At 39.1% G+C, this 50469-nt stretch overlaps 5 protein-coding genes across 6 annotated transcripts in view; all 5 read right to left on the bottom strand.

Annotated features, from left to right (window-relative positions):
- LOC116254754 (uncharacterized) overlaps window positions 1-3263 on the bottom strand; it is a 3935-nt gene extending 672 nt beyond the window's left edge. The window contains exons 1-3 of the mRNA XM_031630313.2: window positions 2677-3263; window positions 1662-1829; window positions 1-993 (exon numbers count right to left, since the gene is read on the bottom strand). The exon at window positions 1-993 is cut by the window's left edge and continues 672 nt beyond it. Of these exons, the coding sequence (XP_031486173.1) occupies window positions 1-993; window positions 1662-1829; window positions 2677-3210 (1695 nt within the window). The 5' untranslated portion in view covers window positions 3211-3263. The remainder of the gene's footprint in view (window positions 994-1661; window positions 1830-2676) is intronic.
- A 4967-nt stretch (window positions 3264-8230) lies between these two features.
- Window positions 8231-13255, bottom strand: LOC116254972 (uncharacterized). The gene is made up of 3 exons (XM_031630657.1): window positions 12688-13255; window positions 10779-10946; window positions 8231-10037 (listed from the first exon to the last, which is right to left on the bottom strand). Exons 1-3 carry the CDS (start codon window positions 13219-13221, stop codon window positions 8343-8345), a joined length of 2397 nt encoding a protein of 798 aa, XP_031486517.1. The 5' UTR covers window positions 13222-13255; the 3' UTR covers window positions 8231-8342.
- Window positions 13256-16828: 3573 nt separating this feature from the next.
- LOC116253913 (uncharacterized) lies at window positions 16829-20825 on the bottom strand. 2 transcript variants are annotated; one of them, XM_031628906.2, is made up of 4 exons: window positions 20582-20825; window positions 20126-20243; window positions 19102-19269; window positions 16829-18786 (listed from the first exon to the last, which is right to left on the bottom strand). In XM_031628906.2, the coding sequence occupies exons 1-4, from the start codon at window positions 20650-20652 to the stop codon at window positions 17095-17097; spliced, it is 2049 nt and encodes a 682-aa protein (XP_031484766.1). In that variant the 5' UTR covers window positions 20653-20825; the 3' UTR covers window positions 16829-17094. The 2 variants fall into 2 exon arrangements, with proteins under 2 accessions (XP_031484766.1, XP_031484765.1); XM_031628905.2 differs by having other exon boundaries at window positions 20126-20825.
- Window positions 20826-29232: 8407 nt separating this feature from the next.
- LOC116254377 (uncharacterized) lies at window positions 29233-40738 on the bottom strand. The gene is made up of 9 exons (XM_031629752.2): window positions 40570-40738; window positions 39220-39299; window positions 36783-36844; window positions 36292-36656; window positions 33328-33476; window positions 32281-32376; window positions 31343-31599; window positions 30387-30607; window positions 29233-29708 (listed from the first exon to the last, which is right to left on the bottom strand). The coding sequence occupies exons 2-9, from the start codon at window positions 39279-39281 to the stop codon at window positions 29349-29351; spliced, it is 1572 nt and encodes a 523-aa protein (XP_031485612.1). The 5' UTR covers window positions 39282-39299; window positions 40570-40738; the 3' UTR covers window positions 29233-29348.
- A 2968-nt stretch (window positions 40739-43706) lies between these two features.
- LOC116253931 (CASP-like protein 4C2) lies at window positions 43707-46686 on the bottom strand. The gene is made up of 3 exons (XM_031628931.2): window positions 46111-46686; window positions 44141-44276; window positions 43707-44040 (listed from the first exon to the last, which is right to left on the bottom strand). The coding sequence occupies exons 1-3, from the start codon at window positions 46374-46376 to the stop codon at window positions 43798-43800; spliced, it is 645 nt and encodes a 214-aa protein (XP_031484791.1). The 5' UTR covers window positions 46377-46686; the 3' UTR covers window positions 43707-43797.
- Between the last annotated feature and the right edge of the window lie 3783 nt (window positions 46687-50469).

Raw genomic sequence — 50469 nt, forward strand, 5'->3', positions numbered from 1 at the left:
TGAGATACAGTCACTGATATCTGTTAATGTTCCTAAGAGTTTCTCTCTTGCTAGAGTTGAAGCCCTCCTTGGAAGGAATATAAGTTCAACAAGGATGCAGCAAAGTATACCCACAAAAGTTTCTGTGATTCTCTCAATGGCAAATTGAGAAGGTGAACCGTAGTCTCTTCTTCCTAGAATTACTACTGCTCCGATGAACGCGGTCAAGCCTCCTACATAGCCATACATTTCACTCTGCCTTATGAAGCTAGTGAAAACCACCCACGGTATCAATGCTATGTACCTCATGTACACAAACTTCTGTGTGAAAAAACATCCTAAAACCCCATAAACAGAGCCCAGAACTGTGCCCTGTGTCCTTATGTTGGCCATCTTGAACGTGGGTTCTCTTTGTGACGCAATGGAGAGAGCAACAGCAAGTCCTCCCCAGTACCCATTGTCATCGGTGAAGAGAATCCCGAAAAGAACAGAGAGTCCTAAGGATATTGAGCACTTTACAGCCATTAACAGGCTCTCGGTGTCGATCTTTAGAGACCAAGTACCTTTTTCTTTCTTCATTGGTGTCCCTTTCTTGGGCACGTCAGTAGTTTTCTCCTGTTCTTTCTGGGGCAGCACTATGCCTTCGTAGAGATTCTTCATGCAAAAGAGGAAGAAGATGGGAGGCAAATCCCTGGAAGATGTTGGTGCCACCGCTTCTAGTGCTTCAAAGCGCATCTCTGGAGGCTGGCTGTCGTTGTCATACACTTGTCTCGAATCTTTATGTGCTGAACCCATAATTGTTTCTATTGAGTGCCCAATTCTTTCCGCCATGGCACTTGAAAGATCCTTGATTTCTTTGTCTCCCATTGATCCGTTTGTGGGGAATGAAGGGCAACAGCTCAATGCAATCTCCATTCCTTTTATGGGTTTCTCAAGCGAGAGAAATTTCTCCAGTAAGGCTTTAAAATTGGGCGTCAAGCAGCCAACAAGAGGCTTCTCCCAACCAATAATTGCCTGTATCCAAAACCAGAACGAGAGTTTAGACAAAGTGCTTCTTAGTATTCCTTCTAATCCATTTTTCTTAGGTACCATTCTAGGCCCTTCAAGTGTCACTGTTTGAATTTTTAATCTTGAATTACTTTCCTATTGTTTATCCACATCTTGGATTGTCCTCGTTTTAAAGAAAATTTTGAACCTTTGGTCGCCAATTTTAGTATAAAGTGAGCAATTCAATTTTCACCTCTGCAGAAAACATATGTTGTCATTGGACATCCAATATTTATCATCTAGCGAGTGATTAACGAACTATACATCTAGCTACTTAAATCAGACAAGAAGCACCAGCAACTATTTTGCGAAGACCTAAATAAAGAAAAGGGTCCAGAGAGAGAGAGAGAGAGAGAGAGAGCTCATGCTTTTCAAAACTTAAGCGCGGTGATCTCCATGAACCTAAGGATCGATTATAGGATTTGGCTTAGAACTTATGGTCCGCAGAATTTCATAAATTTCATTGGGAGAGAGTATCTCTTAATCATCAGGAACGCATGATCCAAGTCAAATGTACAAGTAGATGGACATGACATTTGGGTTCTTGCCATTTCACCAAGAAATATGAGTTCCACTTAGAGAGCTTCAAGACGAATATATAAATATTTGATCAAACAACAGTTAGTGTTCAGTACCTGTTTATCCCTCACAGTGGTGATAAGATGAGCTCTGACATCTCCAAGTGTTCTGGCTTGGGAAAGAGAGGCAATTGAAGAAGAAATGCTTTCAGCAGAGTACGCACTTGCCAGCAGATTCAGCATACTGGAGGAGATTTCTCCTATTAACTGAATCTTCTCCTTAATCTGCATTAGTAAAGACAAAGGCTGATTAGACAAGGAACTTTACTCTTTTTCTACAAGACTGAGGTCACCACCGTTGTTTATATATTGTGACGTCACTTAGCCCTCTTGTGCACACCCTTACATGAGTCACAACTCACTGTGGAATCATGTACGCTAGCAAGTAGCATCAGTTATAAATATAGCTAGATCCTTCTCTCTAGTTCATAATATGTATACCTGGAGCCGAGTTAAGATTTTAAGTTGTTTTGGGCTAATCTAATGGCATGAACGTGGTCAGCATGATCCATGACATAGAGATAAACCTTTTGGTTGTTTTTGTGATCAAGCAGGTGTTTTTTTTTTTTTTCTTTCTTTGGAGAATACTGATTCTGACCCTTTTTCATCCATTGATTTTAGATTCATGTCAAGGAAACCTCGATATGTGTTCCAGCCATACAAAATTTCTTTGCTAAACAAACCCTAATACCATATTTATGTGTTCCAGCCATGCAGTTTCAGTTTTAATGGTGTAACGCATAATTGGCAAACTCGCGAAGCTGGCTGAGGAATCGCTCGAGTCAAGTTGGATCGCTAAAAAATCCAACCACGAGTTAAGTTGGCCCGACTCACCCCTAACTCAGTTTGATTTGGCCTACTCGGCCGTGACTTGTCTGATCAGCTACAGTCATTTACATTAAGGCTATTTTAAAACTCGACCAAGTTGACTAGTCAACTCATTGTCCCGGTCATCTGCTGATCTGAGACTCAGTCACGGGTTTGCCAACTATAATGTAAAGTTGGTCTAGTATTCACAGAAACAGAGTAGAAATTTAAGATTCAAAGAGGCAAAGAAACTCAATATGCACACCTTATGACAGGCTAGCCTAGGCACAGGCACAAGTAATGCGAGAACTGAAGCAGCTGCTCCAATGGCTGTGCTCAATGCAGCATGCAAAGGGTAGACACGGGCATCAATGCCATTTCCTCTACGCATAAAAGCAGCAACATATACAATGACGATCTGCCCAAGTGCCACCCTTTTGGTCACAATGTGTGTGGACTTTGGGAATGAGACGAGGAAGCCACTAACTGTGACTGCTAGGGTGATGGTCCAGGCCGAGAGGCTCGACGGCCCCATCACCCACAAGATGAGCAAGGCAGGGCAGGCGCCTTGGACTACGCCATACAGGGCCAGCGCTGCGCCCTGCATGGCCTCACCCAGGCAAGCCTCGCCGATGATGAGTGTGGCTGTCAAGTATGCAAATGCTTGGAAGTCCATTGGCCGGTGGAGCCGCGCATTGTAGTACTCAATAGCAAAGCCTACCATGATACATGCCCAGCCGGTCCGGAAGGCACAGCCAATCCGGGACTGCCACACGACCCATGCATACCCTTGTGCCATTTGCTTCTTCTGCTTCAATCCCTCTTCCTCCAAACAATTAATAAGAAAGAGGAAGCAAGTGTGCCTATATTCTGCAATCTCATCTCACCAAGTTCAGTTTTTATACTCAATAGAAGTTGGCAAAGCAAAGGCAAAAACGAGTACTTAAACATTGGCTGACTTCGCCGCGTGTGTCACGCGTGGGTCCTAGCAGGCCAATTGCTTGACTCATGGTGTGCATGAGGCTGGCTAGAAGCTTATTCTTCTGTGATTTGAAAATGATTCCCGATGAGAATATAAGACACAATTATGGAGAATGTAAGAGAATAGCACATCAATCATGCTAGAGTAGGGTAGTGGCAGCAAGGCACACAAATAGATGCTTAATCTCTCTTTCTGTACTTAATGAAAGGGAAAGGACTCTCAAGGCGACAAAGCCGTCGGACACAAGTGTGTGGCTCTTCGGTGGCATGTGCTGAAAATCCATGGTCCCGGCCCTACTTGTGCCCAAATCTTTGTTGTTATGAGGGCCACCATGAGCATCACTTGTACAATGATCAAGTTTGAATTCCTTGGGGAATAATAGTTCATAAATGGCATGATGCTTCTCAGTTGCACTAACATGAGAAAGCTAAATCATGAACAACTGCCACATTTATATGTTTATCTTGTCTGAAGATCGAAGAATAGTCAAAAGGTAATGCATAATGCAGGGCTGTAAATTCTCATCTTGAAATTGTTGGTCACACTTCAATCGGCATAAAAACTCCCGAATTTCATCATCCATATTCCCCGATTATGCTTTTTATCAAACCTGTAATTCTCTTGTTATCGTTTTCAAGAATCACAGACAAAGCACAACATCACCCTTAACAATTCAACTTGTATCTCCATATGACTGCAATGGCAGCCATGGGTGGATGTCTAATCCCGGGAACAAAAGTGCAGTTCTTTCACATAATTGGTCGAACAGGATAAAGTGACTACTGTTTGAGATAAAATATATCAGGTCAGCAAATGCTGAAGTGGATAATGAATCCAAAGTTGGTTCAACCAATTAAGGAATGGAAGAATGTGGAGAAGAGACCAAACTGAACTTTGGCCCTAGTTGGAATATATTTGGGTCCACCCACTAAGTCTTCCTCCTTTTCACTTGCGCAAGCAAAGCACAGTCTCCAAACCAGGCTATTGCCAAGAGGGTTCCCAGAACTTACCTAATTCGAAGGTAGGTCCCACTTAGCTTTGTTTCCATGCGTGTGTGTGTGGGGGGGTACATGCTTGTGCGCGTGCGCAGACATGCGAAGATATGATAGGAAATAGATCTTCCATCAGTGGTGGATCTTGTTGCAATTATATAAGAGGAACTGATGTCTGCCATTCCATATATGTCTTGTAAGATGTTTTTTTTTCTTTTTTTTCCTTACTGTTGTAAGAGGCTGTTTGATGAACCTTAAATATGTATGATATCAAAACTTGTGTAGGATAAATTAACTTGGAAGTTTGCTTTAGATCGCCTGTTGATTCTTACATTCAAAAAACTGAGGCTCTTAAGTCCAATTTTAAGAGACTTGTTTGATAACTTCAGTTCCTAGAGTTCTGGTGATCGCAGTGCTATGATCCTTAACAAGGACCTTAGACCATTTGTTTGGAAGATGAATAGACTACAACATTGATATATACTCTTTGAATCTTTAATCCGATATGGATCTGAAGTCAGTCATCACCTCCTATCCCCTTTCCCCCATTCTTCTGATAGAGATCTACAGGTTTGGGGACAATAGAGGTCTTAAATTCGAATTTCAGGTGGATTCCATTTCAGATCAAACCTCAGATCGTGGACCTATGTGATGAACGGCCCCCCTGAAGATGTGTTTACCACCTCTGGACTTAGTGGAGATCTAGTAAATGCATCTGAAAAGAAAATTCCTTGACATAAAACTTGGATTAGGTAGACTACAGTAATAGACAAGCTAGTGAACCTTCCACCAGTCATCTGAGGGAGTTGCTTATTAAATCAGTGATATCTTGGTCTTGGAACTCTTTCTCCTTCAACAAAATCCCAAACTTGGCTCCAACCATGGACTCCAAATCACATGAAATTAAAGAAAAAATTGAAATTTCTTGGACGCTGAACTTTTCCCGTGAAAATTTTACTCCAGCCAAACAAGATCATTGAATCAAGTTTTATGGGCTACCAAGTTATTATTATTATTATTATTTGCTAACAGAATGAAGAAATTTTTCTTGAGGCAGGAACTTAGCATATTGAAACTGCGAGTGCCCACAGAACATATAAAACTCCAAGGCAGAAGCTTCTCATCACCCTTCCAGTAACTAGTTGGAGGTCAACTCATTCAATGATATTCAGAACTTGTAGTTCCTTCAACATTGGCAGTTGAGCAGTGTTCTTCAACTCAGAGAGGGAGCTGTGTGCTGTACTAAGATCTGCGCCTTTGTTTTCTATAATTGCAGGAAATATGTGTGCCAATATCAGTACAGTAAGGAGAAAGACAACAAAAGGCAAGTAACGTGCAGCATCTTGTGGGATTTGGAATAACTTTTTAGAGAAAGAAGCACGCACCATGGCACTAGAGTTGGTCCAAGCCCGTCCTTTCTAGCTTATGAGTCAGTCGTGCATTAAAAAAGCAAGAATCAAAAATACATTTAAAGTAGAGAGTAATTAAGAACATACCTACTTTTCTATGTATTGTCAAAGGCACACACGGCCCGTTATTATTATATTTTTAACCTTTTTCAAATTATATGTCATTTTTCCCAGACATGGTTTCCATCCAAACAACATTAAAAAAAAAAAAGTGTGTGCTTGGGTGACCTTTAGATTCATTTTGGAGGCAAAATGCCATTTGTTCTACCTCAAACACAGGAGTTTAAGATGTGTTTGGGTGACCGGTCAAAGCTCCGACCGAACTGTTCTAAATAATTGGATATGAAAAAAATTATAACAGCTGATTAAGAAATTAGATCGTATTTGAATTTAAGAAATAACATCCGATTAGATTCAGATATAAACAAATATTTAATCGGATTCGGATTCCGATAGAATTTAGTTGTAAATAAAATCATACACTTAATACTCTTACATTTTGAAATTTGGCCATATTCAGTTAAAGATTGGATTCTTTAAGTTCCCACAGGAAAGTTCAACCTTTGCTAAACAAACAAAAAAAACGAGTACATGCTTAAGCTTCCAAGATTTAGCCTTCTAGATATCGTAGCGTGCTCCACAACTCAACTGCGACAATGAAAAGCCTTTTGAACTTGTGAAATTATTTTTGTTATCTCGTCAACTCATAATGCGGAACTTCTCCATTTTTCAACGGTTGATTAGCTTAGCATATCTTCCGTACATCATCCTCTTGTAAGGACATTAATTAGAAAGAGTGAGAATAGAAGCTGGCCTCAGCCATGTGCAGTCACCAAGAAATTATGAAAAGTTGGGAGAAGTTAGTGGGTTTACTTGATAAAAGTATGCGCGTCATCTTCTTCTAATCAACACAGATAGCTACTTAACGAATGTGATTGAGAACCTGATTGCATTCTCGAGTATGATCGCATTAGAAGAAACATAAATCATGAGTGTTGGGGTTGACAAATGAAAACTGGTGCAGTGATGTGATTGTTCTCTAACGAACACCAAGAGAGAAAGACAGAGAGAACGTCTGATTCATGAGTAAAAGGATCATCATGCTTTATGTACGTGCTTAATGAGAAAATATGAAGTACTACATTAATTAGAGTTGATGGTTGAAATATAGCTCAGTTTTTAGAAATTGATTTAAGCATATATATGTATGTGTCTGTGGAGATTGGGGGGAGAGAGAGAGAACCAATCTCAAATACATGATATCCAAGACACATTCTAGAATCTACAGTAACTTAAGCTTACGTTAAGTCACAGATAAGAAAATCAGTCATTCTCTTCAGGAGAACTGAAGAAATCAATTGACAGGTTAGGCTGGACAAGCCAACTCTTTAAGTTGGTCTTTCTTCCATCGCCGTATGATGGATCTCCCACAAATTCACATGGTTCTGTCTCTGAAGAATTTCCTGCATCGCACACTCAATTTTCTTGGATTCCTTCATAGTGCTTCTCCCATAATGCGCAACAAATGATTAAACAGACCCTATCTATACCTGAATTGGAGTTAATGGGGGCTTCAGAGTGCCAAGTCTCTATATTGCAAACATACGAGAGACCGAATTATAGTGTGGTCGGGGCGACCATGAATGAGGATGAGAGAGGCGACCATTAATAGCCGGTCAAATTATAATTATTTTTCATCCTTTTGCCGGATTTTCATAATGGGTTAAAGGGGCTGCTCAGCCTCACCCCTCTTTGGGGACTAAGAGCCAAGCTTTTCTTTTGCACACTTCTCAAAAAGTTTGAATTACTTTAAATCTACACGTTATTCTATGTTAAGCATTCGTGGACATTTAGGCTCGTATAAATATTTGTTTAAAATATTTAATAATCAGCGACCGGAGGTCCGGAACGAGTGCCGGGTAACTCACGGAACGGGTACCGGGCAATGAGTATACCCGATTAGTAACAAGCCGGTTATCAGTCATAGTGATTACGTAATCGGGCCCATCGAACCCGTATGTAATTCCCCTGGTCCGGCTGAGCTCTAATGTCCCCATGATCGAGGGGAGAGACAGGGATGGAGAAATTTTAGAAAAAAAAAACACAAAAGAGGGTTGTTAAATTTTATATATATATATATATATATATATATATATATATATATATATATATATATATAGAGAGAGAGAGAGAGAGAGAGAGAGAGATCATTGTCAAAAGTAGGCACCAAACTTCTTGTCCTTGACAGAACAAAACGGATGTCAAGAAAGCAAAAGTCGAGCACTGAACTTCTGTTCCTTAAAGAAAAGAAAGTAAAAGTCGGCACTGAACTTCTGTTCATGAACTTGACAGAACAAAAAGGAGGCTGCCCTGACTCATTTCCTTCGTTTAAAAATAGGTTGAGTTCTTAAATACATGGCATCCAAGGTATATTCAAGAATATACAGTAACTTGAGCTTACGTTAAGTCACAGGTAACCAAATCTGTCATTTCTCTTCAGGAGAGTGAAGAAATTAATTGAAGGGGTTAGAATGGACCAGCAAACTCTTTAGGATGGTCTTACTTCCATCACCATGTGATGGATCTCCCACAAATTCACGTGAGCCATAGGGTTCTCCCTTTGAAGGATTTCCTGTATTGCACACTCAATTTTCTTGGATTCCTTCATAATGCTTGCCATGCAAAACCCCATCGCTCCAAGGCCCAAAACCATTTGGACCCTCATCTCCTTCATGCTCTCATCAGCACGAGCAAGTGCTTCTCCTACATGCCCAACAAATGATTCAACAATCTTGTCCATCCTCTCCCCACCTACCACCAGCATCCCACCTGACTCAAGGTCAACTTCTTCCTTTTTCTTCTTATGGTACTCTTCAGTCAGCCCTTTCAATGACTTGACTTGAAGGACCTCTTGGAAGCAAACAAAATGTGAACCAATGCAGTTTCTGAATTCTTCAAGGTCTTCACTAATGGCCTTGTAGGTTTCACTGTGGGACAGCATATGTTTGCAGGATACTTGAGGAAGAGAGTGAATGGTCTCAAATAGAGTCTCTGACAACTCAACCACGATGGACAATGAGTTGAAAGCACGGGTATAGCTAGCATGAGGGAATGGTAGAAACCAAAAGCCTGGCTCAGCTTTGCCTTCCTCAATCAAGTTCTTGAGTTCAGTCAAATGGGTTCTCAGTCTAGTCCATGTTTCTTTCATCTCTGAAAGACTCAAGCATGGTTTGTTGGTGCAACCAAGGGGAGTCATACAATCACCAGTCTCTTTTAATGTCACCAAAAGTTTCTCTCTTGCTAGAGTTGAAGCCCTCTTGGGAAGGAATATGAGCTCGACAAGGATGCAGCAAAGGATACCGACAAATGTCTCTGTAATTCTCTCAATGGCGAATTGAGAAGGTGAACCATAGTCTCTTCTGCCCAGAATTATGACTGCTCCAATAAATGCAGTCAAGCCTCCTGCATAGCCATACATCTCACTCTGCCTTATGAAACTGGTGAACACCACCCATGGTATCAATGCTATATACCTCAAGAACTGGAATCTCTGAGCAAGAAAGCAACCGAGAACCCCATAAACAGAGCCCAAAACTGTGCCCTGTGCCCTGATATTGGCCATCTTGAATGTCGGTTCTCTTTGTGATGCAAGGGAGACTGCAACAACTAGCCCTCCCCAATACCCATTGTCCTTAGTGAAGAGAATTCCAAAAAGTAGAGAGAGTCCTAGAGACATTGAGCACTTCACAGCCATTAAAAGGCTTTCTGCATCAATCTTTAGAGACCAACCGCCTTTGTCTTTTGGCATGTGAGTCCCGTTTTTGGACTCCTTCGAAGTCTTTTCCTTTTGCTTCTGAGTTAACACCATGGCCTCATAGAGGTTTTTCATGCAGAAGAGATAGAAGAAAGGGGGAAAATCCCTTGAAGAAGTTGGAGCCACGTCTTCTAGTGCTTCAAAGCTTATCTCCACAGGCTCAGTGCCATTGTCATACACTTGGCTTGAATCTTTAGATGCTGAGGCCATAATTGCTGCTACTGATTGCCCAATTCTTTCTGCCATGACAGTTAACAGATCTTTTAGGCCTTTTTCTCCCATTGGTCCTGCTATGAGGAATGAAGGGCAAGATTCCAATGCAATCTCCATTCCTTTAATGGGTCTCTCAAGTGAGAAAAAGCTCTTCAAAAGGGCTCCATAATTGGGTACCAAGCAATTGACAAGAGGCTTCTCCCATCCAATATTTGCCTGTTTCCATCCAACATAGGAGTCAGGCAAATAGGAATTGCTTATGAGACATACACGAGCTTTAGGATAATAATAAGGAGAAATATGATAATTCATGGGAATCATTATGAGTCATCCAGTCGATCCCAAATATGAGAACGAGGAAATATGAGAACTGAATAAGATAACAGAGAGTACTTGTCCGATCAATTAGATCATCAGATAGCTCACATACTGCTATATCAAGTACACTTCTCTGAAAAAGAAAATTGGTGGTTAATTTGGCTGCTGGACTTTTGGCAAATACTTTTTATGGTGACAACATGTAAATCAATACAACTGATTAAATTGTCAATTCCTTCTCATGTTTCATGGGTTCGTATATTCTAACAGTTTGTATTTCTATATGTAGAGTCATAGACATAAAAACTAGATCCTAACTTTTAAAAAGTTCGAAAAATATATATACTGTGTGCTTTCCATATTGGTGCTTAAGTCATTCCATAAGAAAAATGTTCGTGAAAACATGAGTTTCAAAGAAGGAATTTCAATACATCTGGAAAAATGGGGGACGAATTTTCAGAAAAGGAAAGTTCAGATTGGAAAATTTTACAGAAAAAACTTATGGCTCCTGAAATTTTGTTTGCTGGGACAGCCCAACGTCACTGCACGTGAACTTTCTAATTCTACCTCTGGCTTTGGTGATGAACATAGCAGGCATACTTTCCACATTATAGACAAAAAAGTAATTGGAGGATGTACCTGTTTCTGTCTCAAAGTGCCGAGAATATGAGCTCTAGCATCTGCAAGTACTTTAAGTTGGGAGAGTGGGGCATGTGCTGTAGAGACACTTTCAGCAGAGTACGCACTTGCCAGCAGTTTGAGCATGTTGCACGAGATTTCTCCTATCAGCCGAATCTTTTCCTGAATCTGCAGTGGCAATGAAAGGTGAAGGTGAATTAGACAGGCTCGCTTTTCTAAAGTGAAAGTCACCCGCAGTTTAAGGCAAAAAGAAGATAACTTTTTGCTCGTGCATGTCCTGCAATGGCACTCGACCAACTTGTGCAACGTGGTGCACTTCTAGTTTATGTCCCTAAGAGTTTTAGTTCTCCGATGGAAGGCAAGGTTTTAAGTTTCAGCCAGTTGTGGAGCCAAAAAAATTTGGCAAGAAGAACACAAATATGTAAATTTGTAGTTCAAGAGAGGCACTGATATGTAAATATATGCCTTCACATATGGTTTCAGAAAGCTAGGGAGATTAATTTCTAACAAATGTAATTGCCTAGTTTTTGTATAATTTACCAGTTGTTTAATTCTCTCTTTCTCTCTCTCACACACACTCTCTTTCTCTCTCTCTCTCTCTCTCTCCATTTGCCTGAGTTAATTCAAAGTCTTCATAAATTTAAGATGTAGCTCAATCGAGGCAGTGATTTGAATAGGCCTAGTCAATCGAACTTCAACTGAGTTTTGTGATTGACTTGTTGGTTTAAGTTACTACAAAGGCCAAACAACTCGAATTACACCCTTAAACTTGTACGCGTATATCGTCGGTTCAAGGAAAGCACCAAAAGTTTGTCGAAGGAGCCACTGTTGTTTTATCTAAATTTAGGGAGAACTACAGTTTTTTTTTTTCTTTTGCTGCAGAAATTATATATAGGTTTGAATTTTTCGAATTTGTGATTTATTTGTTAATGTAAAACGCTGGTGTCTTTGTCATATATTGTTAATATTGTATATAACTAAATTGCATTTACATGTGATCTTTTCTAAGTTTGTATGACTGGTGATACGTTCACCATTTCATTTCTAATATTTTTTTTAAAATAAAACTTGACTTGCCGACATCGAAGTCTCTAGAGGCCCAACCCCTCTCTCTCTCTCTCTCACTTTCTCTCTTTCTAAAAAGATGACTACGGTGTCCCACTTTGATTGGTGAACCTCCTGACATGATCAAGCTGGTCCATGTGGCATGAACCATGCAGACATACATGCATTTAACCAAGTTTACTTCAAAAGTTTTTCTCTGCATGTCTTGAATCAACTACTCACACTCTTTTTAAGTTTCTGGGTGACAGGAAGAAATCCCATTGCTTGACTGAAGGTCGAAACTTCCTTCCTTTTTTTTTTTTATCCCTCAAGATTTAGAGTTGTTTATGATGCCTCCTAGTAGTGTTTCTGCTATGCTTCAACTTGTATACTTATGTTTTTTTGCAACGCAGATAATTGATGCTAGGAGAGTTTCAAACAAGAATACACAGCCTACTTGCCCTCGGCGCTGTTGTGCCAACCCCTTCTAAGTTAAACACTTCTTAAAGAAAAGGTTTAACATTTTCACATTTCCATATGGTGTGAAAGCTCTTCAGGTTCGAAACTTGCACCAATTCAATTTGCAATTGATTTGCAGCATCTGCGATTTAATGTCTCCCCTTCAAACATAAGAGAAGTTACCAATTTATGAACATGACTTTAAATTTTTGACTGTTTTCAACCGACAGCCTTTGGTCCACCTATCAAGCGCCAGCATCAGCCGAAGCCTAACTAGTTTACCAAGTAAACTAACTGCCCAAGCTGATGGAAACCACAAAAGTTTTTTTTTTAAAAAAAGACAAAAAAGAAAAAGAAGAAAGGTAAAAGGAAAACCATATAGAGAAAGAGAGATACAATATCCCACCTTGAGGCAGGCTAGCCTTGGCACAGGCAAGAGCAATGCCAAAACGGATGCAGCAGTGCCCACACCCGTGCTCAGTGCTGCATGTAGAGGAAACAAACTAGCGTTTATGTGCTCCTCCCTGTGCGTAAAAGCAGCAACGTACACGATGACAATCTGCCCAAGTGCCACCCTCTTAGTCAAAATATGCGTAGACTTTGGGAGCCAGACGAGAAAGCCACTAATCGCGACCACTAACGTGACGGTAGAGGCGGAAAGGCTGGACGGCCCCAAGAGCCACAGGCTCAGCAAGGCCGGGCAGGCGCCCTGGAGGGTGCCATACAGGGCCAGCACCGCGCCCTGCACGGCCTCCTCCAGGCAAGCCTCGCCGACGATGAGGGTGGCCGTCAAGTAGGCAAAGGGCTGGAAGTCCATGGGCCTGTGGAGCCGCGCTTTGTAGTACTCGATGGCGAAGCCTACCATGACGCAAGCCCAGCCGGTCCGGAAGGCCGAGCCCATCCGCGACTTCCACATGGTCCACCCATACCCATTAGCCATGTCTGGCTCCTCTTGATCTTTCTCTCTCTCTCTCTCTCTCTCTCTCTATATATATATATATATATAGCCGAGTGGCCAATGAGAATGAGAAACTACTAGCGTGTCTCTCTCTAACTCTAGATTATATTTGATTGATATGTAAGGGAGCATATCAGCTGGGCTGCTTTTATATGTATGCAGAGGAGAGGAGAGGAGGGAAGCAGGCACAGGCAGGCCACAGGAAAAACGCATTATAAAAAGAGGGTTGCCCCGACTTTGCCACGTCCACATGTTGCGCATGTGGGGCCCACTCCCTCAAATATTCAGGAAAAGACAAATTGCCGGCGTCTGCAATCTGTATTAAATATGCTTCAAAAGGCTGATGTTGAACCCTCACACACACATGAGCTTACCCCTCCTCTCATGTTTTACTTAGAAAACCAAGTATTTTGCATCATCCTTTTTTCTTCTTTTTTTAATTTAAAGAAAAAAAAAACTTTTTCTTTTTTTAAATTGCATGAACATTTGTGCTTTAGTGGAGCAGAATCGCAAATTTCTGGTTAAGAAGGAAGCATTAGTAATGCATTTTTTAATTTTTAAAGAACACCAACATGTAAATAAAAAAAATTATCTTAAAATATCAATATAAAAGCTATTATCAACTGTAAACAAAAAAGTGATGTTTGTAGACATTATTATTATTTTGTATACAACGTACATTATTTGATTTTGTCCGTTTAAACGTGTGAAAGATTGTAAACAGTCCTTAATTTGTCATTCAGCCTTAGTAAATAAAATTAATAAAAAAATTACAAAAAAAAAACCTCCAACATAGAGGTGAATAACAAATTGCCGCCTCACTTTTAAAATACAACAAATAGGCACCCAATTTTACTAATAGAGTCACAAAGAACAGCTTTTGAGAAGAAAATGTTGAAATAAATCAATTGTTGCAAAATTAGCTCTTTAAATTTAAAAGTATTAACAAATCAAAACAAAAATACAAACATCACCTTTGCCCTTGCGGTTGCCCTGGTCTTCAAGGCAACAGCACGTGGCGGGCGCCGTGGGGTTAGGGGTGCCCCTCGCCATCTGGCAAGGGAAGATGGTGATGTTCTTCATTTTTTTTTTCTAAAACATGATTTTTATGTGGAGAGTTAGCTTTGTAATCTACTTATTTATTTTGTTCAAAAATGTATATTTGTTATGTTATTGAAAAGTTGAATTGTCCTTTTAAAAGTTAGCAGCGGGATGTTATTTGCTCATTTCTCGTTCAGCGTTTTATAATTTCTTGAGTAAGGCTCCAAAGTTTGAAACATATTCGAATTTGAACATGTAGGAAGAAAAGATTACGCCATATTTTAATCTGAATTTGAATTTACAATTTTGAATCTGATCCAAGACCCAACTTTTAAATTCACAACCTAGTACAAAATGACTTTTACACCAAATCAGACCCGCATTACAATATGTGAAGTGTCGAACTAAATGCATGTAATATCAAATGAGGTAATGTATTTTATTTAAATCTGGATCCAAATTGATCGTACATAATTTTCAAATCCTAGTTGGATGTTAAAGTTTTTCTTTCTTTTTTATGTCTTAAATTTTTTTTTTCAAGCACCAGATTTATTGACATCCGGATACGTAGCATTACTCCAACCTTACTTTTTGTTGGTGTGTGACGCAGACGTATACCCTACTTTCATTAGAAAGTGCACTAATAAATATTATAAAATATTTAATAAAAAAATAAACTTAAAAGATTGAAAACTTTCTACGCAGACAATACGTGGTACACCGTAAGAGAGAGAGAATCTGTGGGATAAAAAAAACTGAACGCGTCGGTGCATTGTCACCACACACATGCAAATGCAAATGCCAATTTGCTCGTTGGTCCCTTTTTCACAACTAGGCACGAGCCAGTCACTTCCATGGTGGACTTTGTACGGACTCATTCATATAAGCTGTACTGGATCTCCTCTCTTTTCTTTTCAAATTGGATCTATTATTTATTATATGGGAACCAAGTTTTGGTGGGACCCACAAGTAGAGTGACAAGGGTATTAGTATAGGTGCGGGTATAGATGTAAGTCGAATTACTCGATTTAAGTATCATTTCTTCGCCACCCTTCTCCATTGATGTTCGCATTTTTTTTTTTTTTTTGTCTTTCTCTTCAGCTTTCATGAAAGTAAGACATGGTAGGAACATCCTCTCCTTTATTCATATTCTCCATTCTTCCTTTTCAAAGCAAAATTGCCGCCTACCACTCCAGCACAAAAGCTCCTCTTCCTGAGTTGGAAGTTGGAACATCCTCTCCTTTCCCTCTCTCTCTCTCTCTCCCCTTCACCAAGTTGACCGTGAGACTTTCCTTGTTGAAAAGCAATCTTACATGGGTCCAAACGAAAGGGAAGTGGGGATTCTTTTTTTTAACAAGGGAAAATCTTAGTACCAAAAGTTGTGGACATCGATGTAAGATTTGTGCCAATGTTATTAAATTTGGCTTGTGAATTGAATCAACTCATAGATTCACGGAATTAATTAAATCATAAACAGAATCAAACCTCAAAGAAGTAAGGGCACCTGCAGAGACATACATAGCATCAGTGAAGCGGCCCCAAGAAAGTGGGTCAAAACCATTTTTTGTTGGAGAAAAAATGGATTTTTTTTCAAAACATCATTTGATGGCCATTTAGATGATACCAATTCGCAAAACCTGTTCTTTAAAGGGAATCACCCTGCAGGTTATTTATTAAAAAAAAAAAAAAAGTGTTTTGATCCTATTACCCAGCCACCCAAGTCAATTCTTCAAGAAAAAACCAATTTTTTTACAAAACTTTTTTAAGAAAACCAAATTTTTACAGTGTGTCATCCAAACACTAATTGTTTTTATTTGTGTCTCACTCATTTTTAAGATTACAAAAAATAAAAACAACAGAATAAACTAACAGCATCTCAGATGGAATGCCTTTGACACACCAAATTAAGAATAATCATCCTTCAAATCAACACACCTTTTAGTTTAACACTTGAAAGTGTTTCAACAAGCAGAGTCCTGTCCTTTTTCCTTCATCAAAAAGACAAGAATCAAGTGACTGGTCGGTCATGAGGATGCTAAACAGCTATGGGATTAGTGTTAGTTCAAGCCATGTGCAGTCACCAAGAGACAGACGCATAAAAGTTGGACGGCTACAGATGGTGCGCTTTGTACAATTTTTACGTCGAAAGGGAGTATATGCGTCAGGATATGCTGTCGCAAGGTTCTCGTGTTTGAACGCACGCTGTTAAACAGTAGAATGAGTTCTTTGTTTCACAACCGTTAAACAACGATGTGACTGTTACCTTATCTAGAGAGTTCACTTAAAAAAAAAAAAGGAAATTTTTATGTTAGAACTTGCATTTAACTTTTGAGAGAGAGAGAGAGAGAGAGAGAGAGCGCAGAAGCCTAATGTTCATGGTCATCGAACTAATGACATGCCCGTTGCTTATCCATTACCACCAACTTGCCCCCAAAAGTTTTAACGCTCATGAAAATCCAACTGATGATAGATTCTTTACTTAGCTATTGACCGGACCAGTTAGAGAGAGATGATGAAGCACTCCATAGGTTTTTTTCGCCAAGAATATGTGGTAGTCATCAACTGACGGAAATAAAAGCAGTATGTCGCCTTTTAGCCAAAATAATACATATGCAACCCTTATATACAAGGGTTCATTGGTTCCAAAAATAGATGATAAGCATTACATACATGACATCTGAGACAATACTTTAAGAATATACAAATACTTCATCTGTAATGAATTCATGTTATTCCACGTCTAATGGAATCTCTAATTTCTGTTACGGGAAGAGAAGGAATTGAAGTTATGAGGTTAATGAACCATCGAAGCATCTAGCATGGACTTACATGCATCACCATGTGATGAATCTCCCATAGATTCACGTGAGCCAGAGGGTTGTTCCTTTGGAGGATTTCCTGAATTCCCAACTCAATTTTCTTGGTTTCCTTCATGATGTTAGACATACAGAACCCCATGGCACCAAGAGACACAACCATTTGGCCCCTCATCTCCTTCTTTTCTTCAACATGTGCCAGTGCTTCACCTATATGCCTAACAAGTGATTCAACAATCTTGTCCATCATCTCCCCATCAACAGTCTGCACTCCACCTGCCTCAAGGTCAGCCACCCCCTCATTCCTTTTGTGGTACTCATCATTCAACTCTTTCAAAGACTTGATTTGAAGCACTTCTTGGAAGCAAACCAAGTACGAATCAATGCAGTTCTTGAATTCTTCAAGGTCTTCATTTATGGCCTTGTAGATCTCGCTGTGGGACAGAGCATGTGTGCATGACACTTGAGGAAGAGAGTCAATTGCATCAAGTAAGAAGTCCAGAAGCTCAACCACAGTGGACAGTGATCCCCAGATCTGGCTGTAGCTGGCATCAGGAAAGGAAACAAACCAAAAATCAGGTTCAGCCTTTGCTTCTTCCATCAAATTCTTGAGTTCAGACAAGTTTGTCCTCAATCTAGTTCCTGCGTCTTTCATCTCAGCAAGGCTTAAGCATGGTTTGGTGTTGGATCCAAGGGAAGGCATGGTGTCAGCAATCTCTGCTAGTGTCTCCATGAGCTTCTCCCTTGCTAGAGTTGAAGCCCTCCTGGGAAGGAATATGAACTCAACAAAGATGCAGCAAAGAATACCAACAAAAGTCTCTGTTATTCTCTCAATGGCAAATTGAGAAGGTGAACCATAATTTCTTCTTCCCAGAATTACCACTGCTCCAATAAGTGCGGTCACGCCTCCTGCATATCCGTACATCTCGCTCTGCCTTAAGAAGCTAGTGAAGATCACCCATGGTATCAATGCTACGTACCTTAAAAACTCAAACCTCTGTGTGAGAAAGCATCCCAAAACTCCATAAACAGAGCCCAAAACCGTGCCCTGTGCCCTCACATTGGCCATCTTGAAGGTGGATTCTCTCTGTGTTGCAATGGAGACAGCAACAGCTAGTCCCCCCCAATATCCATTATCCTTGGTGAAAAGAATTCCAAAAAGAACAGAGAGTCCCAGAGATATTGAACATTTTACAGCCATTAACAGACTCTCTGCATCAATCTTCAGAGACCAGGCACCTTTGCTTTTCTTCGTGGCTTCCCCACTTTTGGTCATCTTTGTGGTTTTCTCCTCTCCTTGTAGCGGAGATATTACGCTCTCATAGAGATTTTTCATGCAGAAGATGAAGAAGAAAGGCGGCAAGTCACTGGAAGATGTCGGTGTCACTGCCTCTAATGCTTCAAAGCTTATCTCTAGAGGTCGTGTTTCATCAACATGCACTTGGCTTGAATCTTTCGGTGCTGTGTTTACAATTGTTTGTAATGAGTGACTAATCCTTTCTGCCATGACACTTAGAAGATCTATGATCCCTTTATCCCCCATGTGTCTGCTCACAGGGAATGAGGAGCAAGAGCTGAGTGCAATTTCCATTCCTTTTATGGGTCTCTCAAGCGAGAAAAATTTCTCTGTGAGGGCTTTATATTTGGGTACCAAGCAACGAACAAGAGGCTTCTCCCATCCGATATTTGCCTGATTCAGATTCAATACAGATAAAAATTAGGCAAAATATATATATTATAAGTATAAACACAAATATATGCATGCGTAATATGCATTGTAAGTACATGTACAAATAGTTAGGTCAAGTACATGTACTAGACATGTTTTTAAAACAGTTTTAATGATTTATCTGAGTATCATGAACAAAATAACAAAAGTCATGAATCTCCAAGTTCTTCTTCTTGTCCAAAAAGGTTGCACTGCTCCTTTAATTCACTTTTACAGCATGAATTTTGAGTACAGATGTAGACTTTGATATGTAGGATAATGGTTGGAGCCACGAACCTGTATATTCCTCACGGTGGTGATAAGATGAGCTCTAGTATCTCCGAGCATTCTCACTTGGAAAAGAGAGGCGTTTGCGGAAGACATGCTTTCAGCCGAGTACGCACCGGCCAGCAACTTTAGCATGCTAGAGGAGATTTCTCCAATTAATCGAATCTTTTCCCCAATCTGCATTAATATAAAGGACAAAACTTATTAGGCAAGGACTTCGCTTTAAGAGTGAAGTCAACTTATTGATCATGCGGTCCTTAGTGCGCTCATGCAACAAGTCTCTCTCTCTCTCTCTCCTTGAATATATATATATGTGTGTGTGTGTGTGTGTGTGTGTGTGTGTGGAGAGAGAGAGGAAATGTTTCAATTTGAATTTGTGCATGCAGCGAGTGAATAGCTGCAAGGCACCAAAACCAAGTTGTTTTTTTTACCATGCAAGCCAGGATCGCAATCTAAGTACGTTGCTTGTGCCACTTTTGCTTCTCATGGGCCGGTGACTAAGAGCTGATCTAGATAGATAGCTTAATTACTTGGGAAAATATATCCTTGAATATTTTGTTGCTTCTAGTCTAAGATCGGGATAAACTCAGTTTCCAACCCACTTGATCACTGGCATAGACCTGCTCCCCTACCAACTACAAAAGAAAAGCAACTCGACCGATGACAATAAAATAAACCCATTTATTCCGTTTCGTCAAAAGCAAACAGAAAATTCAGGAGCCAGCCGTGTTTCAGCTTGTTGGCCAAGTCCTTGGTGACATGATAAGGATTACATATCATTTGCATTGACCTATCATTTACCTATAAGTGAAAGCCCATCTTCTGATAACGGAGAAACCATCCTTAGGGCCTCCTCGATGTGTACCTAACTCTAAGGTTCTGAAAATCAATGCTAAGGGTTTCAAAGTTTAATTAATCTACAGTTATAGATACGAATAAAAAGCAAACAGTGGTCACTTAGTGCTTGCAGATAAAAATGGACGTTTGCCATGCATGTAAGAATAAATAGGAAGAAGCTGAAGAGAATCGTCACCTTGAGGCAGGCCAGCCTAGGCACCGGCGTAAGCAACGCCAGAACGGATGCAGCAGCTCCAACAGCTGTGCTTAATGCAGCATGCAGAGGGTAGACGCTAGCATCCTGGTGCTTCTCCCTGTGCATAAAAGCAGCAACATACACAATAACTATCTGCCCAAGTGCCACCCTCTTAGTCACAATGTGCGTGGACTTGGGGAGTGAGACCAGGAAGCCACTAACTGTGACCACTAGCATGATGGTCCAAGCCGAGAAGCTTGACGGCCCCATGAGCCACAAGCTCAACCAGGCCGTGCAGGCGCCTTGGAGCGTGCCATAAAGGGCCAGCACCATGCCCTGCACGGCCTCGCCCAGGCAAGCCTCGCCAACAATGAGCGTAGCCGTCAAGTAAGCAAATGGCTGGAAGTCCATCCGCTTGTTGAGCCGCACTTTGTAGTACTCAATTGCAAAGCCTACCATGACACAAGCCCAGCCGGTCCGGAAGGCCGACGCCATCCGCGACTTCCACATGATCCATGCATACCCATTTGCCATCTAGCTCTTGATCTCCAATCTCTCTCTCTCTATCTCTCTCTCTCTCTCTCTCTCTAGCTGAATTGCTGATGAATGAAACTTCTCTCTCTCTCTCTCTCTCTCTCCCTCCTCCTCTCTCTTTCCCTCCTCCTCTCTCTCTAACCAGCAGAAAGAATAGAATAGGAAGCAAATGTGCTCACAATATACAAGCTTCCATGACACCTGCTCTTCTTTTATATGCAAATATAGAGGTCGGGAAAGGCAAAGGCAAGCCATCACAAACGGTGGCTGACTTTGACACGTCAGATCTTACGTGCTTGGGCCCCAGCCAATAACTCAACTTTCTTGTTTTATGGTGTGCATGAGGCGCGGCAAGAGATTTGTGCTTGTTAGTTTGAAAATGATAGAATGCGAATATATATAACATGACAGTTGTAGTGATGTAAGAGACTAGCACATCAACCAAAGGAGCGTGTCGTGAAGGCGCAAGAGAAGAGATGCTTAATTAATCACTCTATCTGGTACTTGATGAAAGGGAAAGCCCCTTTTCTAACAAAACGTTGGTGCACTAATGTGGGGTTGCAGAATTTCGGAATCGGACGGTCCAGATCAGAAAGGGCGTCCCCACGCCTGTGCCCATAACCTGGGTTCAAAGTGGGTCCGGAATTCGGCATTAGGTTTATACAATGATCGAGAAATAGATGTCAATGGGGAATAGTTTATGTATAATGAGCAAGATGCATATCAACTATATTCCCCAACAAGAGGAACCTTAATCTTCAATAACAATAATCTTTGAGCTAGTCTTGGTCAAAAGTCCAAGAATCACGGATTTGATTCCTGGGCTTCCAATTTCTACCTTGGGTTCACATTCAAAATACATCAATATTAACTACTTTGATGTTCATGATGAAGAATATTCCCCCATGTTTGCGATCCACTAGGCGACTTGGTTATTAAGTTCTAAACGTAACTTCTTTATATTACAAGTCTGAAAATTAAAAGGAAAATGAAAGCCTAATTTTCAGATGTCTATGAACTTTACATCTACGACATCCACGCTTAGCTTGAGTGCCCTTCTTCCAAGGGCAGTTCTTTGAACGGTAGTAAAGCAACTCCGTGTTGCAGACATGGAGGATACCCACTTGGCTGCTCTGCTTCTTATTAGAAAAGCACAGTTCTAGAAGAGATCAGCATTTGGGGATCTTCCTTCTGGTTCACAACTCAAATGTCCATATCAAGATGGCCATACTTGATTCTTCTTTTAATGCCATTTGATCAAAAGTTGCAGATTTCTTGAAGCTGCAAACTGAGTGGCTTGTAGCAAGTTGGTGAATTGAGAATGTAACTTGAGCGTGTTGTAATAAATAATTGCAGCATGGGGATCACATGTCGATGCATTGTAGCTCATGAGCCATTGGTCCCGGCATCTGTGACCCTAATGCTCCCTGCAAGTTGGAAAACCAAACCAACTACGAAGAAGGCCACCTCTCCCTTTCTCTCTTTCTCTCTCTCTCTCTCTCTCTCTCTATATATATATATATATATATATATATATATATATATATATGTGTGTGTGTGTGTGTGTGTGTGTGTGTGTGTGTGATTTGATCTCTTCTTACTCTCTCACCTACTCTTTTTTTCCCTTCCCCCTTCATTTTTTTTTCTTTTCTTTTTTGTGTGAGCAATGATCATCATCACTGTAGAATCTGTGGATCATAAAGGAAGAGTGGATCACAAAACACTCGATCCTAAAATGGAAGTGATTCAACTCATTTATTTTGTATTTGTGTGTGCGTGGACCCAAAAATAATGGGACCTTTTAAGGACCATATTTTGAAGAGTACTATGATTGTATTAGATAACATGAGTCTTTTGTTGAGCACAGGCTGCTCATGATAGAGCAGTAATTGGGTCCTGTTTGTTCTCTTTAGACAAGAACATGAGTTTTCTATTCAAGTGTTAGTGCAATATCCCGGACCATGGAATTCTTAGTTCCTTCCTAAACTAGCTTCTATGTTTTAATACATTATTCAAAACACATCCCCAATTAAGTAAACGTTGCAGTTCCCATCTATAAGGTCTAATCTTAAAATAATAAGATACTAATGGTTGAGTTGAATTCGGTTCAATAGCGGTATACCTTTATTAGTATCAAAGTATTGATCCCTCTCTCTCTCTTTCTCCCCTCCGCTCATCCATACCCACGGTGACACAGATAGAAAGAGGCGCCATTTCCTTTGCCACGTTGTAAAGCTAATTGCTTCTTGCCTTACTGTAATGCATTAAGCGAGACGTGACGCAGGAGTGCAAAATTTGTCCGAAAAGAATGATGGCTTTCTCCTTCCTTTTTCTCTTTGTCAAATACGAGTTCTTTATCTGTCCACAGTGTTCCTTACACACGTATTCCTTGAAGCGTATCCTCGTCGATCCAAGAGAAAAAGCATGGCGTTTCTTCTTCTTTCCTTTTTGTCTGTGTCTATGAAGATCATTGCTGCACTCGTAGTGTGAGTACAGCCCTGTCTTCAAAGGCTAATTATATTGGTTCCTCGTTTCTTTATTTCACTGAAAGCAAGCTAGCTAAATTTCAACTATGTGATATGTGAATCATACAATATTGTACACTGTAATCACTTTCTGCAATCTGTCTGCCACATTTACTATTGGTTTCCAACGTATTCTTTTTCAACCAGCAACTTGCAGAGGATAATATCTAGAACAAGTTGCATGAGCATCTTCGTAATATCCAGCGCAGAAGAGAAAATCAATTTGAAACCGCCAACAACGACAAGGATCCGTATTTCCGGCTTCACGGAAGGTGGGTGTTGATTTCTTTGCCATATTCAGCATAGAATTACTCCTTATTTCAGTTGCTTGGCCTAATGTTTGCCTAGTATCTTGCTCTAGCAACCTGATGGTCATTATCAAGCTTCTTTACTCGTCTGTTGTCAGATTTCTCGTGTTTGAGAATAGTTACTGCAAATAGGAATGCACTAAAATGGAATCTCGAACAACACAAGCTTACTGGCATCAGAGATCAACATCGACGCCACTAGAACTAGTGCTTTACCCACAAACTGTAAGCTTTTTCTGGGACCCTTTCTTTTCACTTTTAACAAGTAAAACAAAATTGGCTCAAGGCTTCATACTCAATAGATTAAGACTGCATCTAACCGTGCTTGAGGAGAGGCCAAGTGGGCTTATAAAAGATGCCCACTTAGTTATCTGCTGTGTCCTCTTATTTATGCATGGCAAAAAAAGGCTATAAAACCAAACCTTAGCCACTGGATTACTTTGGGCGTAGCTTACTTGACTTTCTCTTAAGAATGACTCAACTTGTGTTGGCAGCAACTTACCTACCATGGCAAAAGTTGCAGAGCCGATCTAAGCACTACTGCTTGAGAAACTTTTTTTGGTCAATAACGAAGTGAACAACTCATACATACTGGTTGGAGATAGGGTTGAAGCCAAGCCTCGTCGCTCGCGGTTCAGCTTCACTCCACTCATAAAAAGCTCGCGTCACCGTGTAGAAATAAGCTCGTAGGACGCACAGTTGGCTCATGAAGATCATTACTAAGACTTGATATAATCTTAAAGCTTACTACATCATATAGTTGATGTAAACCAGCTTGTTAAGAGATTGTTTATGCGAGAAGACAAGTTCTTGATTCAAATTTCTTATGAGGATGGATTCATGGCCTGAATCGTCTTTTCGCCGACCATCTGGAATACTTTAAAGCAATACGTATGCAGTGGCTTAACTAAAATAAGACATCTAAGTTAGCTAGTCAGAGTACATGGTGGACAACTTTAGGGCATTGAACATCAAAGGGCACTTTTTTTGGGGGGCTCATGCATGGTGGTTGGTGCATGCGTCCTTGTGGATGATCTCGGTGTGTGGTGGCCACTGGTATATCTTCTTAGATGGTGCGCTCCACAGCGTACGATCGCCATATCCTTTTTTCCTTTATTGGGTAGGTAGAAAAAAAGCGGCTTGTGGTCTCTTTAATTTGTTTTGAATGACTCTGGACAATGGGGTATATATATATATATATAAAAGAAGAACGGCCTTAATTTGATTTCCTTTTGATGGAAAAGGAGGAGGGAAGTGGGGACTTACCCTACCGCACGATAGCGGCGCCCAAGCCATCCGCCGCTGTCAGGCGGGGGGTTGGGTGGAGTGTGGGGGACGATTCCCCGTGAGGGAGGAAGGCCAACGACGGTTCGTCGGGTGGCCCCATCAGCCGACCTCCTTCCTCCCTTACGTTCAGGAGGGAGCATCCCAGTTCATCAGCCAGTGCTAAGGACCTTCAGATTATAAAAATAATAAAAATGGGATTAAATGAGGACCTTCAGATAGAAATAGATGGTCCATTTTTTGATGTCCCTAAACTTCATTTGAACTTAGAGTCACGCTTCAGTATATATATATATATATAGTCACTGAAGCGTGACTCTTAACACGATCAAAACTCATTGCCTTACCGTTTGGCCACGCCCTATTTATGTTTCTATTCAAACACGAATATACATTAATGTTGGTATCGGGTGTTCGTCAATTTCAGCCCAGTATCTATGGAAGAAAGAGAAAAAAATCCACTATGTGTTTTACGTCAAACAATACGTGGAGTAACCCTCAATATAGCAGTAAAAGCGAGACGTGTAGGCAGATCGACTCATCAAGTTCCCAGTAAAATAGGATCTACACAAGGAAAAGCACTTGCTATTCGTTGGTTATTAAGGGCATCCCGAAAACGTCTGGGTCAAAATTTGCCTTGGTATCATGTTCATTCTATCGAATTGAATGATCCTGGTCGCTTGTTTTCTGTCCATAGTTATTCAGCCATCTAACTAAAATTATTTAATCTATTGTAATGAATGATTAAGAGAAAAACAAGGAGAAAATGTGATGTGTATTTTCATCATTTAGTATTAATTCACACCTTTTTCTCTTTGTTTTTATGAAAGGAGAGAGAATGTTTACAAAATTCATCTCCAACTTACATGTAATTAACAAAATTGATTGCTATAAGATTGTGATCGACAAATCCATTTCTCACAGTTGCGTTGCTGCGCCATTAACTTACAGGAAAATGGGCTCCTGCATGTAGAAGCTACTTGTATGTCATTCAAGCTAGGTTGTTCTCATCTTTCTCCTTGGAAGGTTGTCTATTTTATTTCATTAGAAGGAAGAATTTGTACAGCGGAACTCAGTCTCAAGTATAGCATGACTAAGTTAGGTCAGGAATGGATATGTCAATTGCACATAAACTGTGGACGGATGTAGACAATATCTGTCTCTTTTCTTCCACCTTTTGTTAGGTCTTAGATTACAGCTCTTCGAATTTGTTGGTGAAATTCATGTAGGACTTCAAATCAGATACATGAACTAATTCTCTCTCTCTCTCCCTCTCTTTGGCTCTTTTGACTTCTTCCACTTGGTTTTTGGCGATGTTATAGATCTTAGGTAAGCCAAAGGTCGAATCATTAAGTAGGTCGTAGATAATAATCTGTCAACTATTATCTTTGTTTACACTTTGGTGCTTTACTTGTGGAATAAGCATTACGGTCAATATCATCATGTTTCCAGATCCTTCGTTTGTCTTCAACGTGGCGAATAGAAAGACACTTTTTTAGGTAAAGAGACCAAGTTACCACGGCAGAAACTGAATTAGGCTCATCAACTGCTCGGTCCCCAAATTCTGAAAAAAGTTTTATGACAATAACCTTTATCAATATTCTGAGTTAGATTTCTCTCTCTCTCTCTCTCTCTCTCTCTCTCTCTTATATGTAGTGTTTGAGACATATATGCCAGATGATGCTAATGTTGGTCGTATAGAATACAAATGATTTAATCATTTAAATAACATTAAACCAGGTGCATTGTGACATTGATAGTTAATGAAATCTAGAATTTGTTATGCTGTTGTTGGTCTAGAGAAAGGGTGTTGGTTACAACTTCCAAGAGCCCAGACGACGCCTCTGTGATATGTTCAATGACCTTTCATGCTTCCAAAGAAGCATTATTTCGGAAACCAGTTGCCCCATCCTGATTGCTTCTTTCATTATCAAAGGCAGCAAGCAAATGTCGCACCAAATTTACAGGAAAGCGATTTGGAGAAATTAAGACTCTTCCTTGAATCCACAGGGCTCTCGCGCGATCTGTAAGGTTTATGTTAGATGAAGTTTTCTCAGATAGGTCGATTAACAATCGGTTGGTTCATATATATATGATTGAATTTGGTATATATGGACATTTAACCAAATTCTGACAGTTTAAATCAGAAAATTGTTATCGAACTTGATATACATTTGAGGAGTGCATAATTTACTGAAGTCTATAAAAATGTTCGGGGTCAACTGTTTGCTGTTGAATAAACAAGTAAAACGATATCTCAAACTGACAGGTACATTATTATATACGTGTGCGCATTAACAATGTTAGGCATTAAAATATGCACGCACAAACACAATTATGCTTCAATCTGCGTACGTTAAGTTCTTTTAGACCTACTTATTGGAAGATGTCTTTGGGACATTGCCAAAAGCATGGATGATGTATGGTTCACCAATTAGGAAAAACTGCATCGTATTGCGGAAAAAATTATACCTTAGGCAAATGACAGGAAGTGTTCGTGACTAACTTCCAACTCCAAGAATAGTGGATCTCTTTGACACCATCCACCTTTGTGATGAAGGGTCCTCTCTCTCTCTCTCTCTCTCTCTCTCTCCCTCTCTCTCTCTCTCTCTCTCTCTCTCTCTCTCTGATCTTGACATCATTCTAAAAGAGAAAAGGTATACAATTTGGAATAATGGTTTAATAATGGGTTAAATGGTGTGTACTGTTCATTCTTTTTTGGCAGAGTTCCATTGGATCGCCATCTTAATTAGCCATCAACTAAAATTTTAACCTTAAAATTTATTAAATGTTACACATCAGCAAACTGAACTCAAGGAAAAGGTTACAATTTTGTTGGTGCAGCTCAGAGCAAGTCCAAGTGGATTAACCACTTTCTTCTTTGATGAGGATGAAAACCGTCAAGCTTTTTGGTCACGCTGCTACTTGTCGGGCTGGGGGCATGCATATTTTGCCGTTTCTTGCTCTAATTAGTCCATCTACAAAACCTTGCCTTGACTAAAAGAACGAGGTTCTCGTATATTATAATCTGTGAATTAACCATATAGGCAATCAAATCTCTCACAAGAAGAGAATTACCAACCCCACCAAATCAAGCTCACTTTAGCAAAACGCTCTTGAAGAAAGTTCTCAACCCATAATAAACTACCATACTGATACACTATCATTTTGCTTTTGTTATCTAAGGTATTAGGTCAAGTATGGGTTCGCACAAAGTATATCTCTTTTGTCGTCAACCTACCTTGCTTGCTAAAGATAAGGCCGGAAAATGAAGCAAATACACTGCACAAAGCCTTGCTCAAGCTCCGCATTTACCTCAACCCGAAAGCCCAACTTGGGCGTCTCACGTGTATTAAACAAGTCGAACTGAAACTTGGCTCGAGAAAACAAGCTACAAGCCGATCACAAGCTGCTCTGCTTGAAAAAATGTACATTCAAATTCAGAACTACAAGAAAAAAAATGTTCCATGAATCTTACTCAAGTAGTCGGGGTGCAAATCTCATAATTGTCATCTCTAGCATAAGCCAAACCTATAGGTGTGCAACCTAAATTTGAAGAGGCATACTCGACGAGTTGAACTCTTTTTGGGTTTTCCTCCAAATTCGTTGCATATTCAATCAATATAAAAGGGTTGACGTAATGGGATGAGCCGAGCCATCATTGAAGAAGCCAGGATTCAATTTCCATGGGTATTGTTCTTTGTGAAAGCTGGTTGAGAGTTTATGACTAGGTTTTTTCTCAGTTGCCCTTCAAAAAGAAGGAAAAAGCACCGCTCTACTCATTTTCAACATCTAAACTTTCACTTCCATTTTTGTCATTTTCCTTCTCTTTGAGCTGAAATGAAAACGACGATCTTCGCTGGTGTTTATTGGCATGCATTAAAAAAGGCAACCTTTTTCTCTCCATGCATGTCAATCGTAAATATTATAATCAGAACATGCTTTAAAAGCAAGAAAAGATACATGTCAACACCGAAAGTCAGGTCAAGTCTCGTGAAAACCTTATCACTAGCGAAGTCCTTTGGCTTGTGTAGATGTGAAAATTCTCATCAGAGAAAAACAGGAGACAGAGAGGGAGAGGGAGATAAAAACTTTCAATTCAGTAATTTTTCTTTTCCATAAGAAATTCATACCTTTTGGTCTCAAGCCCCACTTTTTCCATTCGTTTTCCCACTTCCAAAAGTTCTCTTTCGACATTTGCAGGCCATCGTTACATAGCACCAACGATAGCGCTTCTACAAACCAACATCAAGACGAATCATACAATTATGCTAGTTGGGTTCTAATAGGGCTACTTGTGTTTTCCCATGCCTATATGCATGTGCATGTATCGTTGAAAAATGGGTGTCAGATACGTTGCAAGCGTATAGATTGCTTAAGTCACAAGATTTGCCTTGGTGAAGGGCAGCTCTTCAATTCACTGTGAAATTTGAGCAGTGCATGCAAACACTCCACATATCAAGTAGGAATTTGAATAGAACTATACAACAGACGTAATAACGCACCAGGTGAGAAACAAATATGTGCATGTACATAACAGTAGATGAATCACAAACCTGATCACTGCAGGTTTTATGGCAACAAGCTATACTGCTCAGGATCATAGATTCCTGCAATTAGTGCAATGACGACCCACAACATGAGAATGCTTAATATAGCAGTCCTGAGGACTTTGTCACAGTGACCACTGTAAGACAATTGGTCAAGCATATATGAATTATCTACGACTTCAACTGAAGAATCACTAGGCTGGAGATCCTCATTGGAATCAATAATAGATTGGCAGGTGTGCCTGGCAGTGAGAGCTGAACACTGAGCACATCTACAGCAGCCACCTAGCAATAGTGGAATTGTTTGTAGGTGCTCAGAGAGAATTTTAATGTACTTGTCCCCTTCAATGTGCAGTTTTTGCCGGGTCACTGGTTTCAGCATCTGAAAAAGAAAGAACAGTTTCAGAACATCAATCACTTAAAATTATCCAATCCACATGTACAACATGCCAAGTAATCGATATGCACTGCTGAATTTTCAGAGTCAACGACCGGGCCAAGTTCCTACAGTAGTAAGGTTCAAATTATTCAATATATAATCAATAGCTAGGTACTAGTTCTGATAATTGCAGTCTTTCGACAGCAAAGTTGAATGAAATCACCTAAACTAGAATTCTATAAGTTGCCATTGTCAGGTGTTCTTTTATAGCAGTAATTAACTGATAAACGGTATATCAATGTGTGTGTGTGTCCTTGTATATGGACATTGCCATACCCCCATACCTGTGTGACTTAGGTCATCAGGTACGAGAATACCAGATCCATGTTTGGTTAAGTGCCACTAGGTTAACCTGGTTTAAGCCAACCAACCTGCAACATGCCCATGCTCACTAATTGTGAACAAACTTGGGGCCATCGTTAGGCCAGATTCTGATTTAGAAACAGTCAAACCTGAACCCAATTGAGCACGTTACATGGGTACTTAAGTCTATGGCAACCAGGCGTGAGATTTTCAGAACTGCAGTTCAAGATATTATACAACACAATCATGAATATTTCATGCCTCCAAAGAAAAGGGAAAGACAAAAATCAAGAGTAATAACTGAAAGAAAAAATTTACTTGAATAAATGTCTGTGCCAAAAGTCGGACAACTGGAGGAAGCCTTATCACCAATAATGAAGCAAGTCGATTTGGATAGTGGTCTTGCATAAGAGTTGAACAATATTTCATCATTTTCATGGGAAATCTGAGAGCTGATATCCTTTCACAGTCCAGCACAACAGTAATTCGAGGATCATCCTTGTTCACTAAGTTCATTATTCCATATTCTACTTGGGAAACTGCAAACAAAAATAAGTGGAAGCAGAATAAGATGTGCCAGTTCAGATGTACTTTCACAATATGACAAGAAGTTTCATAACAGGACATTGCATAAAAATCACAAGCTGTTTCATAACAAGATAATGCATGCAAATCACAACCTGCAGCTACAACAAGATTATCATGCCTCAGAAAATTTACTAGCTCAAGGTTTTGCAATTTAAGAAACGCTGTCATTGCTGAATTTAGTGAAAACACTATTGATCAGAAAGCATACACATGCACATGCACATGCACATACATAATTTTACTTCCAAATAATAAAATAGGATACTGATAGCAATACCAAATAATTGAATACACAAGAATCCAAGTTAGAAAAGCAACATTAGCCACACCTCATTGCCCAATGAAAAAAGAGAATAAAGATGCTAACCTTGCAAAATACAAGAACACAGAAAGGAGACAATGTCGTAAAAGCCTCTAGGACAGACCAAATGTAAGCACTGGACATAAATGCAAGGAGTTCAAAACACCTAGAGGAAGACAAGAAGACATGCATAAACCAAATAAAATGCAAAAGAATGGCTATAATCAATGACATTAGCAAGCAAATACCGGAAAGAAAAATGAAAAAATTAACAGAAGTAAACAAATAAGTGACAAGAACAACCCCACTGGAGTGCAAGACTTTAACAAAGCAAAGAATGTCTATGCATCTGAAGACATGAAAAATGCAACAGCAGAAACCATACCAACAGCTTGTGCAAAGCGAGGCCTTTGAGAATTATCCAAGGACAAGCAAGCACATCCCAAGCGAATAATAAGACAAGGGCGTAGCTTGACATCAAATCCATGCCAAAAGACCAAATGTGACCATGCCTCAAGTTCCTCTTTGGAGAGAATACGGTATGCTTCCCTCCATTGAATAGTTTTTTTTATTGATGAAACAAAGCACAAAAAATCATTGTTTGCAGCAGCATAGAACCTTTGGAGCTCATCCTCATCTATCCTGTAAAAAGTCAACTAAGTGATTAACAATAAACCACTACTCACCAGAAAAATTTGTGACAATATTTTACAATTATTTGGAAAATTCAGGAGTGTAAGCTTGTTGTCTAAATTATAAGAACCACTGTGTCATGGAAAAAAAGTACCCATTATAGAATTTATTATCATAAAGTAATCTATCTCCAAGGAGAAACTAATCAATTATTAACTTGTCTGATAATCAAAATTGTTGTCTATAGACCACAGACAAACACACCAATACCAAAAAATTGCGGAGAACACCAGTATCAACTCTGAAGTACTGATAGGAAGGACATGTAAAACTCAAACACTTGACAGGTGAACATTAAATAGATCGACAGAAGCAAAACCATCCACAAAGAGAATGTGGGCTACAACAAAATCAGCTTCTCTAGACTCTGGCACACTTGACAGGAGAACATAAAATAGATCGACAGAAGCAAAACCTTACACAAAGAGAATGTGGGCTACAACATGATCAGCTTCTCTAGACTCTGGCCATATAAAAATTTTGGAAATGGCTTGCAACAAGGAAGCCTGAATCATTAACTAATGGATATTGAAATAGAAAAATTATGTCTATCTGAAACATACTGGCACTTCTCTGCAGATGACTGAAGTAACTATAGCTACTAACATGTATTTAGGTACAGATGATAACCTTTCTGGAATAACAATTCCCTGCTTCTGAAGTTCACCTTTTAGATGTGATAGCCAACTCTCTGGTTCAACAATTTCACCAGTCTCCTCAGCAGTCCTGCAGAACATCAGGATATTTAAAACACCAACAAAAAGGAGACACCAATAAGACAAAGAGCATTTCACCAACAAGCAGTTTAGATCAAAATTGTCCACATTCCTATAGGAACTTAAAAAGCAAGAAATGTTCTAAACCACTGGTGCAACTTTATGTCTACAATAAGTCCTGAAAAGATTAACCCATTAGCAAACGAAAGAAGTTGAAAAGGCCAGGACCCTGTATTTTCCAGATTGTATCAACTAGCAAGTTGAATTTCAGTAACCTGGAGAGTTGCCACAACCTCAGCAGTTAACAATTTGTTTAGATACACACACACACATATATATATATATATGAATGAATGTATGTATGTCCTCGCAACACCTGCATGCATGTTTTACTTTTCTGAAAAATGCATGCACCCCATACCTGTGTGACATAGAATTTCACTGTAAGTTCAGCCAAAGCATAAATTATAATTAGCACACAATGTTAAATTTTTTCTATGAAATACTGGGAAACAAGTAAAAAATTATTGGTGATAGTTTAAAAATACTACAACTAGCCAAAAAGGAGGAAAAAATATATCCAGAATGTACAGTAATATTATTACGATATTTTCCCTTTAATAAAAAACTTCTGCTTATATGTATTTCATCCTGTATATTCCTTTTTTTTTCTGTTGATTTTATGAATGTTTTGTCAATATTTTTGCATGAAAATTAGTAAAAAAGTCCATAATTTCTAAATAATTTCTGAAATTTATATATTTTTAAAGTTTATGCATTTTGAATTTTTCCCAAGGAAATCAAAAATTTCAAAAACTTCTGACAAGAACCCCCAGAACAATTTTCTCAAGAATGGTGTTTGTGTCTATTCTTGGAAGCCATTGATAGATTTGTAAACCCAGAGTATCAGTTCAAGTCTAAACCATCAATACAGAACAGATGTTTATATTACGAGACGTACTCTGAAGAGGCAGAAACTAGGCCATCTGGAGATTCATCCATCATAGAAGTATCGACAGGCTCCACAATGTTTGAAGCTTCATTATACTCATCATATTGATCCGTGAATGCTGTTGCTATTGAAAGGAACAACAATGGCCGTGACATTTTCTGACAAAACCAGAATGTGATTGTTAAACATCCAAAAAGTCTGCAAAATGGGTGGCAAATACAAGAAAAAAAGGTAGAATTATTAGTGCATAGAATAGAACCTTGAAGTGTAGCACAGATGTAAATGTTGACAGAATCAGGTTGGTATCAAATGAAGAAAATGTCAATGACACAATTCCCACAATTATGAAAGCATTCAGGCAAAAAGGTGCAGAAGGTGTTTTCATCAGAAATATAGAGTCAAAATGTTAGTCGTAGGCAGTATTGCTGTTATACAGGGGGGTTAGAATAGGTTCTGTAATAATGGGTTGGATCCCCTGTGGACCCAAATCCCATACTTATATATATACACTCTTACCCTAAGATTAGGGTTAGGCAAGGTTTAATGACATTAACCTCTCGATGAGAGGCTTATTGGCCTAACAAGCATTAGGAGGGTGTGTGTGTTTTGTCCTGTGTCATCAGATTTCTAATGCAAGAACCAGAAGTAGCTAACATCTGGTATCAGAACCACCATGACGAGCAAGGAAGCTCTCCCAGCAACAGAGAACATGAGAAAACAAGCAGATGTCGATCGACAGATGCTGGTGGGACATCTAGACCAGGTCGATAAAAATTACAGCGACCTGGGGCAGAGACTAACGGATGTGGATGAGAGGATGCAGATGATGATGACGGAGATGTCTGGTATGTTGTGTGAGGTTCTCCACAAGTTTGATGCCAGCAGCTCGCATCAAAACACTCTTGTTCCTCCCCACGAACCAGGTATGAACCCACATGCCCAGCCTTCGTATGAATCTTCTCGATGCAGTGGGGAAAACGTAGGACTACCCAGACTATCAAAAATGGACTTCCCTAAATTTTCAGACGTGGATCCCCTCAGCTGGATTTTCAGGGCAGAACAGTACTTTGATTGGCAAAGGATTGCCATGGAGCAACGCATTGGGCATGCCGCAGTCCACCTTGAGGGCCCAGCCATACGCTGGTACAGTTGGATCGTTCAGTAGGAAAAACCCAACTGGAACCAATTCATGGAAGCCATTACTGTCAGATTTGGACCTTCCGCGTATATTGGTTTTAATGTGGAACTCTCGAAAATTAAACAGCGAGGGACCATAATGGAATATCAAACAGAATTTGTGGAACTGAGTAATATGGTCAGGAGATGGCCAGTGGAAGCGCTGGTTGGCACATTCATAGGCGGATTGAAAGACAATCTCAGGACAGAAATCCAAGCAGCACACTTGCAGACGTTATTGGATGTGTTTGAAATGGCTAGAACCGCAGAAGAGAAATGTTGCAGGATGAACCTGTCAATAAGAGAATTACCCAAGCAGGCAGCGTGGAAGACTGGTTCCGCACCAGCCCAAGGTGGGACGCAGTCATCTCCCTCCCCAAAAAAGATGGAAGGTAAATCGGTTATGGTAAAGAGGCTAAGCCCTCGAAGATGGCTGTGTTTTTCAGTGTGAGGAGAGATGGTCACCAGGGCATGTATGCAGAAAACTGCACATGTATTTGGTAGATGAAACAAATGCAGAGGAGGAGGCGATGTTGCAGGAAGAAGAAAATATAGAACAAGGTGAGGAGGACCCTGCTCCTGAATCAGCAAATAAATTATGTGAAAGAAAATATTTACAGAGTATTTTACAGAGTACTCACAGTCTCCATTCATCGATTGACAAAAATTAAGCAGACATTATAGAATTGTCATAGAGTCTTATCATGCACATATTAGACATAGTCTATAAGGACATATCACCTGAACAGAATGAGCATTAGAATAATTCCCTTGTAAATGAAAGAGCTTCTGATTGTCAGGTGTGCACATGAATCGGGGAATAGATTATGCAAAAGAACACATTGAAGCAATACCCAAATCACGATTCATATACATTATAAAAATTAAGTAGACACTAGACAAAGAATTTCCATGCATGGGTTATCCTGTAGATAAAGTGTGACTGACACTAGAACATGCCTGTCTTTAAAATAACACACTAAAGGTAGGAAATTACATCACCTGCAAGCATACATTACAAGTCGGTAGATATTGAGTTGGTTGGAGATGCAAAAAGTATTCCACCTAAAAATTGCAATTTAAAGCACCTTGACGAATCATCCATGTACATGGGCATTTCTATTCAAACCTATTACAGGCCACTCTCATGAAATACTTGAAGTCGCCATATGCACTGACGCTGTTTAGGATCATCAGAATGGTTCATCTCTAGACTATCAAGTTCTATATCTCAAGCTTTGGAGTAAATTTTAGGAAAAAGCACATCACATCAGACACAACTTCTACTAAGTATCAACAACGAATCTTGTAGGCAAAAAGAACAAGAAGCCTAAAAATAGAGTTTCACAATGGTTCGTGCCATCAAGTTCCTATATGTCCATTTGACCAACTCGTGTTTCCTAACAAAGAACATAGAATTTGCTGATCATACGAACCTGAATATTTTGACCAGCAGTTCAGAACTTAGACCTCACTTGTTCACACCTACAGACTCGTTTTCTTACTTTGCATTTCCTTGTGAGCTAGACATGTCCTTTTCTCAATTAAAGAGGTCAATTTATGGATTACAAAGAAAAGCTAAGTACAAGTCCAGGCAGACAAGCAGACATGGCAAGAAGAGTTCGTCGTACAATTTTTGTTCAGGAATTAAGGCCTCCAAACAAACGTCATTTTCAAAAAGTGCCTTTCGCATGTGTATTACCACATGTAAATATGAAGCAATGCATTTAGGTTGCTAGACACTAAAAACAAGTAGATTCTTTAGCTCTACCGACACATTTTCAATGCAAGACCAACCTGTGAACCTTCAATCAGAAAACGGAAAGGTTTCCATCTCCGCAGAAACCGAAATGGAGGATAAGTCAGGAGATATAATCCCTGCATAGCTTGCCACAAGAATGGACACCTTGCTTTGGAAATCTTCCTAACCACCTCCAGTGCTGCAAGTTTCAACAGAAACGAACCCACTTGAAGAGCAGTTTCTTTTCCAAATTTAGCATGGTCCAATGACATCAAACGTTTGAAAGTATAGGGTAGCAGTTTCTTTGAAGGAGAGGCAACCGAACATTTCCCTGAGACTTGCTTATTCCTTGAAGAATTTGACAATTCTAAGTTCCCCCTTTCAGACATTTTCAAAGAATCTTCCGCAACACACCAGATGCCTGATTTCACATTCTCAAATAGTTGGTTTTTGTCATAATCAATCTGTCATTGCAACTAAAACCAAAGTATATTCTGACAAGTTATAAGCAATCCATGGCCCTTGTTTATCAACTTGTACCACATACCGGCATCCAAAAAATAGTAATAAGCAGACTGAACCTGAGTATTGTTGAGTTTGAAATGTAACCTGAAATTTGCAAATTATTTCTGTCAGACAGTATGTTATATCCTACTGTAAACAAATATACCAATTTAACACCAGGGAAAAGATGAAACAAAACAACAAAAGTTCACATCTACATCTTTTAGAAAAAGCAATAAAGCTAAATATTAGAAACTTTAGGAAAGCTTTGAAACATTGATCTATTTGTATTGTCCCATGTCACAAATTGAATCAAAGCTAACCAATAAAAAAATACAATTTATAGTGGGCCAAGACCATCTGAAAGAACTCTATGAATGCCAAATTTAACAAAGATTCTTGCCAAACTTCATAATTAGAAGAACAACAAAGATGATCTCTCTCTCTCTCTCTCTCTAACTCTCTCACACAGACACGAGTGTGGAAATATGTGCTCTAAAAAGTGCAGAAGGCCTGAAATTAACAAAAATGCACTTGTTTCTCACAAATCTAGTCATACAGACATGCAATAACATGCAAGCCTAAGATTGCCAAAATCAGAAACAGGTTCAATGCCCAAAAGTGTCTAGTTGGTCCAAGTCAAAAGTGAGAGAGAGAGAGAGAGAGAGAGAATGTGTGTGTAGTAGTCAATTGACCAAAAAATGGACTGGTCGACTAGTCTGACCAACTAATCAGTGGTATACAAAAAAGATCGGTTGACACCCACCTTGTAGAATTAGTTTTGATTTTTACTACAAAGATGTGTGCGCACTGCACACATGCACAGAAAAAGAGAGAAGGAAGAGAGCTGAATTTTTGTTCTATGACATGTAAAAGTCCTGCAATTAACAGCATGCACTTCAAGGAAGTTTGTCAAATCTAATCACAAAAAGACACAAACTGCCAACACACACACACATATACGTCTGGCACTTTAAGGATGTGATTCTATATATATATATATATAGAGAGAGAGAGAGAAAGAAGAGAGACAAGGGGAGGAGATATGTGTTCAAAGACATGCAGAAGAGTTTCAATTAACAACTTGCACTTTAAGATGTGCCAGGACGTATGATTTTTTTTCCAACCAGAAGGTATTTTACCTGAAAAAAGGGTGAAGATTGAAATTGACCCATGGCGTTTACAACTCCATCAATATCACCCAGAAAAGATTGTCACAACAATGGAGTCTTGTATGCCCGCGCATACTGTTTGTTCTGATGATTCAAGTGAGGCACACTGCTTTCTATTCATGAAGGCTGAGAAGTGCCATTATTTGGTTTTCCCATCCATGCATTACTAGTTGCTGTTTCTTGTGCACGTGATAGGGCAAGATGTAGCATATTCATTTCAGGAGAAGAGTTATACCTATGATAACTCATCCAACATTAGCTTTTGAGATAAGTCAAGGTGAGGAATACCACCTGAAATGCGATGGATTGGGGTGACAATTGCCCCTGGAACTGTTAATGAATTACAATTCAGTGGGGAAACCACGTTGGCTTGTCATGTTATGATATTTCTATTTTCTGTTGGAAGCCACGGATGATATGTCTCAAACTCCTAAAATTGGCAGGTATTTTTTCCCGTTGGCTGTTATCTGTTTTGGTTGCATTTCTTTTGCAGATTGGCAAGTATTATGATGATAGAAGCTACTTGTGTGAGGCTTCTGTTGATACCTTTATGAACTTTGAGATGCTGCTCATGTGACTAGTGGAATAAGATGTTCATATACATTTAGTCCACAAGGAGATGGAGTAAATAACAGGAAATACTGGGCCATATGAGTCAGAGACTTCTAGTGTCAGCTGGTAGTCTTCAGGAATCAGGGAAAGGTTGCTACCTGTTCTTTTGGTTCTCCAAAGGAAGACCTGAGTACTAAAGATTCATGCTGCAGTCATGAACAAGATCAATTATCACCTCTAGGAGCATCACAGATACTATGCAGAACTGGAGCATTCAGTGGAGCAATTCCTGAAGAATTTATTATGTACTTCCAGTTAAGTGAACCTTATGAATTTCTATTGCTTGATTCATGCATCAGCTCTCTATCATGAGTTTTAAGTTTTCTTTTTGTTCTTTATAGACATACAGTCTGTGTTTTATGTCTGTGTTGTAACTGTTGTTGTCGTACATGCTACCCATGATGCTGCTGCAATTGTTATACTTGTTTTATCTTGTCATATAAAATTGTGTTGAGTCCAATGTAGAAACAAGTCATGAAGGAAAACACTACATTTTTATAGAGAAATTTCATCAAACACGTGGCAACTTCACTTGTTTACAGAAAAAATTATCCCACCCTCAAAAGTCAAATCCAAACAAGGTGAATCTTTTCCAGATAAAAATGAATATAGGTCCAAACAAAGTGCAATTTTCTCCCTCTGAAACGATTCACCTTCCAATGTTTACCTAGGGAAAATTTCCCCAGCTCTTTTTACCTTACTTTGTCTGCCTTGGTCCCAAAGGCTACCTTGAGGATGTTTTTCACAAATCTAGTCATACAGAGATGCAACCTGCACTGCATGTTTAAAATTGGAAAGTTTTCAAGATTCAACTCTTAAATTTGCAACCAAAGGGCTCTACAACTTTTTAAGCAATGGAATAAATTTCATAAATAACCAAGTAAGATTGCTTCTATTTCATGGATTAATAATTTGTCAAATGACTTAAGGTTCTTTTCTATTTCCATTTGAAGCCTCCAGGCTAAGAACCAAGGCTGGAGAGTTATGTGAATTTATAGCAGATTCTTAGCTAGAAATACAGAAATTAGCCTTGAGCCACATCAGATCCCATTGGCATTAAAACTCAACAAATTACTCTTCATTTCAAAACCTATTAATGGGAGTAGGATGAACTCCCCACATCTTGAAACTAGGACGGCCACATACTTCATATCTTTGTTGCGCTTCTGTTATTCATAACACAATAGTCTCAACCTCTTCTGCTGAAGATCCTACGGGAAGACCGGGTGGCAAGTACTGAACTCCAAGCATCGTATACGACATGCTTTCGGCTCCACATCTTTTAAGTCTTTTAACTGAATTTATATGCTTCTACATCAAGATGTTTAAAAAACTATTACGTGCTCATCATCAAATGTTTTATAATGATCAATATGAAGTCTTCACGTATAACCAAAATCAAACATACATGTCAACCATCCGACAAAATAAGAGGAATCTGCAAATGAAATCGATCAAAGAATAGTTAATTTTTTAAGACAAGACATAGTCTGCAACTAAACTGTTAGAAGCATTATTCAAGAACAGCGCCACGAAACCAACATCCAACTTCCACTCAGAACATACAGATGTTTCATCAATACCAACACTAACGTAAAAGCATGCTGTTCTTGTGAGATCAGATCCCCGACAAGTTTTTCCTGAGGACGGATCTGCAGGTACCCCGTTCCTCATAGTATAACATCTACAAGTCATTACGAATGATCTCGCGAACCTCAGGAATTCATGTGACCTAAATAAGTTCTTTAATTGACCTTCTAAAATCCATATACAAATCCACGCATTTGCATAAGATAGATGGCTGACGAAATTGAAAAAAAAAAAAAAAAAAAAGGCAAAATTCGATCATTCACAACATGTACACGCCGCACATGTCTTAAGTGCATATCAAGATCGTCAAGTAATGAGGAAAAGGAGTGTCATGGTCCATGGAAACACGTTTCTTGCAGGCAGTACATCTTTCCATCCCAATTCTCTAGGTTCCCTAACCTACGCTTCCCGCGGTTCCTGGAAATCCATGTTCAAGATCGAGAGAAAGAGATAGACCTTTTGATTTGTCGGAGGGATATTGGTGGCCGACTCGATTCCGGCGGCCGGCGGGAACGACTGCCACCTGCTAGGGTTGGGTCTGTCTTGGTTCGGGGGACAAAAGGGGACAAAACAGAGGGGGAGGGAGAGCGGATGGCTACCTTCTGGATTTTTCAGAAGCAATCCAAAGTATTTTACTTAAGCATGAGAAAGGAATGTCCTTAATTTTATTTGTAAGAACAGTGAACGATGAAGCTATTTCTAACCATTTTACGTCGCCAGCCATAAATGTTGTGAAAGCATGAGCAACGTAATTTTGAATTGTCATGTACAATAAAAAGCTTCAACATTATTTTCATATTTGTTACAAAATGTCAAAATTGTCTTCAAATTTAATGATATCTCAAATTTGTACATGATTTCGAGAAAAAACAATCCCATAGTCATCTCCCCATTTTTACGAGCATGAGTAATGAGATTTGTTTCAAATGTAATGAACATATTAATAAAGTTCAATATGATCGAGGGTTCTATATTTGGCATGGTTTACCTTTTATGTGGTTCAACCAGAATTTGTGAAGTAAGCCTCAACCCCAGGTGGCACGCAAGCCCTTCGGCACCCCTAAAAAAACTGTATATTTTTAAGTAAATTTGCATATTTACATATTAATACCCCTTAAAAAGTAAAAATTTTATACTTAATATCCCTTAGAATTTTTTTGGTTGCACTCCTCCATTCAACCTCTTTTCTTTAAATTGTTATGGAGTCCAAGAGGATTAGAGGAAGAACAAGTAGGAGGAGGAAGTTGTAGGTTTTTTACTATGAAAAGCAGCAAGTCAAATTTCTTTAAAAAAAAAATCATACGATTTTTTGTGGTATTACCAAAATGCATTTTAATTTGCTTTTTCTTTCAGTTAATTGTCCTTTTTATAAGTCTGGTTTTTTCTGTTATCATCATCATTAATTTGCTTTCATAAAAACAGACTTTTTTTTTTCTGCGATCATAGGAGGCGTCATTTGCATAAGAAACATGCTAGTTAAGTAAGAGGTTAACTAAGCCTGGGCATCGGGCCGGCCCGACACTCAAGTTTGGGTTTGACTCGGGCTCGACCCGATTAAATTAAAAATATATAATTTTAATATGAAATAATATATAAATATAATTAATCATAATAAAATATTATAATTATATATAAAATAATAAATTGAATATTTTTCTTAGGCCCTAGCCAAGTCGGATACCCACATTCTCGTGCCCAGGCTTATGTTGACACTCATGAAAATCGAATCAATAGCCAAACCATGTCGGCTGGCACAAGGGTTGCTTGCATCAACCCCATAAATTTTCTTTATTTTCATGTGGAACCCTTCAACTATTTACTAATTTATATGTAGACGTCTTTAAGTATGAGAATTTTTGAAATAATGCCGCTCAACCTGAAATTTTTGGTTCTTCCATTGGCTAAGAGGTGCTAGTAATCAATTTTAAGTTTTTAAGAGGCAGCAACATATAAATGAGAAAAATTACTCTCAAATATCAATATAAAAATAAGTATCTTTTGTGTTTCCTATAGACAAAATATATAACTTGCTCTGAGAACAAGAAGTTCCCTTACTACAAGAACAAACCAAAAAGAAAGAAAGAGAGAGATTAACAATCTGTGATGGGTAGTCAATAGTTGTATAATGTAACTCTTAATTACAAGAGCATAGCAAAAAGAGATCACCGACTAACTCTTTTATCTACTTGAAGATATGTTTTAACTCTTTTGTCTACTGGAAGATATGTTTCTACAGTGCGGGGGCAATACATCACCAAGAGGTCATCAAGCAACCTATTTTAATAAAGCTGAACTCGTCTTAAAACTTCCGACGTAAGCTCATGTTATAGTGCTGATATAATTGGAGGCCAGTCGTCCTACATGGGAACCTTCCCAATGTCGACTAGAGGGTAAAAAAATAATTTTGGTATCTTTGCTTGCGTTTATTTGAAAGTCTTAAGATGTTACGGTTGTTTCTGAAAATATAAGAAATGCCAGGCATTATTTTGTTAATTTTTCAAAAAGATCATAAGAAATCGGTTGTTAATGTACGAGACACGCAAATGCGGAGAGACATGCACATTTACCGGCCTGTCAGTTATATAATTTTTTAAAATTTTATATTGGATAAATGAAGTTTTTTAAACATTTAAATGTAAATTTTTGGGAAAAAAAAAACAAACCCCATTGGCTCCTCCCGAGGTACACTCTTAATTTACATAGGCCGAACCCTTAAAAATAAATGCGACCTCTTAAGCATCATTAAATAGATACAACGGGTCCGACAGAAATTCTTGATCCATTTTTATGCAACCTCATAACCATGAATTTCTATGAGGAAATTTAAGTGAATACCCAAGTTTGTCACCATCACACATATTTCCATCTTCCAATACATAAACGAGGAACCGGTGACCCTTGAAGACTCTTGGCTGCTTTTATTATATCATATTTGGATCTTATATCATAGTAAAAGCGATTAAACCTACTACCAAGGTAAATAAAAATATTGTTATAAAAATACATGTGTACAGTTTGTTGGGTCCGTTGGTCCCTAAATCCTCCCAAATAAGTTCCTCCATGTCACCATCTGGTTTAAAATTATTCCACTTGCAAGTTTATACACGCACATGGCTCACCACACAATGGATGAGGGCATAGAAGGGCTTGGTGCACTTGGGTAGGCAAGCAGCTGGTAAGCGGTAAGTCACTGACTCAAATTCTGCAGGTACACACTAGAAAGTCTTTCAGCCCCATGATAGAAGCGGCCGCAACATTACAGGTTGGTATGAACCGCAAAAAAGTGACTGCAAAAAAATACTCTAGAGGTGTCTCGTTTCTCACGCAAGTGCTGGAGCCCAATGATTGATGGCTTTCCCCAAGTAAAAAGGAAAATAAAAAAGGCCATAGGATTCACTACTTTTTCATGTAAACACTAGAGTATACCTCCATATTGAAGTCACAGTGCTCAACCACTAGACAATCCTCTGCAGCGGCATAGGCCCTCTAATGGAGATGCTCACAAGCAGCTAGCTCAAACAAATCATCACCAGATCAAAAAGCTACCCCGGAAAAACCCCACTAACTCCATATCAGCGAGCGAAAACAAGGCGGAAAAAGTAAATGAAAAATTCAAATCCCATAAGGAGGGAATTGCACAAGTACAGCTAGTTCCTTTCTGTGATCCTACGTAACCATCCTTTCTTACACATGATACCGGGAACCAGTAATAACAAAACACGCAACCCGGAAGCCGGAGAGGACGGCGGACGCGGCCAGGAACAGGAATCCGGCAAAGCCAAAGGCGAGAGCAAGGTAGGACTGGATGCAGAACGCGCTTGTGCCTGCGCATGGCGCGTCGAACCCAGGACACACCTGGTTGCTCCTCAAGTTCTGCGTCAGTGTGGTTGCAGATGAGTTTGCGGAGAAGAGCAGGTAAGCGAATGCCTGAGCAGCGAGAGATCCTCACAAAGTCAGGAGCCCATTTTCAACTAAGAATGCAAACTAACTACAAGGTTGTAGATTATAAACGGGTTCTTGTTTTCACCTGATCATGAGTGAAATCAAACCACAGTTGGATTGTCTCAGGCACTATGGTGCTCCCGTTCAGCATCTCCCAGAGAGCGGCCCCCATTTCGAAGAAAGAGTAGACGCCGACAATGGCATTCGCTGCGACCATGTATCTGAAACAATTTTCCATGCATAATATAAAAGGTGATGTTGAGATCTAAGCAAACAGGATCGCAATATTTTGGAAAAAGATATGCTTAGATCGGTCCCTTTTTTTTAATTTTTTTAAAAATTTTAGAACAAACTTCAAATAATTTGAAAAGGCAAAAGAAAAAGACCTTTAAACCCATACCAGACTGGTGTTATTTCAATGACGCATAATAACTTGGTGAGAGAATGAGACCACTGATGTTAATGTAAGTTGTTACTTTTGCATGATTGGGATGTGCAAGTGGAACAAAAGAAAAAGAGGTGGGAGACCAAGCGTCAGTTGGCTCATTAATTCGGACCCTCAACTTTTTTGCTTCTTTGCCAGTTGCATCGAAATACAGCTGAAAGTTGAAGGACAGATAAGAAATGGTTAACCTACCAACAACCAAAACTTGTCCCTTTTTTTTTTTTTTTTCCAAATTTTATTAAAATTTTACAATATAAAGCAAAAATAAATTCAACGCAAATGAAAAATCTGGGACAATATAATTCATTATCTTTTATTCTTTTTCCCTCACTCTTAAAATTAAATATGGATTTTAACCACATTTCAAAAGGCAAGCCCAAGTCCCCGGTGGAGAAGGAAACGGATGCAAGAAAGCAGATTTAAATCTAACCTGAAATGCAAACTGGAAACCGGAATTATAGCTCCAGATCCAACCAAAAAGGGTTATTTGAATCCGCAAAGTTTCAAATTACGAATTCCTCATCTGAGATCGCATTTCAGTGGCTTAGAAACTTACTGGATTTGGACTGGAGTTATGAACCCAACCCGGACCCGAGAACCGAGCACCAACCACCATGGTGACCGTTTCCCTCCTAATTAGTGTGAGAACGTGTTGCTCACTTCCAGCGGAAAGCCGTCCAGCTTATTAAGAATCGGATATATCCAATCCATTAACTAAGCAAAAAAATAAGAACTTAACCAGTAACCAGATCCAAATTCCGGATTGGGTTTAAGATTTTCGACTCCAACCCAAATATGTCGGACGGACTCATTTCCCTTGCAACATCTTTTCCATGGTGTTGTTGTATGTGTAATGTCCAAGCTCAACCTGAGGATTCTACTCTAAAAAGGTTCTTTTGATTTAAAGCCCTTGACTTAAAGGGGTGTTTGCATGGCTGGATTTTGAATCTTGAGAGTATTTTCACCTCAAAAAGAATGCTTCCTATAAATATGCAGATGAAATTATCAACAATAACTTCACCTTGTATCTTAAGTTTATTTACAGTGAAAAAATTAACTTTTACAAAAACAAGATTAACTGGGCAGTCAAACATGCACCAAGAGGTTCAGAATTCAACTACTACCTGTCTAAACAAAGTTTGGATCAGCGATTTCCGACCCGGAACAACATTAGCAATTCACTCATAAACAAAAGCATCCAATCCAATGTTGGCACTATATGTCCGTAAGTATTTGCTTCAGGCTTTTAGCTCATAATTAATGAAGCCCTAATCAAATGAAAAATGGACACTGTATTATAAATCAAAACCGAACTCATAACCGAATCCAAACTTACGTTTAGTGTAAGAGTGCCGACATGGCTAAATCTAACCTGAACCGGAACCCCGGACTTGTGTGGACCCGAAGAGGGGAAGACCGTATCATTAGCTCGGTCCACGCAGCGATGCAAAAGAGAATAATAATAAACGGGGAGGGAGAATTAGATAGGTCCGGACCGTCCGGACCCACCTTCGGGGACGCTTTAGTCATCCCGCAGAAACAGAAAGGACTCAAAAGTCATTACCGGCACCGCTCACGGTGACAGAGAGAGGGAGGGAAAGAGAGAGGACCTGAAGGAGTCGTAGTCGAACCATCTGGTGGAGAAGGAGCCATGGGAGTTCATGGCCATGAAGATGGTGGCGGCGAGGAGGAAGCAGAAGGCGGCGACTCGGAGCGCGAGAAGTATGGTGTTGAACCTCCTCAGCTTCTGCAGAGACACCGTCGATTGGAACCCTCCCATTCCCCCTCCCCTCCGCCTCGCCCCCGACGAAGTTTGCCCTCCTCCTCGCGGGCTCACCTGGACCTCGCCGTTCCTCAAGAACTCCGGCGATCGCATCCTCGGTGGGAACAGCAGAGCACCAAGATGGGATTCGCAACCATAAAAGAATAAGAGGAAGCCACTCGAAGAGGAAGAAGCAGCAAGCACAGAGAGAAAGCGAGAGAGGGACTTTATTTATGAGGGCAGCATTCACATCAAAATCACGAGAAGGGAAGCGAGGCCAGAGAGGAAGAGAGAGGGAAAGCAAGCTTCCCACGGCACCAGACATTTAAAGGAAAGAGGCCCGAAAGGTTTTGAAAAGAGAGGGTGAACCAAGCAGCCCAAGAAAAAAGAGGGGGGAGTTTTTCATCTTTTGTGTAAAGAAGCGAGAAATGATAATAATAAAGAGAAGCACCTAGTCTCAACCTCCCCCTCTTTCTATTTATCTTTTTTTACGATGATAAAGGTGGTTTTGGGATACTTTTTAAATTGGAAAAAGGACCATTATATTTTGATATTTCGAAAGATGTAGCCAGGCTTTTTCCCTTTTTGGTTTGGTTAATGAGAAAAAGCATGGCTGCCTTCCACATTAAATGCGTAGCAGCTACCGCTATTAAACGAGCTGAACAAGTCCTCCTGGCATTGTCACGGATGAAAATCTACTCGCCAGAGCTCCATAAATAATTCACACACACAAAAAAAAAAAAAGTTAGCTTAGGTTTCAGATTTTATAAACACAATCCATATATAAGGTACTACCATAAATACTTAAATTTATCTAAAAAGTTCATTATTTTGTAAATGGTACGATTATTTATTTATTTAAGTTTATAGATATAATTTGCATACTTAATAGAAAATAAGTTTACTGGCGTAAATATGAATATTTTAATACAATCAAAGACAATGACATTCGATATGCTAACTTTGACTTGAAGAAATATACATTGTCATATCCAAGTAAAATGCTAAACATCATTCATATCGAATAAATCACGTCAAGTGTGCACATAAGGATATATAGTATTATAATTTTTCCCTTTCTGTCTCTACCAAACAAAAAAAAGATCACCTTTCAAATGATATTTTGATTGAGAACTTAAGTTTTAAGACTGCGTCGAGATGCATATATGTTGTATCATTGCTAAGATTTTCCTTTGTAAAAGCAAGGAAAAGGGCTTGTTGAGCTCGTATCAAATTGGCCATCTAAACTTAACTTCAATTAATAGGGCTTCATGAAAAAATTATACAAACCCTCAAGTCAACATGAATATCTGCACCTAATTGAAGGGGTGGAGCATGATACAACCCAAATAGTTTTTATTTACCCTGCTTTATTATAATGTGATTTAGTAGATAATATTTTCCCTTTAACTTAAAAAAAAAAATTAATGTGTTTATTCAACCTCTTGACAGGAGAGCAAGTGGCGTTTGTGTCTTGTTAAGGATGGAAGTTGCACGTGAATACTGAAAAGGAAACAAGAAAGGTAACTTTAAAAAAAAAAAAAAAAAAATTGCTGTCCAAATTTATTACAAACCATCTTTAGAAAACCACCAAAGTAAATAAATATGAAACGCCCTACCTTAACCATCCCTGGCTTATTTGGAATTCACAAATTCACTATACCTTTAGTTAATTAGTTGAAAATCCCTTAAGATTATGTCTCTTATAACACTAACTTCAGTGAAATAATGTGAATGTTTTTGAAAAGCGAAAGTGGGCAGTTTAAAGAAGATGTATGGCAACAAGAAGAAAAAGACACTGTTTCATAGGGAACATTCATGAAACATTGTATTAGTGTTTCTGTTGCCAACTAAAGATGCAATTCCTTTCAAATATACAGTTTAAATATAGATCTGATTAGTTAAAACTAATAAAACCATTCAAAACTAGCAAGCAATTGAATACAAATTACGTATAGGATTTTCTTACCGAATCCGAATGTAAGGGATCGAATTTGTCAATCACACTGAGGCAAAGGTGAATGTAGAAGATTTGGATCTTTACAATTATGGAGAATAAAAGCGAGTTTTCGAACTCATGATTCTGGATACTTGGTGAACGTGGGTGTGGCTTGGCAAACCACTGGACTGCAGCGATTGCCTTCGTAGGTTGGGAACTAAGACAGCTATGGTCCGTCGTAGTCCGACCGCTGCGGTGAAGATCCGCCTGACGCTTTCAATGAGTTGGACCTTCTTGTTGACTGAGTCGATTTGCTCCAAAATGATATAAGGCCATTCAAATCTTTATTAAGAAAAAGAAACATATTTTTATTTATTTACAAATGAACGTTATTTATAGAGAATCAGTAAAACTACTCTTAGTTTGAAATTGTCTATATATATAGTCAGTAAGACTTTAGTATGAATGCCATGTAAAACGTGTAGCAGGAAGGTTTGGTATTGTATTTGGCCTTCAATTATCCGATAAAAGGCCAAAGGCTGCCTCCAGGGGAGTCGGTGTTGACGACAAGATTTTCAGAAAATTAAAAGGCAGGAGGGACTGGGAGTCAACAGTCCGCTACCCAATTAATATAAGGTTTGGTATGGTGTGAACGCAGACCCAAATATTAAACAAGTTAACAGAGGAATTAATTTCAAAGTCCAAAATGCAGTGCAAATAAAAGCCTAGTGCTGGCAGGCAACGACGCCCGAAATTTTCGTTTTTTTTTCTTTTAAGTATATGGCATGTAGGATTAGGCAGCCGATCATTGAGCTTCTCAACGAGGCAAAAACTTGTTTCTCTTTCTTGGTGAGAGGGCTTCGGCTTCGTTTAGAATGAGAAACTCTCTTTTTAGACAATAATATGTTCTCCCTTCACAGTGCATCCTTTTATTTTTCTTGTTGCTTTATTCTAGTTTTTCTAATATAGTTCATTTTGAACAATGTATATGATATCATGTCATTTTAGTTTTCTTCCAAGAAACGCACCTCGAATATCTTCTTAAAGTCGAAATTGGTTAATGAATCATGGATTCTGAATTTGATTCCGTAGTAAGTTCATGCCTGCATTAAAATGCACGTTTGTGATCATCAACTTGGTTTCAAAAAATACAATTGAACCTGTTTGTGTTTCTCTCCCTCAGTATGAAAAATACTTCTCTCTTCGGCTTCTAAGAACGCTGAATATACGAAATATATGCAGTATATATACATAAATAGTGTGTACAACATTCGCATAATGTATGCATTATATATATGTATATATATATATATATATGAGATCAAAATTGATTTTTATAGCACTGTCTGCCTCTTAATGCACAGAATCCATCAACAACGAGAGAATAGTGAACGATGAAATTTCTGCATTGGATTGGCAGAAAAAAGAAGAGAGAAAAAGTCGAAATAGGGTGAAAAGGAATATGTACAATCGAAAAAGGGATGATAAGGTGTATGCTTCGTATCCAAAGATTCTCTGATGCTGACGCTACATGTTGGTTAGGTGCACAATAGACATTTTTTTTATGATTTAAACAATCCTATCAAATTAAAAGCGATTCACTTATTTGAAAGAATATGTTCAAGTACAAGAAAAGAAGAAGTTGAGGTATATGCTCTATGTTCTAAGGTTCTCTTAGGATAGGAATGCATCCATAGTTCAATTCAATCTCTCTTTCTCTTTCTTGGGGATTTATGTACTCCATGACATTCTATCGCCGTTAACTTAAATATATTTCTATTTTCTTTGTTATCGCTTTTAGCATAACTGGTCGGGTTGATGGAAAGACAGAGTCTATCATCAAGTCGATTCCACGAGCGTTAGGCTTGCGGATCCATATATATATATATATATATATATATATATATATATATATATATATATATATATATATATATATATATATATATATATATATATATATATATGTGGACTGTTTGTCTTGCTCGTATATATCCCATTCAAACACCGGAGAGGGTGTGTGGTGCAGCCACATTTTTACATTGAAGAAGGGCCGTTGCAGACAGTCTCCTTTGCCTTTCAAATTTGTTCCTAAGGTTTAGAAGCTCAAAAATTCAATGGCTAAGGTGCAACTCGCTATCTCTCAAAAGTAGAAATTTGTGTAATAATCGGTTTTATGCTTTGATTATAAAGAAAAACACATTGTTACCAGAAAAATTTTTTGTTTCTTTTTTTCCGGATTTTTAAAGTGAGCTTTTTACAAAGGTG

This window comes from Nymphaea colorata, chromosome 5 (assembly GCF_008831285.2).
Source record: "Nymphaea colorata isolate Beijing-Zhang1983 chromosome 5, ASM883128v2, whole genome shotgun sequence".
Classification (NCBI taxonomy): domain Eukaryota; kingdom Viridiplantae; phylum Streptophyta; class Magnoliopsida; order Nymphaeales; family Nymphaeaceae; genus Nymphaea; species Nymphaea colorata.

Bases quoted from the DNA above. Each gene is read 5' to 3' on its own strand.
- LOC116254972 (XM_031630657.1), bottom strand. From the start codon at position 13,221: ATGGCTAATGGGTATGGGTGGACCATGTGGAAGTCGCGGATGGGCTCG. The intron at 10,947-12,687 runs GTGGGATATTGT...TTGCCACTGCAG, and splicing joins CAAGGCTAGCCTGCCTCAAG to ATTCAGGAAAAGATTCGGCT. The intron at 10,038-10,778 runs GTACATCCTCCA...GGATGGAAACAG, and splicing joins GCACTTTGAGACAGAAACAG to GCAAATATTGGATGGGAGAA.
- LOC116253913 (XM_031628905.2), bottom strand. From the start codon at position 20,659: ATGGCAAATGGGTATGCATGGATCATGTGGAAGTCGCGGATGGCGTCG. The intron at 19,270-20,125 runs GTGACGATTCTC...ATATTAATGCAG, and splicing joins CTAGGCTGGCCTGCCTCAAG to ATTGGGGAAAAGATTCGATT. The intron at 18,787-19,101 runs GTTCGTGGCTCC...AATCTGAATCAG, and splicing joins CCACCGTGAGGAATATACAG to GCAAATATCGGATGGGAGAA.
- LOC116254377 (XM_031629752.2), bottom strand. From the start codon at position 39,281: ATGACTAGATTTGTGAAAAACATCCTCAAGGTAGCCTTTGGGACCAAG. The intron at 31,600-32,280 runs GTTATCATCTGT...GACTTTTTACAG, and splicing joins GGAATTGTTATTCCAGAAAG to GATAGATGAGGATGAGCTCC. The intron at 29,709-30,386 runs GTAAATTTTTTC...TTTCTTTTTCAG, and splicing joins TGGCACAGACATTTATTCAA to ATGCTGAAACCAGTGACCCG.
- LOC116253931 (XM_031628931.2), bottom strand. From the start codon at position 46,376: ATGCGATCGCCGGAGTTCTTGAGGAACGGCGAGGTCCAGGTGAGCCCG. The intron at 44,277-46,110 runs GTCCTCTCTCTT...AAATTGTTTCAG, and splicing joins TTCGACTACGACTCCTTCAG to ATACATGGTCGCAGCGAATG. The intron at 44,041-44,140 runs GTGAAAACAAGA...CTCGCTGCTCAG, and splicing joins TTGATTTCACTCATGATCAG to GCATTCGCTTACCTGCTCTT.